The sequence below is a fragment of the Miscanthus floridulus genome, chromosome 12 (assembly GCF_019320115.1).
Source record: "Miscanthus floridulus cultivar M001 chromosome 12, ASM1932011v1, whole genome shotgun sequence".
Lineage (NCBI taxonomy): Eukaryota > Viridiplantae > Streptophyta > Magnoliopsida > Poales > Poaceae > Miscanthus > Miscanthus floridulus.
In genome coordinates, this window is record NC_089591.1 from 52,037,027 (window position 1) to 52,108,089 (window position 71,063).

Sequence of the window (71,063 nt, forward strand, 5' to 3'; positions counted from 1 at the left end):
ACGCTCCCATCAAGCGGATACTCAATGTTTTTGGAACTGTGCCACCGATGCTCAATGTCTTTGGATGTGAGGATGGAGTATATATACTTTAGACCTATAGAACTAATATATGTCCAAACTTGTCATGGAATTCTCCATGCTATCAGCATAAAGATGCATAATTATTAACTTATGCAAGATTACAAGTAATACATAGTTATGTAGCCTTGTGCATTAAACTGGGAATATTTTCGAACAATCCTATCTTATTATGAGTTTTTGCATGTCACTTTCCTAGGATAGTATGAGATGCATATTTGCCCCTACCAACCATGTAAGTTTCAGATCAAAGTGTCACTAATTTGGAAAGATGCTTACCTGCACTGATACTTGCGAAAGAACCTCACGCCGATGGTTGGGGATTTATAGTGAGACTGAAGACTCTGAGATATCTCTAGGAGTATATCAAAAAGTCTTAAACTGGCTCTCTAAATCATCATTTGGTTTTTAATGAATAAAAAATATTCTTTATATCTTTCCTACATCTAATAACTATTACTAAGGCACGTGAATAGCTATTTTCCAAACACTCCTATCTATGCAATGGTTGTGTGTTATTCATAAATATATTAAATTTTATAAGAATATATCATGTTTGAATGACAACCTAATTTACTTAAATGTATAGGCAACCATGACATAGTATGTAGTGTATGTTGGTCACATGCCTAGGATTTATCGAACCTGGGAAGATTGCTATGCTCAAGTCATTCGCTACCCTGTTAATTTGCACAAAAAAACAACACAGAAGCTGAAGCTTTGAGGGCCTACTATATTCATCCAGCCAACCTTGCAAACCATGGGCAACCGGCCTACTATGGTCCAATGAATGCAAACCATGGCCATCCGCTGGCACTAGAGATCGAAGAGAAGCCACTCGCCGGAGATGTGAAGATTAGGAGAAATGCTCCTTGGTCTTAGAAAGATGTTATGCTTTTATTTATGGCTATGGTCATCGTTTTTCTTATTTGGAAGTTAATGTAGGCTTAGTTTCGTAGAACAATAGGTGGACTTTGTTGTATGTGGTCAATCAAACAAGATCATTTGTATGTGGTCCTTCTATTCCTCCTCGTCTGACTCCATCTTCATCAGCCCCGAGAAAAGAGACTCCTCCTCCTCCTCCTCCATCTTCATTAGCGTCGAGAAAATAGAATTCTCATCGTCATCCTCCTCCTCCTCCACCTCAGCCCAAAACAAGATCAAGGTCATCCTCGCAGTCGTAGAAAAGGTCCTTGGATTCGGTCGCTAATGCTCCCAAAGTGGACCAACAGAAAATAAAAAGACCGTTCAGTGGCAGCGTTACCACCTTGATGAAATAAAAATTTACAGCACACATCTTGAAGGAAGATTGTGTTAGTTTCTTCAATCTCTGTGCCTCACTGCCTTCATTTTTGTTGAAGTTCGAATTTGAAAGGCAAACACAGAATAAATATGCTACAACAAGAGACGAAGAAATACACAATAAAGATTTAAGGAACATACAGAAGTGCGTCGAAGACAACCTAGGATTAACCATGGAAGAGGCCGCGACCATCTATTATGATGTACAAGGGACGATAACACCGGCAATGAAGTATGAAAGAGACAATCTTTTGGTTTCTGATTATGAGTATAAAAATCTGACAACATATATGCGCCAGTTACATGAATATTATATGGCTCAAGCAACAGAGACAGACGACTTTGGTTTTGAGGTTATTATCCATTTGCCACATGTTTTCCATTATCCTGAAGAAGAGAAATTCGATGTCGAGTGGGAGTGCTTGTTCCAGCTATACCTGAAATGCTCTCTCGATGTTCAAATGTTGACGCTGTGGACTATGTAAGTACCCTACACGCACGATATTACAATTAACTACTCTCTCGAGACACAAAATGTTAACTTTTGAGCACTTTCCATAGTTTTTATGTAGGTGTATAGCAAAATTTTGCATTCTAAAAAGGAAATAGAATTACATAGGCTTCTTGGACCCCTTGCAAGTCAATAAAAGGACATGTCTAGGCCTCCATGGATATGACATGGAAGACCTGAAATAGAGATTGATTGCTGTTTTTGATGAATTCAGGATGAAGAACAAAACCCACATACTTCTAGCCTACAACTGTGAGTATGTGTTCACGCCTTTTAATTTTATTCTTCTTTTTTTGTTAAGATTATTCGATAATTAGGATTCTGTGATTGCAGCAACCATTTCGTCTTTATTTGCGTTAATCTTGCCAAAAATCTGATTGAGGCGTGGGACTCGAAGAAAAAACCATTTCATCATCTGGATGCATTGGTGGCAGTACTGAATTAGTAAGCAATCCTAATAACATATTATTTTCTAATCACACATACCTCTTTCTAATGTTTCTCCTTTTAATGTTGCTCAGTGTCTGAAGAAGACATATCGGTGGAAAGCCGGTCCCATTCAAGGTTGTCGAAATGGAGGGGAAGTACCTATCACAGCCGTCGGGAAACAATGAATGCGGGTTTTATGTAATATGGGCAATGCTTCGCTACATCAGTGGGAAATCAGAAGAAGTCGATAAATTGGTGTGTATAATCCCCATTTCATTTATGTCTATTAATAATTCAGCAAAATGATTTACTGTTCCTCTTTGGGTATCATCTTTTTTGAACGACAGCGCAAGAAATATAACCACGCAAGGCTGTTAGACATGGAGATCATCGCACTGCAATCGGAGCTGGCAAAATTCATCTTAGCCGAGGTATTGGAAAAAGATGAAGTATTTTCCATTGCACAATCCGTGAAATACAAGGACCAGTATGGCCTAGAGCGGCTCGCCAGATTATTGTAAGAAGTCCGAGAAGCATGTGTGAAGGCCAAGAATATTTTTTTTTATTTTGAGGGATCGAGATGTGGATAAGAACATTTGAATTATAACCGTAACATTTGTAATGTTTAATATTGGTGTACGTGTCGTCTACATAGCGTATATAAAGCGAAACCCGATTCCATGAAAAAATATAAATTAAAATCAATTATAAAATAATAAATTACGAACATGACATCACTGCCGGTTATCAGAAAACCGGCAGTGTTGTCGTAAACATCACTGTCGGTTAGCAACAAAACCGACAGTGATCGCACTGCTGGCTCAAGCCACAAACCGGCAGCGTTGGCTTAGCCATCACTGCCGGTTCTTGTCACAAACCGGCAGTGATTCTTACTACAACACTACCGGTTGAAACACAAACTGACAGTGTTGTTGGAACTGAGCTCTACCGGGTGGTCTTATGAACCGGCAGTGTTGGTGGAAATAAACACTGCCGGTTGTGTAAAGAACCAGCAGAGAAGTTGAAGAACACTGTCGGTTTGTAGGAACCGACAGTGATAGCTTACCCTCATCACTGCCGGTATGGTTGTGCCGGTTCAAAATCCGGCAGTGATGGGGTATTTTGAACCGACAGTGATGGGGTATTCTGACGTAGTGAAACAAACCATTGGTAATTAAATCACAATTTCCTACATCTCGGTCTCCTGAGATTAAGGATGACGCTTAGGCGACGATGCCCATGCCCACGCACACGCTCCTCACATGCCCCGACGCGTGGCTTGCTTTCCTCTCTCCCCTCCGACGGTGGCTCCTCTCCACGCGCCTGACGTGGCTCCTCCCCGACACGCCCGACGCGCACACAAATCCTCCCCACGCGGCTCCTCCCTCTCCCTCCGGCGGCGGTGCCGGCGCCAGCGAGGTAGGCAGGTTCCTCCTCCTACTACTACTAGATCTGCGAATTAGGGTTCCGGCGAGCTTCTTCTTCTCTCTCTCTCTCTCTCTCCCTCTCATCTTCCCTAACTCCGGTGGACTTAGAAGGTAAGGTTTGGGGGGATGAAGGCCGGCTAGGTTGTGGGATGACTAGAGGGCGGTTTAGAGGCCCTGGCGGAGATGGAGGCGGCCAGGCCAGGTCGGGATGGGGGCGTCGTGGCCGTTCTTGCCGGAGTTGGAGAAGGAAGCGGCGGTGGGAGGGCTGCGGAGCTCTTGCGAGATCCTACCACGTGCCGCGGCGGGGTGGTGGAGGCGGCCAGGCCAGGTCGGGGCGGGGGCGTCGCTACCGTTCCCGCCGGAGTTGGAGAAGAAAGCGGCGGCGGGAGGGCCGCAGAGCTCCGACAAGATCCTACCGCACGTGGTGGCGGGGTGGTGGAGGCGACCAGGCCAGGTCGGGGCGGGGGCATCCCGACCGTTCTCGCCGGAGTTGGAGAAGAACCGGCGGCACGAGAGCTACGGAGCTCCGGCGAGATCCTACCGCGCGCCGCGGCGGGGTCGGGCGAGCAGCACGAGAAGGAATAACGGCCTAAGGGAGAAGAGAGAGGAGAGTCGTTCGATCTGGATAGGATGGCTGAGATCGTCGTCTAAAAAAATACCAAATTTCAGACACCTGTAAAATGGCAGCTCCGTAATTAAATCTTTCCAAGCATGCCCACGTACTCCCCGAGAGCCACCACCGCCCATATTCCACGTCAGGCTTGATTGGACTGTTCGAGGGACATTGTTGCCACAGGCCCCAGCCCTGAACCTTGACTCAGGACCCTGGTGGCCGGATCCTACTTCTTCTCCGATCCAGCAAGTTGACGTGTTAGCACAAGTAGAAATAGCGTGCCACCGTTTGGTATGTGATTGCACTTGGATGGGTATATTTGAGTAGATGGAACTCTTTTTTTTTTTTTTTTTTTTTTTTTTTTTTTTTTTTTTTTTTTGCGAACAAGCCTCATAGGCTAGTGTTTCATTAAGAGAAGATTAAAATTTGTTACGCAAGACAGCATTCGGAACTCGCATACTCACTTCATCAATTTGTATATCGAGTACTTTGTATATTACTACTATAAAAAGCTGAACAGAGCATTGGAAATAGCATGGATATGCCAAATCCGCACTGTGATCATCCCCTCGCCGTGTGGAGCACAACTATGAGGAAAAAGTACTGCTCCCTCCGTTTCTAAGACGTTTTGATTTTTTCGTACATAGATTTTGCTATCCACTTAAATATACATTATATCTAGATATATAATAAAAACAATATATCTAGAAAAAATTAAAATATTTTATAATTTAGAACGGAGCGAGTACTTCTGTACACTGTTCATGGTCTATTACTTTCTTTGTGCACAAAAGGATGCAACTATGGAATTTGTATCATTCAAACTAGTTTAAGTTTAATCAAATTTGCAATGAATATAGTATTAACATTTGTGTCTTCAATAAAGTTTAATATAAAAATATATACTCTATAATTAATCTAATGGTACTTTTTTTATAAGAAACTATTAGTATTTTTTATATAACTTTAGTCAAAGTATAAATTGTTTCCCTCTTTAAAAAGCGAGAATTTCATCCTTTTATTAACAGAGCGAGTATACCGTGTAAATATGAAAGTGTTTCGAAAGAAAAATGACTCCACTCACTTTTGCTGTCTATGGTTACGGTAGCAGCTGCAACCAGTCACCACTATTGTTCAATCACTGTAGAAGCTAACGGTTACAGCCACAACCACAGTCACAACCACAACCAGCACTACCGATCACGCTCATACAGTGCATTGCTACCTGCATGGAGCACAACTTAGGTTTTAGATGGAAGGAGAGAAGATAACTACTTTCGGACTACTAGTAGTCTACGATGTTATTTATGATACACTATATTTCAGGATGGAGAGAGTTTTTGAAAAAGAATATCCTGCACTGCCTTTTAATTCTCATCCTGCGTAGCACAACTCAAGTTCTAGAAGGAAAGGCATAAGATAACTACTTACATACTACTACTAGTTTACTGCTTTGAAAATACTAGGGTATATGAAAAAGAATATCGGTGCAGCGACACTGCCTTGACCAGTTAACCTCCGGCCCGCATAGCACATAACGCGGGTTCTAGAAGGAAGATCGGATGATAACTATTTCCGTTTTACTAGTAGTCCAGTGTTTTATAAATACTAAAAAAGGTATTGGAAAAAAGAATATTGCAACAAACACCGCTAAGTACTGTAGCAGTGAATGGCTTTTTTGCGACGAAAGAAGAATTATATTAGATAATAGCTAGGTACATCAACACGTTACATGCACTCTGGACTACACAGATATCCAAAAACTGATTTTCATCTAAATTATACCCACGTTGTGAATAGCTCCACAAAACCAAATCTGTACGACACTTTGCAGTATGTATGACCGCAAAGGCAAATACTCGGCAAAAGGCCTGAGACAGATGCTCAATGAACGACGGCCAACATTCATGTAGGCGGAGTTGAGAAACTTCTTCTTTTCTGGTGGCTTCCTTCTTTTTTTCTGATCTAACCACGATAAAACGGAGAAGAGACCGGAGAAAATTATTCCATGGCGGCGACACCATCTCCACCTTGATGTCGCCGTCCGGAAATCAAAGTCTCCATGTCATACGGGTGAGGATGCTGACGTCGTAGTTGTCGCCCTCATCTTTAACAGAGCCACCCTAAAGAAAATGATTCCACCCTGCCCTCTCGCCGTCGCTGGAGAGGAGGAAATAAATCCCAAAAACCAAAAATTTTGGCATGGAGAGACCATAACCATAAAGACTTGATCTACTGAAAAAACTTAATTATTAAAAATGATGGATCCCCACTCTCTCCGGCCTTCGGCGATATGCCGGAGGGGGGAGAGGGGGACCAGCAGCGTGACTCGCGAGACACGAGACCTGACGGCACGCATTGGATTGCGGATATCTCCCTAGAATGGAAAATGTTTGATCCAATCCAATAATGTAAGCAGTGAATGGCTGCAATTGTATCCGCAACGGCAACAAAAACTACCAATCACGCTCAATATAATGTACTACTTCCTTCATTCCAAATTATAAGTCGCTTTGACTTTGTTGTTCATCTATTTTGCTATGTATTTAGACTTATTATTATATCTAGATGTATTGTAAAATGAATATACCAAAAATATCAAAGTGACTTATAATTTGTAACGGAGGGAGCACTACCTGCGTGGAGCACAACTCAGGTTGTAAGATGGAAGGAGAGAAGATATACTTAAGCACTACTTGTAGTCTACAACGTTATAAATACGTATGAAAGCAAATATCGGTGTAATGCCTTAGACGCAGAGTTCCTCGAGCTGATTCTCTACTAAAACTAGCAATAGCTCTTTCAAATAATTTTCGAGAGAGAAATAATTCTGTGCTGATTCCGTGAGAGACTAAGATATTGGTGCAACGGCACACGTTAGCACCGGCTTGTGTAATTTCCAAAAAAAAAAAAACACTCCGGCCTGTGTATATCATACTACTCAGCTTCTACAAGGAAGATAAAAATATACTCCGTATTAGTAGTCTAGTGTGTTGTAAATATTTTTGTTAAAAAAGTATTATTGGAAAAAAAATATTGCAAAAATTAACATCGCCAAGCAACCAAGGGCCAAGGCATGCATGCGTACGAAGCAAACAGTGTAACACTTTCACGGTTTCAACTTCTGATGCACGTCCGTACGCCTAGTTTTCCAGGAGCCGGCCTCTAACCGATCTCGCACCCCAATCGGGCGGTCCCCACCCCACCCGTCCCACCTTATTTGCGGCGGCGCCGGCGCCGGCGCGCGGTCCTTCTTCGCTTCCGCTTTCCCGCACACACACGCCCCGCCTGCGGGTCCCTTCTCCCTCTTCGCTTCCAATCCCTCTCCTCTGATCCTCTCTCTGGGAGATACGGTGCTAGTGCTAGAGGCTAGGCCCCACTGAGGTAAGGTGAGAGGGCTGATAGGTGCGTGCGTAAGAGTTGCCAGCTGAGCCTCCCTCCCAAATCGCCTCCGCTGCTCTCCCCTCTCCTCCCTTCTCTCGTGGCTTTCTTGTTGCTCCAGGATTCTGGCGGTTACATAAAGGAAGGAGAAGAGCCAGCAGCTCCACGCCTGCCTCCACCACCATACCGTACCCGCGGATATTTCAGCTCATCCCTGCAGAGAGGTGAGATCGATCGATCCCTCCCCTCCCCTCCCCCAGGCCCCACCCCCTTCTTCTTCCTCCTCCCCCTCGCTCTTCCCACCACCCTGACGACAATCGGTCGAACCCTCGTCGTCGTCCCGCCGGTAGCTGGGGCTGAGGCTAGGTTTCGCGGGGAAGCTAGTGCGGCGCGCAAGCAGGTCTGCGGCGGCAACTGATGAAACCGCGCTCCGGCCGCTGCTAGCTACGGTTCGTTGTGCTGCGGTTTATGCGTTCGCTGTGTGGATTGATTTGTTTTCGTTCGTTCGTCCTATATTCGGATATTCCTATCAGCTTCGTTGGTTGATTAAGTTCTTCTTGGGATTTGGGCGAGATCGGTTTCGTTTTCCTGCTTCCCTCCGCTCCTATTTTTCTCATCTCTCTTACACATGCTCTAGAGATAGTACTACTACGAGGTGAGTAAGTAGAGCAGCGCGAGATTTTTTTTCTTTTTTCCTCTTTTCAGTCGTCGTCGATCGATCGCCGCCAGTCCGGCCGGTTCCTTTTCAGCTCCATCTTTTTACTTTTAATTTCCAGGTGGGGTTTCTGGTTCCACACACACAGACACACACACCAATCCGCTCATCAGCGCTCTTCCATCTTTATTTTCAATCTGAGCTCGCCGTCGCAATGCAGTTTGCAGCTGATGGCCAGGTCCTGCTGGAGCTGGCGCTGGATCTGTTTGCTCCACCAGTATGGATGATTTCTTTCCTTGCTCGCGCTGGATTTCCAGCTCGATCGTTCTTTCCTATCTGCATGCGTGCGCGGCCCGGTTACTTTTTCCTTTGAAGTATACATGGATCGCATGCATCAATCGGTTCCATGTTTATGCATGACGAATGTTTCATTCCTCGTTTTTACTGATCTCCTTCCGTTTTGCAATGATCCAGCACCAGTAGTGCATGAGATGCAGATCCTTGCCTTGCTTGCCGTTTTTCGCCCCGGAATTTAAACAGAAAGCACGATATTTTCTCATCAAGTGTAGTGCTAGTACGGAGTACTTTCTACATGCAGCAATAATGCAGTCGTTCAGCTTCTTCTCTTGTGCAGACTGCAAAACAACCGTTGCTTTTCTTTCCCCAATAATTCTGCAGGGTGGTAGTGGTAGCTGCCTAGAGTAGGAGTACACTTCAGGTAGGATCGGAGTAGTGGTTCTTATCTCTGGGATTCTGGTACTCTTTTGGTAGAAAAGAGGATACAAAGGCTGCAAGATCTCCTGTCACTTCAGTATTCAGTACATGGAATTTTTCCCTTTTCTACCACCGTTTGACGTTTGTACCACTGCATTCTGTCACTCAAGTCACTCTTGTGTGCAGTAAATAGAAGTTGGTGCCTTGGTGACAAGCAGCTGCTACCTCCCTATAGGCCATAGCTACTTTCACTGATTCTCATACCATTACACCAATGTGTTTCCTTCACGGTCCCCGTTCACTCTTAGTAATTCGTATTTTTCAGTTTATTTTTTTTAGTTAAAAAAATATTTTTCTTTCATAATAAATTAACTGAATTTTTTTTTCAACGAAACGAACGGGCCACTGTCTCGCTGTGCCCTGAGGTTAATTTGTATCTTCTTTTGGGTGCTTTGTAATTGGAAAGATTAATGTTGCACTTGTACTAGTACTTTCTTGGTACACCTTGCCTATTATTTTATGCTTAGCGTTTTAATTTTACCAACTCAAGAATTGACTATACCTTTCTGCTAGTATTTTACTTCATTCTATTTATATCTCAGTCTGTCTCATGTGTTTTGCTCACTTTATTTTCTTCTCCAGGTGACAAAAGGAGAAGGGACTAGTACTTCTCAGATCAGATGCATGGTGCCGGTGACCCTTGAGTTCAGGCCGGAGTCCGTTTCGGTTACTAGCTTTTGGCATAAGGAAGGTTTGCTAGGCGGCGCCTCGATCGAAACAGATACAGCCAGCCACCTGCCCACCCAGCAGCAGCACCATAACTCCTCTCGCTCTGATCAGCAGCGATCGACCTCATCATGAACTCGCGAGCTTACCAGTTCCAGCTCCAGGCTGCTGAGGCGGCGGCGGCGGCTCCAGTTGTTCATGCCGCAGAAGGCGGGGAGCCGGAGGACACCCCGAAGGCTCCGCTGCTGAAGACCCAAGCAGCCCAAGGCATGGCGGCTGACGAGCCGGCGTCGCGCCAAGGCAGTGGCCTTGCTCCGACGACGATGGGGACAATCGGCAACGCGGACGCTACGGCTACCAAGTGCCCCGAGTGCCCCAAGTGGTTCGCGTCGGAGAAGGCCATGTTCGGGCACCTGAGGAAACACCCGGAGAGGGGCTACAAGGGGGCCACCCGTCCGACGGCGACGGCCAGAGACGCCGCTGCCGCTGCCGTGGCTGGAGACAAGAAGCCGACCAAGAAGGTGCCGCGGAAGGCGACTACTGGCGTCCCGGCTATCAACGTGGCGGCCGCTGCTGCGACGAAGGCGTGGGAGGAGGCCGAGCTCTCAACCAAGTGGCCAGCCTCGGTGAAGCGCGGGCGCACGCCCGTGGCGCCGGTGCAGGCGAGCAGCTGCAGCGAGGAGGAGGAGGCTGCGATGATCCTCTTGGAGCTGGCCTCCTCCAGCCGCACATCGTCCGAAACCCAGCAGCAGCAGTCTGTGGAACCGGCGCGTGCCCCCGACGCCGTCTCTGGCCACCAGATCCAGACGTCGGTTGAGCCCATGCTTCTTGACCATCCCACAGAGGCCGAGCAGCAGATCGTTCAACTGGAGAATGCCCTGGAGCTCAGCGCGGAGTCCCAGACGCCCGCGGTCAAGCAGGTCACGGACCTGGTGATTACCACAGAAACTGTCCTGATCGTGGTCCCGGCGAACAAGCCCATCGTCTTCCCCAGCCTCGACTCTGGCGCCGGTGACAAGAAGGCCACAAAGAAGCAGCGCCGGGTCACGAATCCGGAGCAGACGGCAGCATCGACATCGCCGCCGCCGCCGCCTCCAGAAGGCGCCGTCGTCGTCCGCACGCCGCCGGCGAGGCGCATTCCGTCGCCGGCGTCGGACAAGAAGCACACGTGCCAGACCTGCGGCAAGTCGTTCCCCACCCACCAAGCCCTAGGCGGCCACATGACCAGCCACGTCAAGGGCGCCAAGATCACCAGCGCGCGGCACGACGACCTCGCCGCGGCCCAGGCCAAGCGAAACATCGCCGAATTGGCGCACCGCGACCAGAGCGCCAGCAACGGCAACGGCAACCTCACCATCCCCGCCAGCGCTGGCGCGGGCGCGGGCGCGTTGCAGGAGAGCCAGGAAGCCCAGCCACCACCGGCGCCGGCGCCGACGCCGATGACGACGACGCAGACCGCGGTGCCGCACGTGTGCGACGAGTGCCACCTGATCTTCCCCTCCGGCCAGGCGCTCGGCGGCCACAAGCGGAAGCACTGGTTCCCAGAGAAGCAACAGGCCAAAGCGGCATCGGCACCGGCGCCAGCGCCTGCGCCGCAGAACTTCGACCTGAATGAGGTGCCCCAGGAGGGGCAAGGGGAGAGCAACAATCAGCCCTAGCCATCATCACCCATCATCAGCATACGCCTGCTTTAAAATCCGTGCTGCCGAAGCAAGCAGTATCAGTTTTGAAGAGAGATTACAGGAGGTGTCAGTGCATTTTGTCCTAGTTTGTACTGTGTGAGTTAGGAGGTCACAGTTCCATTGCCAGTTCTGTCGTCTGAGTTGTGTCTCAGTGTCTGGTTATGCAGGATGTAAAAAAAAATGTTCTGAATTCTCATGTGTACCGGCTACTCGATCGATCGGCTATATGAACGAATGGTCCTGCAGGTTTCCTGTTGTGAGTGCACTGGGTTGTGACAAAAAGTACAATATGGTGTGGTGTGAGGAATTTAAAGGTCAAACACTAGTTTATTACTCTCTCAGTCCCAAATTATAAGTATTTCAAGTTTGACTAATTTATATAATAAAAATAATAATATTTATGATACTAAATACACATCATTAGTTTTTTTTATTAATTGTATTATCAAAGTATACCTATTTAATGTCGTAGTAAATCTTCGTAGTTCTTTCTGTAAACTTGGTCAAATTTGAGATGCTTTGACTCTGGAAGTTAAAATAGTTTATAATTTGGGACGGAGGGAGTAATTTTTTTTATAGGAAAGTCAAACTAGCTAGTTCTGTTTCAATTTTTAGAGGAAGGCTGTCCAAAATCAAATACAAGCTTTTCTAAGCACGGACTAGCTGTGCTTTCTTCCAGATCTTATAAAGCTCGGTCCTGCTACATTACTTGTCATGCCTTATTTTCCCACACTACTGTTCTGATTGGTAAAAACAGGGTCCCCTGACCTGTCTGATCCTGTTGTCGATCGATTTTCATACAATTTATGTAAATGACCGGAGGGAGTACGCAGCCGACAAATGGTGTGTCACACAATCAGGAACACCGTAACGTCCTCTTATATACTACGTAACAGTAAAGTTACGTTGTTTGGATGAGCTAGCAGCGAGAACCTACAGAGTAGAAGCTAGCCAAGGACATGAACATAACTTCGTTTTTTTAGAGGATGACAAGATATTATCTGCGATATTTATCAGATGAGAAGAAAAGAAAATTACTAGAAAACTTACAGTTGCACCACGCATCCCAACTAAAGATAAACTCCACGCAACAAACACGTACGAACCAGAGGCAAGAGAAGAGACAGATAAGGAAAAGCCGAAAAGGCCGGGGTTAGAAAGATTCCACCCAAATGGTATTGGCGTCAAGCCATCAACGAAGTTGTGGCATGAGTTGGTACCGGTTCGTTCCATGGTTGGAATGTGTTGTCCGTAATCTACACCTACACGGGAGCACAGGTTTTCCCTACTATGAAATTTGAAAACGTTGGCGACATGAGGACATCTATCAGGCTCGACGTACCTGCACTGGACAGCTAGAAGTAGAACTCTCTCCCTGGCTGGAAAATTCTATACACGTACGCGTGATGCACATAGGCCCCGTGCAGCACCCGGCCCTTCAATGCCATCCACGTGTCCTAATCGGTGCTCGTTGACCCTTTGCGCAGCACCGCCATCCTGGACCGTGGCTAGTGATTTCGCTAAGAGCATAAAGGGTCGCAAGCAGGCTGTATGTCTAAGTGGAGGAGAGAGGAGAACCGGAATCTAAGCTTATAGCCGGCTTAGATATAAAAATCAAGAAGTATTATGAGAGAGATAAGTGGGCCATATATCAATAGTGAAGACTCAACTATTATATGTATACACTGAGATGGTCGCAAGGATTATATACAGACAGTAGCGGGCTATATTATTAGCCTTGCTCTAAGTGTATCAGTGCAGTGTTCGGTTTTGTTATCTTGTCTAAGCTTATACTCCGTATGTCCTATAAAGGTGGATGTTATAGAGTTGGTCACGTAGATCAAGGAGGATGATAAATACCGGCATTACCCTTACACACCTGCTACGTTTCTGATTTGACATGACTAAAGCACCATCACAGCACCACTCACCTCTCTGTCTTTTTCACCTCCTGGCGACGGAAAGAGTAGCCGAGCAGGCATGATGGACCGATGAGACGTTAGCTTAGACTGTGATGGCTACAACGTCTTGCTTTGTGTGACGAATTTTGAACGCTACAGCATCCTGTATTTTGGGACGGAGGGAGTATGTTTTTCATTTACATCATCAATCTCTAGTGGTACCTTTATTTTCCGGGCGCCCCTGCCCCTCCACACACACACCACCATCCATCACAACAGTGGCGAAGCTACGTTATGTCGTAGGGGTCGGCCGACCCCGACGGCTTTGCGACTGCATCTAGTATTCTATGAATTTTGGCCATTGTCGACCCCGGCAAAAAAAAATCCTGACCCCAGCGGCCCAACAGCCCAGCGTGCCGCAGAAGCCGCAAGAAAATTCCACTTCGTGGACGTGATTCTATCTGGCCTGTACAGGCAACAGCCCAGATTCCCCGTTTGGCCTCCTTTGCACCGATCCAGTTCTTTCATTCTCAGCCTGACAGCTAGCCTCCCATCCCATCCGACGATCCAACTCAGCCTCTTGCCCTTGCCCCTTCGATCTTCCTGTCTTCTTCGTTATCGGGCGCGTCGATACGTCATGCATTCTGATGGTGGCGGCGGCGCGGCGCCCCGCATCCAGTGAGGCGCACCGCTCCATAGGGAACCTGAACGAGCCGGTGCGGTAACGCAAATCCCAAATTATTATTTTTTATACGATGATCAAATCTGCACTCCATAGATTTAACTAATTTGATGTGAGTAGTGAGGTCTTAGGGGCTTTCTCTTTTTCTACCATACATCTACGTCAAAATCAATCTGAATGGTTCACTAAATATGGTTGCGAGTATTGTGAAAATGTGAGTTAGTGTTAATTTTAGAGTTTGATGGACTCGACTGATTCTTTGTTTGGATCAGTTAAACTTTTTATTAGCTGGGTGATTAACAAATGTTCAAAAAATCAAAATAGGCCGAGCGCCTCTCCCTGCGTGCCCTCTCCGCCCCGGCCTTCACGCCCCGACGCCCGAGCACCTCTCCATGCTCGCCCTCCCCGCATCGGCCTACGTGCCATGGCGGTCGAACGCCCCGGCCTACGTGCCCCCTCTCCACCTCCGCCGGTGGCAGAGTGCCCGACTTCACCCCTCATGCATCCTTTGTCTCAACACATTTTAAGAGTGCTCCTGAAACCGGTGAAGAAGCCCTACCAAACAGGATGCACTGTTGACCCCGGTGGCAGTTTATCCTAGCTTCGCCCCTGCATCACAATATTTTTTGGGACGTACCTGCACTGGACAGCTAGAAGTAGAACTCTCTCCCTGGCTGGAAATTTCTATACACGTACGCGTGATGCACATAGGCCCCGTGCCCAATTTTTTATAATTTGATTTTTTTAAAAAGAAAATTTATGTTTGGTCCCCTGAAAGACGTAAACTCATCTTTGGATCCTGGAGGTCGGCGCCAGGACTCATGGCTCCGAGGTAACACGTCTCGGCGTCACAGATCTTGGCTCTGAGGTGCCTGGCCGTGCACAGCAGAGCTCTGTGGCGCCTGGCCATGCACAATAGAGCATCCTAGGTGGCATTGACGTGGCCGGTACCTCAGAGCCACAGATCTTGGCTCCGAGCTCGGCGCCAAGATCTGTGGCTCCGACCTCGGAGCCGTAGATCTCGGCTCCGAGCTCGGAGCTATGGATCCTGGCACCCAGCATGGATTCAAAACCCACGGCCAAGTTTCCCTTGCCGAGTCTGCTTTCATTTCTTTCTCCTCCCTCTCGGGTTCTTCCTCTCCCTAACCTGCCCAATCTCTTGAATCGACGAATTTGATCTTGGATACTTGGATTTGATCCATACATCTTCGCGAGCAAGGTATCCTCTCTCCCCTTATCATTTTTTACGCATTGATTTGTTATATATTACGTCTATTTTGCAACCCTAGATACGTTATTACCTAATGTTTGAAGTGATTTTTTTATTTTTTGTATTATGTAATGGTAGGATGCCAAAGTGTGGTAAAGCTAGTAAGCCAAGGTAATCTCTTATCATCGTGTTATATTATGTTTTCATTTATGTGCAACAAATGGAAAAACCCTAGGTTTAGGGTTTAATGTTCATTACTTTCGGTTCTTAGAATAAATTTGGTTCAATTGTAGTTATGGCCTGATGACCGAAAATGCCTTCGACCCATTGCCTGTGTCTAGTAGTGTTCCATTTCCCATGTGCTGGTGCGGTGATCCTTGCAAGGTAGCCAAGTCCGATGAAGATGACACGTATAGACAGAGGTATTGGATGTGTGCTAATTTTGCGTTTGAGCCTACACTTCGTCAGCGCCACATTAACAAGATGGTGAGAAATTGATGTTGTGTAATAATTATTTTATGTCAAATGAAGTCTTGCATGATTTATTTGTTTTGTAACAATTGCATTTGTTGCAGACCCCTCCGCCGCTCTGTGATTTTGAGCAGTGGATCGACACTGAGATCAAACCGGAAGACAAGGAGTGGATGCAGGAACTGTTACGGTGGGAGGCAGAGGACAAGGAGATGATGGAGAAGAGACGTAGAGAGGAGGCTCTAGAAAAGGAGCACAAGGAAGAGGATGAAAGGAGACGTGTTGCTGCGTACAGAGAGGAGAGGGAGAGGAAGCTTGAGCGTGCGCTCTGAGCGAAGGCAGCGATGGAGGAGAATCCCGATGTCCAGAGGAAGGAAAAGTGGCCTCGTTGCACTCAGTAGTCTTCATGACTTGCTAGTTCTGTGGTTTATTCATGAACAATGTTGTCTAATCTTGGACTTTGCATTGTGTTGTCATGTAATACACTTTAAGTATGGATGTACCTAGGGCATGTTTTGTGTTATTTAGTTTGTCGTCATGTACTTCAAATGTTGTCATATTGATTAATGTGCTCTATTATTAGACCTTTCATAGTGTTGTTTGTTTCATTATTTGTTGTTATAATATTGAGTTTAATATTGCATAGGTAGTGAAACGAGCTCACGTAGTGCAAATAAAACGTAACGAAGTAGTGGATTACCTAATTCAACACACACAATACATGAAATCCAAGTATCTAAGGTCAAATTCATCGATTTAAGGGATTGGACGAGTTAGGGAGAGGAAGAACCCGAGAGGGAGGAGGAAGAAATAAAAGCAGCCTACTTGGCAGTGGGTTTTGAATCCATGCTCGGGGCCAGGATCCATGGCTCCGAGCTCGGAGCCGAGATCCACGGCTCCGAGGTCGGAGCCATAGATCTTGGCGTCGAGATCGGAGTCAAGATCTATGGCTCCAAGGTACCGGACACGTCAACGTCACCTAAGATGCCCTGCTGTGCATGGCTAGGCACCTCGAAGCCAAGATCTGTGGTACCAAGACATGTTACCTCGGAGCCATGAGTCCTGACGCCGATCCCTAGGGTCCAAAGATGAGTTTACGTTTCCCAGAGAGCCAAACGTGAATTTTCTTCAAAAAAGGACCAAATTACAAAAAATTGGGGGCCCCGTGCAGCACCCGGCCCTTCAATGCCATCCACGTGTCCTAATCGATGCTCGTTGATCCTTTGCGTAGCACCGCCATCCTGGACCATGGCTAGTGATTTCACTAACATAAAGGGTTGTAAGCAGCCTGTATGCCAAGGTGGAGGAGAGAGGAGAGAGAGGAGAAACGGAATGTAAGCTTATAGCCGGCTTAGATACGAAAATCAAGAAGTATTATGAGAGAGATAAGTGGGCCATGTATCAATAGTGAAGACTCAACTATTATATGGATAGACTAAGAGATGGTCGCAATGATTCTATATAGACAGCAACGGGCTGTATTATTAGCCTTGCTCTAAGTGTATCAGTGCAGTGTTCGGTTTTATCATCTTGTCTAAACTTATACTCCCTCTGTCCCATAAAGGTGGACGTTATAGAGTTGGTCACGTAGATCAAGAAGGAGGATAAATACCTGCATTACCCTTACACACCTGCTATGTTTCTGATTTGACATGACTAAAGCACCATCACAGCACCACTCACCTCTCTGTTTTTTACCTCTTGGCAACGGAAAGAGTAGCCGAGCAGGCATGATGGACTGATGAGACGTTAGCTTAGACTGTGATGGCTACAACGTCTTGCTTTGTGTGACAAATTTTGAACGCTACAACGTCCTGTATTTTAGGACGGAGGGAGTATGTTTTTCATTTACATCATCAATCTCTAGTGGTACCTTTATTTTCTGGGCGCCCCTGCCCCTCCACACACACACACACACCACCATCCATCACAATATTTTTATTTAATGTATAGTTTAATAGTCTATATATTTATACTAAGAAAGATACATGATAAAAATTCTTGTTGTATATGTTTATCGATGTCTTTTAGACAACAAAATGACATAAAACACAATTAGAATAAAAATTTTGAGTCATATAAACTTGTTGCCTATCATATTATGACACATTTAATGAAATTTAAGGTTTTACTACTTATATTTCATTATATTTTACATTTTACTCAAAACATATTTAATTAGTCATAATAATTTGGTGGTCATTAGTACTTTATCATCATTAAGCTTATTGAATGATGCTATTATTCAAGTCTCTTTTTTTACTATGAATTGCAATACAAATTAATGCTCATATACATGCTAGCAAACTCATCCTTATGAACAACACACATCCTACCCCACTATAAGCACCGCCAAAATATTGAGTGGCAGGTAGAGTTCGAGATTCATAAGTCACCACATGAGCCTCGCTCTCGACAGACATGGTCGCCTACCACGAGAAGGCCCTGTTTTGGAGAGCTCTGCTTCCTGATTCTTTAGCTCTACTCTTTGATTCTCCGATGGGGTGATTCCAATGGATTCCTAGGAGGGAGTAGGATGGAGAGCTGATGAGAATTGATTCTTTACTGATCCATACTAGAATATAACAGGCAGCAGGGTGAAGCAGGTTTTTTAGCTCTCGGCTCCTAGTGTAAATGGAGAAGTGATTCTGTCCTAATCACCACCTAAATTAGTTGGTATTTTGAGTGTTTGGCTAGTTGGGAGTGATTCTCTACGGAGAAGCTAAAGCTGGAGCCCTCCCAAATGGTCCAAGAATAGAATTGTTAAATCGTCGTATTAAAATAAATTTAGGAAAATAGAAGCAGCTGTATCGATAACTAACCCAGATGCTCAAGTTCCCCCTTGTAGCAGTCATGTTCCCAGAAGAGAACAAGAACTTGGGGTGACATTTTATGACGTGGGAATGTGAATGTTCTCGAATCGGGAATGTGAATGTTTCTGGAATGACATTTCCAGAACAAGGAACGTGGCCATGTTCATGTTTTCTGCTGCTAAGGTTACAACACAAGAATCTAAAAAGATGAGCTATGTTTCAGTTCACATATGTTGAATCTCTTTGGAAGGCAACTCTATGTATAATTTCTAGTTCCACCCCTATGAAGCCCATATGTTGGCTTCATATTTCCCCATTTGACAGTTAGACCACTATAATCTTCACTATTTATCCCTTCTTTCTTCTCTCCATTACATAGTAGGGCACCATGGTGAACTTTGACGGGTTTCAACCGACGTTGAGCACAACGACAATGAGGTCTACTCTGCTTGACTCTCCATGGTCTTTGTGCACGCTTAGGTGGGGTCCTCATGAGGGATTAGGGACTTTCGAGCGCGCGCCGGCCATGTATAGGTCATGTATACACCATGCCAATATCGGAGGTCGCTCGGAACTTTTAAATTTTAATTTCAAACTATAGGTTAACGAGAATTTTTGGCACTCTAAATAATTTTAGATAAAAAAAATTATCAACTACGAAGTTGTAGATCTTATTATGCTCTACAAGTTTGATATAAAGTTCGTCTCTTCATCCAATTTTATACGTAAAAGTTATGACTTTTTTAGATAACTATTAAGGATTGTGGTATAAATAGCTATGGGCATAATGATCATTTTAACTTCTCTCTAGCATTCACTCCTAAAAAAATATTATTTTAATATTTGTACTGTCCAAGAGCTAATTGCCACAATTAAAAAGTATTCTCTATTAAAGGCAATATTAAATAGTGTCCATTATCAGAAAAATAGCTGATGCCCTATAGCAATTGACAAAAAAAAAAAAAAACAAGAGTGTGTTTCTAAATTTCTACCATGGGCCTATGCTAGATCCTCCGTTGGGAGAGCCTACGCATTTTTGGGCCCGATGGGCGCCCTCTCCCTCTCTCAGATGAGAAGAGTTCACGTCACGGTGCCTGCACGCGCGCCAACACGGCACGGTGCGCCGCCACTTCTGCACGCGCTCCTCAGTCACAGCCCACAGGGGGAAGATCTACGCGCGCCAGCGCGTATACACGGCGCTCTCGTGCTGGGGACATTGTGTTTCCCTCATGAAACAAGTGGAGCGAAAAGGAAACCGAAGCTGAAACCTTTCAGTAGCTGCAAACCGTCAGTCACCCAACTTGTCAATCGAACCCAATTTATGCACAGGTCTACATTATTTTTTTACAGAACACGCGTAGTTTCTCACTTACATCATCACAACCTGCATTTCAGTGTACGATTACGAAACTATACTACCTACTGGCTACAGGCCTACAGCTAAAGTAAGACACACGTTAAGACATCGCAAACCCGGCGAGCCAAGTTACAGACTGAAGAGAACACTAACTGCGGACTTCTTTGGCTATACTATTATCCACCTGAATCCATGTGGATGAAGGTGGATACGATTGCATCCAAATAAGACTTGACAGCATCATGTCGGCACAACCTCATCAAATGGGTCCGAGACCCTCGCGAAGAACATCTTCAGGGACAGGCACATCATTACCAGCTGGACGAGGCCAAAGAGGGACACTTTGAAGGTCCTGCTCTGCATCTTCAGGACCTCAGTCGTCCGGTAGAGCTCCTTCTCCCGGACCTCCAGCTTGTCCACCTGCTCTTTCAGCATCACGATCTTGCTCTCCGTCTCCCGTAGCTTGAGCAACATTCTGGTCTTGTCCCCGGCAGACAGCGCCCTATGCTCCTCCAAGGCCATCAGGTCCCGGACCTGCCAGTTCTGCCTCGCTTTCAGCATCACCAGACACTGGATTTCGGCTTCTAGTTTCTCCTGGAGATGGTGCTCGAGCTCTGTCTCCAACTGGTCGATGCTAGCTGCTGCCTCCTCCTCCAGCGTTGCCCTACCGATGAGTACTTGAAGCTTGGAAAGCCTCAAGTCTTTCTCTCTGATGGTGTTTGATGCTTCTTTCACTTTCTGTTCAAGATGTTCCATCTTCTCATTCAGTTCCAACATATCGGCCTCTGCATATGGCAAAACGATTACATCTTGGTCTTTGTTACCAGAAGTGGATTCCTCCGCCTCAAGTTCTTTGCCAAGTTCTGATAATTTTTGTATCTCTAAGCAGCACACAAAAAAATAGAGGTGGTTAATACAAACATAAACTAGAGCTCAAAGACTAAACAATTTTTTAAAATCACGGTAATCAAGTGGTATCTATGGAAAAACTGGGATGGCACAGCTTTGTTATACCAAGAACCACTAGAGTTAGGTGACCCATTAGAACTAGAGCTAGGCAAAAGTGTCAAAATACTCCAGAAGTGCACACTTGTCCCTTGTACTATATTGTGAAGAAACAAATCATTATTTTTCTTTCCAAAATGATGTGAGAGCAAATTTGTCACTGATGTGGAAAGCATGCTTTGTACTATGAGAAATGATCGTTGTCTGGGTCTATGGATTGAAAGAAAAATAGTAAATGGAGGCACGAAGCCATAACCATGACCTTATGTGTATTTTGATCAGTGCTGCATAATGCAGTACTGAACAAGACATAATTACTCGTACATTATTAAGGGGGAGGTGTGAGCAAACTATCATCACATATACTGGAGAAACTACCTATTTAGTAAATAAATACATGGTGCATGATCAAAGTCAGCACTGACATGTTTGAAAAAAGCAAGTAAGCAACAGATTTATAAAGAAAGTGTTGTGTGGAAAATTTACTTCAGCCAGAAAAGCTGGAAATCCATGAAATTCCAACTTTGAAAGTACCATAAAAATATTGTGCCCGTACTATGTTCCTTAAGCAAAAGTATTAAACAAGCCATGACACATTTCTAGGATGGTTGAAAATTACATAGTGTAAGAAGGCAGACAAGCATTATTTTTTTTAAAAAAAAAAGTGCATGAGAAACATGAATAAAGATAAGATTTTTACCATTTTCAAGGACTTGCTGTGTTGTATGAAGTGAAGAAACCGATTCAGCAAGAGGATCACCATTTCTATCTTGGTTCACCCAGCTCCATTCATTTTCATCATTTTGCTCTTCGCTACTTATTATCATTTCCTCACCAATGTCACTGTCCCTTTTGTATGCTGACTGAACCTCCTCACTTTGCCGGTCCTCACTTCTATCCCCATCATAGTTCATCGACATTGTTCTATGCCGGTGGTTACTGAAAGCATCACCTGCATCAGATGCTATCAAGTAAGATTCAGCAAAGGAAGCATGTCTCCTGTCCCTACTAGCCCTTCGGTGTGCCTTGCGCCCTTTTCCTGCAAAACCAAAATCCTTCACCCAAACCCTTTTCCTATTATTACAATCTCCAACGGTCTTCAGCCCAATTATGCCTAGTGAATAGCCCGTCGCCAGCACCAAAAAATTGATATTGAGCTGCAGCGGGTTCTCAGGCGATTGCCTCCTTACTCTTCTCCACCTCCTTAATCTGCACTGCTTCCTTGGTGACGTCTCTACAAACATCTTATCTAGTTGTCCTAGCCAGGGGAGAGCTAACTTGTGCAACACCACTGCCTTCTCGTCGGAAGGCAACTTCGGAGGGGATCGCATAGGATTCTCCGTCCTAATGCTGATATCAAAGTTGGCTACTGTGATGTCCTTGAGGCGCAAATCGGCTAACTTATTTGCACCTCCAAATTGAGGTACCTTACCCAAATTCAGATCAGAATCACGAGGCAGCTCTGGAAGATACTGGCCTAAATTTTCTGCCCTAGTTGTAAACTCCAATTCAGGCATGCTAATTTCACCCATTTTGTGGTCTAAAGTCTAAACCCTATGTGCTGAAAGACAAAGGAAACCCGATTGTGAAGGCGGCTGGGCTCCTGAAATCAGGATCCTACGGTTCGGTTCTATGCTTCATCCTACCCAAACGCATGCAATTTTATAGTTCCCCGTCCTTGATTCACACTCCAATCCTCCTAAGCAGCCGGCCAAACAGAATTCCAAGAAACTACACTACAAGACGTCTCCCTCGGTCATAAGTCACAACAAACCAGAAATTTCACAGGGAATTTCCGAAAAAAATCGGACCAACCTAGAGCGGTGGAGAAATCACGCACCTGACGCGACGAAAGTTCCTGGGATTGGGACGCGGCGGGTGAGCAGAGACAACAACGGCCGGGGGCGGGGCCGCCCCGCCTGCGCAGCGGATATATACAGTCCCGTAGGAATTTCCGTGAAGCAGAAGACAAACTGTGCGCCACGGAAGAGGGGAGGTTGAGGAAAGCACGAAACCAAGCCGAGGAAGGAAAGGATGTCCGTCAAGGAAGAAGAACGATTAGGCTGTCCGCACCGCGCAGCGCTAAAGCGGCCGGTACGCCAGTAGCGTACCGCGCGCCTGCAAACGCGCACAGACCGCGCACTAGTGAGCCACGATAAATACTGTAGTAGATAGTTTGAGAGCTGGGGAGAGAGAGGAATAAAATATAGAGTAATTGGTACATGATAGAGATAATATGAGTGTAAAAAACTATGTATAGAGTAAAAAAACTTGATGACTAAGATAAAATATTTTTTTTAATTGACGAAAATAAAGATCTACGAGTGCGGATAGCGATGAAAATAAAGATCTACGAGTGCGGATAGCCTTAGCAGTTAGCGAACGCGATGACGCCGGGATTGGGGGATTCCGTCCCAAGATTTCGTTGTCTGCAGTTCGACGGAACGGGACAAGACATTACATGGGCTCGGCTCGTTGTAGACCGTATCGCCGAGAAAGAAGAAGGCCGTGTGGGGCGCTGGTGCCTAATGGGGAATTGCTGTTTTTTGGGCTTTGCTGCTCGCGGCCCGCTTTCGTGGAGTTCTATTGGGCCATGCTTGATGCTTTCCTTACCCAAATTACAGTTGCTGCCTTGCTGAGAAGTTGGAATAAAGCAAAATCTGTTGTCCAGCAACCCGCTTTTCTGCCATTTTACCGTACCCTCCTGCAACTTAGTTTTCGAGAAAAAATAAAATAAAACACAGAGCCATTTAAATCTTGCTATTACAGGTTGGAAACTTGTGTAAAGCATTCACGTCAATTCATACAAGCACACTAGAAAATTTGGTAAAGCATACAAATTCTCGTGAAAAACATAAACATCTTGCTATCAATTCGGTAGACTCTAATCATTTTTTTACCAAACTGAGGGACTCTAGTTATCATTGGCAACTATGGTCATTGCATCTATTTTGTCTTGTCCAAACACTACTCCAACATTATGAAAAATAGTCTCAAATAATTGTAAATCTGTATCTAAATTGCCCATCTCTGTCTTTATGAATACAAACATGAATTACGACAAAGGTTTGGTTTCCTTACAACATCAACGCGATAGTGGCCATGATGGTGCATTAGAGTAAGGAAGGTCCCTCTAACCTCTTCCTACCTCAACGACTTATCTGTCACTCGCCAAATGCCAATGAAGGTATGTTATGCAGATACGTTGGTTCTTTTAGGATCTTGATAGTTAGTGTTTATTAAGGAAAGTAGTTGGTTGGCTTTTGTTATATAGTCTGTTGTGCGGTAAGGTTAGGTTTCTCTAATATGGAGTACTCTGTTTTGGTGTTGAAGGCTTGTAATCTTGTGTTCTTTGGGGCTTCCCCATACTTTCGGTGGATACTAAATTTCGGCACTAGCGGCTAATGGATTTTGCATTCTTTAAAACCTTTTATGGTTTGGGTGTTTGTAGGTGACTCTTTTTCTTGCTGTCTTTTCAATGTGGTTTCCAAGCTCCGGTACAGATGCCAAACAATCTAAGGAAGAAGATGATCATATTGGTTTTTGATGTACTCTTATTTTCAAAGGTTGTTTTATGCCATGATATCTCTCTTTTGTATTGGCTATTTTGTTTCTCCTGATAAATATCATATATAAGGCACTCTTTAGAGTTAAATCTTCATCAAAACATCCACATTTACTATTATAAAAAGTAGTATAAAGTAATCCTTAAATCCATATCTAAACTATCTATCTCTACCATTATTTAAAATAACTAACCACCTAAATCTTAACAAAAATGCACACCTTTGTTATCATGAAAATAATATAATAGCCCCTAAAATTGCATATAAAATTATCCCATATGATATTATTAAAAACCACCTAAGTAACTTCTAAATCTACGTCTAGATGTACATATTTTTTCTATATGAATATTATTACCTTCCATCGTAATAATTAATTGCCACAATTGAAGTTTTTGTGACTCTGGGTTTTAATTTTGACTACTATATTTTCTTGTCAGAATATTGCTATAGGAAAATACTTTTCAAGACAGATGTACATGATATCTATGTTTCGAACGTAAATATTTGAAAACTATTAATGGTTGAAATTTGAAAAACTAACTGAATTTTGGTCAAAGCTTTAAATATTTGTAACCAAAGGGAGTGATAGAATATTAACAAATGAGTCATGCGGGGGCGGAGAGTTAAAACGACTAGACAAATCAAATTGTTTCATGTTCTATCTCAGCATTGGCTTGGGTTATTTTCATATTTCTTACCTAGAAAAAAGATGCCAACGAATGCTAGACCGGTTGGTCAAGCACTCCGGGTGGCACCCTTGCGGCCTAGGTTCAATCCCCCACGGGGACGAATTGTAGTGCCGGAAGTAAAAAAAACTCCTCGTCTGCCCCGCGTTATCCAAAGCAAATGTTTGTAGTATGCGGGCGCATGCTATCCCTGTAGTCCGAGTTTTTTTTTTACCCTGGGAACCAGCCGGGACAAAAGTCTATCGAAGAGGAAATGGGTCCTGTCCATTTTATGGGACCCTGTTTTTAGGTGGGTCATATCTATATCTGCACCGTTTAAGGTCCAAAACATGAGGAGGCCCTAGTCACCTGTTGTATCACTAATGTTTGGGTGTCAGTTTAATTTGTTATTTTTGTTTGCAACTTTGGGTGTGCCATGTGCCATCTGTTATACAATAATATTTATGTTTATGTGTCATATGTTATACAGTACGTACGTGTTACCGTGTCAACTTGTCATGCTATGTGAGCAAAGCCATAGAGTCTCCGTAGTGAGCAGTAGGCGTATGCCGGTTTTTCTCCTCCTCTGATCCCCTTCTAGCTCGTCCCCTCCAGCCCCCTTCCTCTTCGCCTCCGGCTTCCGCCGGTAGCTTGAGGGAGGTGGGCCGGCCCCAGTTTCCGGTTTCCTGTGTGCATACTAGTTTCTCCTAGGTTATGTTTGCATCGAGTGTTTTCCGGATGCTTCCTACCCGAAGCCGTACCGAGGTTGCCGCTGCCGTCGCTTGGATTTTGGTGGCCGGCATCATCACCTCTGATGGTGCTCCTGCCGCTGAATTTGCAGGTCACGGTAACGGCAAGCCCCAGGTACGGAATAAAATAATCCGGCCATCTTCGCTTGCCCCAATTTCAGATCTGGCCGTGGCCCTCTTGCCGGGGGTGTGCTGCGAGGTGAAGGGAGGAAGTCTCATCGGCGGTCTGGCCTGTGCCGCTCTGCCGCGGTGATGCTCGACTTGGGCTTTTCGCCCTGCCGCGGTTCTACGTCGCCGTCCGTCGTCCTGCAGCTATGCTCTGTCAAGCTTTTCAAGACCTGCATCATCGTCGAGTTGTTCGTCGTCGTCACCTTTGCAGCTCGTCACCGGCCACCACGGGTCTCCATCGAGCCTATTTTCTACACTCTGGCGTCAAGCTCCATCCAGATCATTCCTCGTCGGAGATGTCCACCATGGAAGGTTCATGGGCCCTCCTTAACCTACGCTATAAGCGAGGCCCTTCCATCCCGGCGTATTGCACGCCGATCTAGGGTGACCTGCTTCACGGCGGCGACGTCTCCTCAGATCTATGCTGCGACGCTTGTTTTGCTTTCTCCTTCGTGGTGACACGTATAGGATTAGATGAACACGTGTCTAGTGCACCTGTCCGAACTCGGGCATGTTGGCTCTAACTTATCAGCTAAATGTACAATATTTTTTTTTATAATAAAACAACTTCAGTCGATTTATCAGCCGACTTTAATATCAGCTGAACAAGGTGTTGTAATGCTGCATAACATTATCGTAAATCAAGGTGGCTATAGAATAAGTTATTCTGTGGTCAGCTATAGAATAGCCTTATATATATATATATATATATATATATATATATATATATATATATATATATATATATATATATATATATAGAACTACTATCCTGTAGCTGGCTACAGAATAACTTATTCTGTAGCCACTTTGAGTTATGATAATTACTATGTTAATTTACGAGATTATAGTAACTCCTTACTAAGTGGTTTAATATAACGTTATGGTAAATATCCCCATGTGTTATAGTAACCCAATTATCGTAAATATGTATTGACATTATGGTAAATTAGTATATAAAAGTATAGTAAATGGAGGTGGCTACAGAATAACTTATTTTGTAGCCGGCTACTGAATAGCCTCTCCCTATTATATATATATATATATATATATATATATATATATATATATATATATATATATATATATATATATATATATATATATATATATATATATATAAGGCTATTCTATAGCTGGCCACAGAATAACTTATTCTATAGCCACCTTATATATATATAGACACACGGTAAGACTATTCTATAGCTGGCCACAGAATAACTTATTCTATAGCCACCTTGATTTACGATAATGTTTATACTAATTTACGATAATAACAATACATATTTACGATACTTGGGTTACTATAATTCAAGATGATATTTACCATAATGTTATACTAAATCACTTATGAGAAAGTTACCATAATCTCGTAAATTAGTATAGTAATTATCGTAACTCAAAGTAGCCACATAATAACTTATTCTATGGCCAGCTATAGAACAGTACGTATATATATATATATATATATATATATATATATATATATATATATATATATATATATATATATATATATATATATATATATATATATATATATATATATATATATATATATATAGGGAGAGGCTATTCAGTAGCCGGCTACAAAATAAGTTATTCTGTAGCCACCTCCATTTACTATAATTTTATATACTAATTTACCATAATGTCAATACATATTTACGATAGTTGGGTTACTATAACATATGGGGATATTTACCATAACATTATATTAAACCACTTAGTAAGGAGTTACTATAATCTCGTAAATTAACATAGTAATTATTATAACTCAAAGTGGCTACAGAATAAGTTATTCTGTAGCCACTTTGAGTTACGATAATTACTATGTTAATTTACGAGATTTACAGTAACTCCTTACTAAGTGGTTTACTATAACGTTATGGTAAATATTCCCATGTGTTATAGTAACCCAACTATCGTAAATATGTATTGACATTATGGTAAATTAGTATATAAAATTATGGTAAATAGAGGTGGCTACAAAATAACTTATTTTGTAGCCGGCTGCTGAATAGCCTCTCCCTATATATATATATATATATATATATATATATATATATATATATATATATATAGGGAGAGGCTATTCAGTAGCCGGCTACAAAATAAGTTATTCTGTAGCCACCTCCATTTACCATAATTTTATACACTAATTTACGATAATGTTAATACATATTTACGATAGTTGGGTTACTATAACACATGGAGATATTTACCGTAACGTTATAATAAACCACTTAGTAAATTAACATAGTAATTATCGTAACTCAAAGTGGCTACATAATAAGTTATTTTGTAGCCAGCTACAGGATAGTAGTTCTATATATATATATATATATATATATATATATATATATATATATATATATATATATATATATATATATATATATATATATATGCTTCTTGTAAAAAAATTGACATCCTATGTAGTATGTAATTACGTGCCATGGCCATAAATGATCACCCCGTTTAAGTTACTTGACGCCGTCACCGGCATTATTTCAGCATTCGTATCAGTTACTGTAGTTTTTTTATACCCGGACACCCTGTGTTCATTTTCGTTCCCAATTTTCCTCTCCTTTTTCTCTCCATATCATAATAAAAAGGGAAAATTGGCTACGGGACGCTGAAAGTGACCTCCATTTACTGCTGGACATGAAAAATGGAACAGTTTGCTGATAGACACTCTGCTTCTCATCAAATTTGTTGTTGACACCGCACCCAATAAAATATTCATTTTCGAGTTTTGAGGGGAGAGAAGAGAGGTGAAATGTCCTTAATACCCTTGCCTCTTTCTCTTTTCCTTTTTCCCTTCACTTTCTTCCCCACACCGCCCGCGCCCTAACCCGGTGCCGCCACGAGCCGAGCCCCGACGACCTCGGCCGCTCCTCCGCCCCGCCCTTCCCGGCAGCCTCGCCGGCGTGCCGCCCCTCCCTGCCCCGAATCGAGCCGAGCCCTGGCCCCCATCCCCGCCTCGCTCGGAGCCACAGCGGGCGCGGCGGGCCGCGCCATGGTGGCCACGCTCGCCCTTGCCCCGGCGGCCGCGCCTGCTCCTCCCTGACCCCAGCGCCGGCGACGACGACGGCTGGGCCCTCCCAATCGTGTGGTGGTCCACGACTGCTCGCGGCGGACCCCGGCAGGCCCCTTTGGCGGGCACCTGGGGGTGCACGACAACATGCGGGAGGCCCCCGACTAGCACGCGAGTGACGGGCGCGAGTCCCCTATGGGCCTTGAGGAGGTAGGCGTGAAGCGTGGCCACGTGTATGGCGATGCCGTGGCGAGCTCATGGCAGCGGTGCTCGACGTTCTACTGCCGGCTGCGAAGGCCATGGCCAACGGCCACCGGCGTGGACTCTAGTGACACAGGGCGACACTAAAATGAGAAAGGAGGGGAGTGGACGGAGGCGGAGGTGCGCCAGCCACGCGCAAACTTTGCTCGACGGCGCCAATGGCGGGCTTGGCGGTGGCAATGGCCCACCCAACCTTTACCTATGGAGAGCAGTGGTGCAGCTAGGTGGGTGGGAGGGAGGAGGTCATGGTGCTGCTGCGGGGGAGGGGAATCAGAGTATTGGCGCGGCAACAACGGCGAATTTGGTGGGGGCGGAGGTGGTGTTGGCGGTGGCATGCTTCTTCCTGGGCGCAGACAGAGAGAGGGGAAACGACTCGAGCAAAGCAGGGCAGCTGCCGCCGCCTCGCGAAGCCGCAGCACCGCAGGCTAGCCCGGCCCTGCCGAGGCCCCTCCTCGGGCGCGTGTTGCTGCACAGCAGCACCGCCGGCGCCCTATGGCCGCCGAGCCAGCCCCAGCATGGCCAGTGCATGGGCCCCGCTCCGCTGCCGTGTTGCTGGTTGGCCTGGCCCCCTGCTGGAGCCCCTTCCCCGTCCACGCGAGTAGCAGTAGTAAGAAGAAAAGCTAGGGGCAAAAAGGACATTTCATCATGCTTCTCTCTCCTCGAAAGATAGAAATGAATATTTTATTAGGCGGAGTGTCCAGCGGCAAATTTAGCAAGAACCAGAGTGTCATGCAGCAAATCGGTCTATTTTTGGTGTCCAGCAACAAGGGTGGTCACTTTCTGTATCCAGTAGCCAATTTTTTCTAATAAAATCATTTCTCATATGTTTCAGGTGTCTAAATTTTAAGATAATTTCAGACAACACTCTTGTACAACCAATTAATAGTACATGTAAACTATTACTTTTATGATTTATTATTTGTCTTTATATCATATCATATCATATCTTTTTTTTTGTCCTTGTTTGATTATAAAAACAATTATAAATTATTAATTGTTTTTATACTAACACAGATCAGATTTTGTTGAGTTTGTGGTTTTGTCTAACAGACTTTTTTTCTTCTCAAACTAAAAATTGTAGATTATGCATACATAAATTGAAATAAACTAAAACTACAATTTAGAATACAATATATGCAATAATTGCCGTCTGAAAGGAAACTAAAATTCAGAGACATTGCATTTTAGCGGTTCCTAATAAAATTGTAAAAAAACTGCTGGGGTCTTTTTTTCTGTTTGTTTCTGTTTTCTTCACAAACTGTAGCCCCAAAACAAAAAAAGGAGAAAACTAAAATTTAAAATAAAGCACCGATGACTGACGTACTAGTGTTGCGTTTAGGAAGATTCCTAATCTGTGGGCCTTGTGTGTCGCAACGACCAACGCAAGTGGAGCGACCCGTCGTTTTACGCGTGTATTATTCCAGGCACTAGTGTACACATGTTTGTCCTCCAGGAAAAGGAGTGCGAAGGAAAAAAAAAGAGTGGAGAGTGCTACATGTCCACGTAGTATTAGCATGATCGGTGATGTGAACTTTGCAGATCCAAGTCTCGGTCGAGCTGCTCAGCGGCCAATACCTACGGACCTACTTTCGTTTGAATTTATCAACCCGACTTATCAGATATGATATAATATTTTTCTTTCACGATAAATCAACATTAACTGACTTATTAGCTGCAGAAACAACCAACCGAACAGCGAAGCAACCACTTCCATTGGCGGACACTGTGCTGCCATGAAGGAAGGCACTTTCGAGTTGCCACCCTCACCTTCTCGGATGCAGAGCACGTCGAGGTGTTGCGGCGCTACAACTACAAGGAGGCCAAAGCAGATCACCGTGCGCGCTCCACGAGCTAGAGCTACTGCTGCTTCATACGGCGTCGGCAGAAAGAAAATTTATAACGAAGCAGAGCAACGGCGAGGCGAGCGACTGCTGGCCTGCTGCTGCGTCCCGGACCCGAGGGCATTATTTGGGCACGATCGAGACGGCGAGAGGGACACGGGACACGCCGCCCTTTTTCTGCTCAGCTCAGCTCGCAAGCGTATCGCTGCCGGCCCCGGCCGCCCCCACGGGCACTGCTGGGCGGTCCGCGGGCGTCGCTCTCGTTCGTCCCCCTTTTCCCCGTCGGCTCTCGCTGTCTGTCTGGCGTACTGTCTGCACACTGTATGTAGGATGGGTCATTGGGTTGGTCCGCTGTTCACGGTGGACACCCATGCCAACGCCCCAGGTCCCCCAAAAAGCCGAAACCAGAAGAGCCTATCTCGTTCACCGTTCATACGACAGGAGGGAGTAGTAGAACAAGATGGAGAGTGGTGGTCCGAGTCCGGGTGGAGGAGCACGACGTATACGGCCGGCGGACGGCTCGCTAAGCAGAGCCACGGCTCATTATGGCGCGACTGTCGGTACGGACTACGGACCGCTGGCTGTTACTCACCTGTGACGCCGAGCGAGGAGGCACCGGGCATCAGCAGCCGTCGGGTCGGGTACTCGGGTGCCTCCTTCCCAGCCTCAGGCCTCGGCCACGCAGGCACACGCAGCGGCCTCGCTCTCGCTGTCGGTCTCGCCTTCGCCGGCCAGATCTCCCGGCCCGCCCCGCTTAACGCTGCCGACAAAGGCCATTCATGTCATGTGACACGGGCGCCGTACTGGTACTACAACTACTAGCTCGGCGATGCTTTGCTAGTGGTAGTACTAGGTGCTAGCAGCTGCCTGCCGTGCTGGGTCGATCGGGTGCCGGCGGCTGCCGCAGCCCGGACCCCGGAGGGAGCGAGGAGGGGATCATCAGCCGATCAGGGGAGGAATGGATGTGTCCACAGACGGAGAGTAAAAAGGCTGCGGCGACGGACGCCACCGGCCACGGCCAGAGCCTGCCACTGCCGTTCCCCACGCTGCAGCAAAGGCAAAGCACCCGGCCGTTCTGGCCACCACTCCAGTTTGCTCTTTGCTGGTCCTACAGTGCATACATTTCTTCACCCGTTTGTTTCGGGTAGTCCAAGGTCTGCAGCATGTCGGCAACATCTATCAGAATGGATTCCGGAGGCATAGGATATGTAGGAGTACTCTCCCTCCCCCACCCCCACCCCCAAACCCCACACACACAAAAAAAAAGTGATTTGGATCAGACAAACTAGCTCAAATTTGACTAAACTTATAGTATAATATTAGTGTTTATATATCGAAATATATTTATTATCAATACATTTTGTACTTAATTTAATTTAATGATACTTTTTTATATTATAAATATTAGTATTTTTTTATATAATTTTGGTCAAATTTAAATCATTTTACTCCTTGAAAAATGATAATTGCATTTTTTCTAAGACGGAAATGGTTGGTTTTGGGAGACTCATCCTAGCTTGGTTGACCCACGGTGCTTCATGTGCAGTGCATTATAACTAGACCTATATATAAACTCGTCTACTTTATTCTAGATTGGTCTATTATATTTTTATGTGCAACCTTAGGTTTATGTTGCTTCTGTAATTATGTGTGGTGGGTTTGTTCGGTGAAGTCTTTTATGCACCCTATTTCATAAACACACAATTTCAATGTTTGCTACTCATAATAGCAAAAGGAGGGGAAAAGGGGGCCATGCGACCCTGCAAGCGTAGATGTTAAGTCCAATCGGCAAGAGATGAGAGTGGCTAGTCGAAATTATTATAGACAACTTGTTTAAGATTAGAGGCATTGTTTGGTTCCCATCCACAAATTACCACAATTTGACACATTTACCTAAAGTTAAGTGTTCAAAATATTTACCACATTTTAATAGGCCTAAGAAAATCTTGCCATACTGTTTTGAGTCATTAACATGCATGTAATACATGATTTGAAAGAAGTGAGTCTTGCCTCGCTTTGTGCAGCTGGCAACCAAACATCTGCTCAAATTGGCCAATCTTAGATGTGCCAAGCTGTGGCCGGAAACAAGACACCCAGTCTGACTTCAACAAAGCCGCCATCTAACCTAAAGCCACTGGGATGCAGGTTGGTTCAGGTCCAAACATGACAGGCCCTTCAGATTCAGAATAGCACTAGCAAGCAACAGGAAAATCTTTTTCCAACAGTTGCAGTTTTTTTAAGAAATGAATATAAACACCAGACCCTTCAGACTCAGCATATCACTAGCAAGCAACAGGAAGCTCCATTTCACTTCAGAGTAGAGATTTATACTTGGGCTAATATTATCTAGTATCACATGTGGTTTTGGAGTACTTGTTAAGATGGCCTTAATAAATCATCGCAAAGTGTCCAGATTCTGGACACCATGAACGACGAACAATACATAATACTATGAAGTTTATACAGGAACATCTACCAAGAGTAACCAAGTGATCTTTTCGCCTTAACTGTTGGCCTCATGAAGGATATGCAAAGCTCCAAATCGGCTTGATATCATTTGGAATGATTCATACGGTTCAACAGAAAAATCTTTGTACCATGTTTACGTAGTTTCAATCTATAATTCAATATGGTCTTTATAAAAAATAAAAGAAAACTCTTTTTGACACCTATACAAAACACTGCCTGTAGGTATTTTTGAACGATGCAGTGCAGTATTACTATTTTGCTTTGGCTTGCACTAACTATCATGACTTACAGTGATGAGCTAACAACCATTTACTGAACAGAGCTGGAAAAGAACAAACATCAGACTATAAACATGCAACTGGGAATGTAAGGTGCTAGCTTTTTCCGATAAATACTGAGATATATTCCTTTGCAGAACTGTTGGGAATTGCATACTATAATTTACTGCAACTTTAGAAAGTAATTAAAATACTTTTGATGGCAAACATGTTGTACCTTTAAGGGGAAAAAAAACTAAAGCAACCTATGTGAAGACCCTCATGAAAGTCAGACATCTCATGCAGGTTCACTAATCTCAGCATTTTAGACCCATCACAAAACTCTCATTTCCCCCCACTTTGACGGTGATGACCGGCAAGTTAAATGGAGTTCTCCTGGTCATTTGAGTTACTGAGAAATTGTCACCGCAAATTCTGTGAATAGTACACTGGCGGGTTTATGTAACTAGTTCGAGACTGGACGAAGAACGGATTTGGCATGTAAGGATTGGCGACTTCCGTTTGGCTTCCTTGACTTGATGAATTGACACCAACCATTGAGCCAACATTTGCGTATACAGGCATGGATCCAACAGCCCTCTCCCTTGGCAAAACTGGGCTCTGCGGTGGAAGGCAGTAAAATGGACGGGGTGGCATATTGTTTGGTACCGAGAGTGTTGGAGGTGGAGCAGGGGGGAAAAGCATGCTAGCTTGTGGCTCACTTCTGCGTTCAGGAGAATCATTGATCACAATCACTTCTTTCATCATGTAGGTTGGATGATGTATGACAGACATAATGTCTCTGTAGGACTTCTGCTGGGAATGATGGTCAGATTGCATCACAGAACCACCATGCAATGGAGGAGCAACAAAGCTGCTAGCTTGAACACTTGGCAGAGGAATTTGGTGACCGGCTGTGGTTGGTGGCATGTTGATAAATGCAGAATTACTGAGATGTTGGTAGTTTGGAGGCATAAAACCAACAGGTGCTGCGTAATTCCCTCTCAAGATGTAGTCTGAACTTGGTGCTTGAGGATGCACAGGTGCTGCGTAATTCCCTCTCAAGATGTAGTCTGAACTTGGTGCTTGAGGATGCAGACTCTCTTCGTTGTTCATTACCATCAAATTCTTACCCATCAGCCTCAAGATAGGATTTGATGGTGAAGGAAGCTGAGTTTGTAATGAGGGGCTTATACAATCTGTTGCATAAGGGAGGCTGATAGCAGATTCCGCTGAAACCTTAGCCGCTAAAAGATGATCATGTGAATCTAAGCAAGGGTTGGGCTTTGTGCTGGTTCTTTGGTACGAGCTGAAAGATGATGATGCCCTCAAACCAATGTGCAATTGTGGAACCTGATTTCCAGTAAAATTCAGCATTGGTCTGGCAACGGCACTTTGATGAGACTCTCTGGAAATGTTCTCCTGGCAAGAACAACGAAAAGGCTTCTCATTGGGCAGTTGTTCACCTTCTCTAGCCACAGGTATTGACTTGGTTTTTTGATTCAAGCACCCAGTGATTTGCTCTTCAACAGTTCTAGCAGTAGATGGGCCAGGTTCTTCCTCGTTAGTCCTTGAGTCCTTCAAAGCAGCTGGAGGGGACATAGTTGAGGCAGTCGAAATAGGAGAATCTAGTGAGTCCTGTCCGAGTGGCAGACCATGCTCTTGATTAGAGTTTTCTCCATTTGATGTTATTGATGAGTTATCCTGAGGACCTCCAGGGCCCATGTCCCTGTTACTAGTTAAGCAGGGACTAGATTCCTTTGTTGAAGTCGGATCCATCTGCCATTCATCCATTTCATTATTGGCAGCACTGTTGGATTCATGGCCATGTGCTAATTGCTCACTGGAGTTTGGATCCTCCACGGGTACACTATAGCCTTCAACCAAAACATCATCATCTGCTGTTCTGTTATTTTCAGGACTCAGAGAAACATCACTTATTTGGTTGCAACAGTCAGCAGGATCACTTCTGGATACTGAATCATATGGCACATCAGTTTCAGCATCTTCACCTTCACAGTCCATTTGTGTACCCTCTGTTTCCTGTGCAACATCATATTGATCATTCTGTTGTCCCGATACTGGCATGTCACTTGCAAAAGAGAAGTCATTATCTGCAGTATCCTCTTCAGTATGCTTCAAAAACTTCTTGGGGCCTTCATTACTAGTAACCCTGAATTTCTTATTTACATGTCTGGTATCAGGTTCATGCTCTTCCCCAAAACCATGAACTAATCTAGTAGTAGAAGGTGAAAATGCATGCTTGCCAGTCCTCAACGGAGATCGGTGCTTCCGGATCTTCTTTGATGTAGATGATAACCTGTTTGGTCCATTGCTTGGCCCTGCAGTGGAGAAGGAAAGACTCCTAGCTTCAGATCTTTTCGCTGAAGTGGGATTCCTCACTATATCATAATTATCTAATTTGGTAGCTTCTCTCCTCCCAATCTCCTTAATTTTTCTCTTTGCAAGAGCAGCAGCTGATCTAGGTACTTTTGGCATGACAGTGCTCTGCAGATGAGTTTTTGAAGACCATGTAGGAATCGATCTAAGCACTTTTGACGGACCATTACTCTGCTCAACACCAATGGCTTCTGAAGTTGTGGCCATGTATTCTGGTGACTCAGAAGAGAACACCCCAGCAGGACTTTCTGGAACTTGAGAATCATTAAAGCCAAGCATGCTGCTCCTATCCGATTTCTGTGCTCCAGGTGTCACTTTATCAAATGTTTTACCACTATGTTTTCTGCTTAAACTCCTGTTGATATATGAGCGTTTGGAGCACACCCACTGCTGCATAGTCCTGGAACCACAATTGCTGGTGCTTTCAAAAGGATTCCACGCATGCTGCACCTCCTCGGAGGTTTCCGAATTAATATCGTCATGTGGGTATGCTTGAACCTGTGTGTATCCATAGCAATAAGTCAAAGGTGCAAAATTAAGGGGGGAAACATTTTTTAAGGTCAACCGCAGAACAAACTGTTATCATATGCAATTGAGAAATGTTTTATACCTAATAAAATAAGAGATAATACTGACATCCACCAAAAAACATGGCATGTGTAAAACTAATATCAAGCGTAAACTAACCCATGGAGAACCAACACAGGTTCACAAAATTTAAATTTTAAAGGCTGTTCCCTCCAGGACTTAAAAGTGTTTTTCAGTAAAATGCCATAATCACTGTTATCTTCTACGAAACAAAGGACTTAGCAGTAATTAAGCAATGAGCTCTATAGTTAAGATAAACAAGTTGCCTTTACCCTTGCATCTCCATTTAAGAACATTGGTCTGGAGAAGAATATCAAGCGTAAACTAACCCATGACTGTGAAAGCTAACAAAATCCAAGCCTAACATAATTGAAAGCTAACATCTGATTATGGTCCACAATCATACTTTGGCAGAGAAACAAGTTACAAAGCTAACATAATCCAAGCTTAACATCTGTTCTTACAAACCATTGATGAAAAATGGAGTTAAAATGAGCTGTAGTACGTAGCACATTCATTCATGAAACAAAAGCCTCATTAGTCCAGACATTATAAAGTGCAATCTAAGAGGCCTGATAAATAATGGGTAAGCACTCCATGGAATAATGGTCCACAATCACGTTAAGCCAATCAATAAACACAGTACTGGATTCACAGTGACAAACAACAGGTAGAGTGAGTTAAAGACAGTACCTTGGGGTTCAAATGGCTTGTTTTGTTGTACTTCTTTCCATGCATCTTGAGCTTCTTATTCTTCAAAACTTTTGACTTCAGCATCTTTTTGCTCATCAGTATACCTTTTCCAGTTCCATGCTTCGCAACTTTCCTTGAACCAAGGTCATCCCTCAACAAAGGTACATCATTACACTTGGACAAAATTCTAATTTTTATGCCGTTAGAATCAACATAGACATCTCCTTCTCTTTCATCATCTCTTCTGTCAAATGATACCACTTCTGGGCTTCGGTTCTCAGTGCAAACCTCTTTGCTCACTGGAGACATAGCCAACTCAACTGCCCAATTAGTGCCATTCCTCCGATCAAGATCCTCAAGGGTGTATGGAAGAGCAGTCTTGTATATATCCACCATCAATCGCTTCTTCCTTGGCTTCACTTTAGGTTTCACAAGGACTGTTTCGACATGCTCAGTATTAGACTCAGCAGAAAGGCACTGATCTATGTGAGCATTCAATGTGGTGTTCGAGGTGGAAGCAAATACTTTGCAAACAGGACAAGTCTTTGAAGCCATTGGATCTGAAACTGAGCTAGAGTTAGATGCTATATCCTCTGACCGCCGATTATCTGTTGAGGCACCTAACTTGACTACAAATTTGCACTTCTTTTCAGATGGCTCGCACGATGAGTCAATATTTCTCAATCGCCGCAAGGGCACAGCAACCTCAGTTCGCCGACTTGCTTTTGTACAGCTATTATCTTGCAGATCTATAGGTACAGCCTCATCAGTATGATCTGATTCATTTGTACTTCCCACTTGGTCGATACCAGATTTCCCATCCTCCGGTGATGTGTATGGCGTAGGTGCAAGTGACTCATCTACTGGTTGGCATGACTGGAAGTTGATATCGCCTGTATACTCGTTTGACGAACCAGCATCGTCTCTATTCTTCACCAGACCAACACTAATGATGGCTTCTGAGCACGCAGCAGATTGCTCAACGTCTGTGGAAGTATTTAATGGCTGTGACCGGATCAAATCAGGAGGTTCAAATGGAGGCAATGGATCCTTCACACCGTGGTTCAGGCAAAGCTCCAGTGAGTGTGGATGGAAAGGCCAGCTTCTCTTGTTGCCTTTGCTCCTTGAAGCAAAAACATAATCTCTGAAATAGGGGCAGAAACATACACCCATTAGCATATGGTAATACGCGCCTAGATGACGAACACTCATGTATAGTATTGCCGAACTGTATAAGATTCAAACCCTCCACAATATGTTGAAAAGAAGAGAGAAAAACAACATCATCTCCAAAAATATGTCGCCTGCCTGTTTATCGCACAACCACCACGTATGGAAAAGAAAAACACTAGTAGGCAGTGGACAAAGATTCATCAGAGGAGCATCCTTTTATTTTTCAGATTCTGGGGGTGAAAAAAAGGCCACCTTTATATTAATCAACAGAAAAAATTAAACTAATTAAAACACCCACGGACAATAACACGGATTAACCCTGAAAGCAACCATTCATACCCAATCCGACCCCTCAAAGCAGCAGCCAATAATTAATCGACGCATCAGAAAGACAGAGATCCAGCATCAAGAGCTTAAACACCGAAAATAATCCATCTCCCAAGGTACTGAATCAAAGGTATATAAATCTCTCTTCACCTTATGGAGAACTTGGGATACGGTTGGACCAGATCTCTGGGATCCTGGCTCGCCGGCTCCTCGGCCACGGACGTCGCCGGATCAGCGCTCACACCCGGGCCAGCAGACTTGGAGGAACATGAGGGTCCTGAAGGGTGCTCACTGGATAACATCTGATGGACGCCTTCGCTGCTCCCCCCAGATCTGCTGCTGCTACAGTCGGCACCAAGAACCCAAGAGCTGTGAAGCAATTGGGCCTGCTCTTATCCTTGCACTCCAGCATACCAAGTTGGGTAAGTTCAACAGGTGGAGAGCAAGAAACTTTGCTTCCTTGGCCGGCCACTACCTCATCAGGCACCTGCAGAAAGTCACATATTATTTCATGTCCACACAACCAAGCCAGCTGTTCTTTGGGAATCTAATGGCATGATTTTATGCTGATAGATGCAGCAAGACAGATATGGATGCGAGAGAGTGGAGGAGAAGCGCGGAAGGAGCCGCTCCCGAAGTAGCACAAGGCACATGAAATATCATCCCGGGGCAAGAAAACAGACGCGCTAGTCCAGGGGCAGATTAAGGGGAGGCCTACACGGATCATGCAACTCTTGCAAAGGATTCGCGTAAAGGGGAACAGCGGTGAAGGAGACATGAACAGTTGCCAAGCACTGGAGCCTGGAGGGTAGCTTGTATGGTAGTGCTTTCTTGATGGGGAAATAAATAGCAAAAGAAGAAAAGAGGAAAGGGAGCTTATTAACTGGAGATATGGCGAGAAATGAAGAAAAAAGGAAGGATTTTTCTGTTGCTTCATCACTGGACTAATCGGGGATTTGTGTGGCTTGGATAAGGACGAGTAGCCATGGGAGCACGTACAGGAAGGAGTTCGAGAACGGGGGCCTAATCCGTACCAAATCTGGAGAAAGCAGATGCAGGGATCGAGAATCTTTGCCGGTAGCCAAGAACAGCACAAGCAAGGACGAAAAGCAGCGGAGATCTAGCGCTCACAAGCAGCGAGAGAAGCACGCGAGAAATCCCAACTCCACCCGAAGAGAGATCCAGTCCGCAGACGCCGAGTCTCGTAAGAGGGAAGCGACGCGCAAGAGCAAAGGAAAAATCTCGCGGATTAAGTCGAGCGAATAGAGAACCGCCTACGAAATCACACCCGCACGCACGAACTCGGAAGAACACCGGCGGCAGTTCTCTCACCTTTCTTTCCCTTCACAGCCGCTCCCCGAGCGGCGCGCGCGCGGGAGCGAGCATCCTGCCGGTAGATCCACGCAGCGAGCAGACGGGGAGGAGGGTGAGGACCTCGGACGGAGCTCTGTGGTGGCGGAGGCTTCGATTTCTGGTTCTGGGGGGCTGGAAGGAGAGGGAGGAGAGGAGAGGAGAGGGGAAGCGAGAGGCAAGGCTGAGCAAAAGGGGAAGAACTGGCTGCCGTTTTTTTTTTTGTTGGCTTGCTACGTATCCCAGCACCACCACTTTCTCTCTCCTAGTCCGTTCCACGCTGCCTGCCTGCCTGCCTGCAATACTCCCAAGAGATGGGTGACTGGTGAAGAAGAAATTGTTGCTTGCCAAAAAAAAAATAATTAAAGGAGAGAGAAGGAAACACCAACCACTCACACATCAAAGGCATCTGGTTCTCCACCAAGCCAAAGGCGGGTGCTGGCTGGCTGGCTGTACGCCTGTACCATTAACAGCAGCAGCTAAAGAGAGAAAGAGAGAGAGAGAGAGAGGAGAGAGAGGGGGAGCGCTGAGGCAGAAAAATGAGGCTGAGTTTAGTTGTAGGAATTTAGATTTTAGAGCTATGGTAGTATATTCGTTTTTATTTAATAAATAGTGTTTAAATATGAACTAATTAGGTTTAAAACGTTCATCTCGTAATTTCCCACCAAACTATGCAATTATTTTTTCTTTTTGTCTATATTTAATATTCTATACATGAGCCGTAAACATTCGATGTGATAGATACTGTAGCAACTTTTTAAAAATTGGAGTGTAACTAAACAAGAGCCGGTGTTTTTTTCTGCGGCCTGTCCTATCCTACACCAACTAAATATTTATTTTTTTCCGACGCTGCTCGAGTGCTTTCTCTCTCTTATCCCCGCTCTTTTGTTGTCTTGTTGATTGTATGGGGCAAGCGCCAACCTTTGGTCCCCGTCTTTAACGAATACTCCAGGAATGCCACCGCTGGCTTGTCTATTTTTCCACGCGAGTACGTGACACTCACTCCTCGTGTGGGCATATTTGACCATTTCGAGAAATTTATTTTTAATCAGATCACAATAGTATTTAAGAATCAAGATTCTTTGACAACCGAACTATTGATAGTGCATAAATTGGCCACCTATCTAGTTTCAACGTGACTAATATTTTTATAAATAATAAAAATTCTATTTCATCCGCTAAAATTCATAACTAATTTAATTAAAATTATAAAAATACAAAAGTAAAATCAAAGTTATTTGTCTAGGCGAAAAATTAGTGCCCACATCCCATAGGCTATGTCAAGCCATCCCTTTTAAAACGGGCCACATAATTAAATAAATGCATCAAGCCAATCCTGTATCAAGCAAAAAAAATTGAGTTTGTTTTTGTTTTAAATCCATGTACAATACTTATTGTGGGCTAGGCTGAGACAAAAATACTCCGGTATAACTAGAGATGGCAATGGGGCCTCGATCCCTGATTCCCGTGTAGAATTCCCCCATTAGCGAACATGGATGGGCCAAAATTACCCCTGGGGACAAACCTATCCTCGTTGGGTCTAGCAGTGCTAGAGATGGGGAGCATTCCCTGTACCCGTCCCTCTACGAATGCCCGTTTAGGTAGTTCATCATGAATTCATCTAGCCGTCCATCTGTTATAGAAGTCCATCCGTCCGTCTAGTCCCTCAACCCTAAGAGAATCTTCATAGTCTATCCCTCCCTAGTCTTGAGTCAGGACCTGTAGGTTGCCGCACCGCCTTCGAGTTGGGAGTCTACGGCTACCCCCAACTATCCAAGCGCCTGCCTCCGCTCGAGACCAAAGTGCTACCTTTGCCCTACCGCTAAAACGTCGCCGCTCACCCCTCCTATCTCCCACCAAAGCATCGTTGCTCACCCCTCCTATCTCCCGCCCAAGCATCACGCCTCACCAATGGTATTTCCTCTGCCATTCATCCGTTGATGAGAGCACAAGCGCCTCGGATGCAAAAGCAAGACCGACCGACCGACCACATATGCAGGTGCCTCTGATGTAAGATGCAGAGCACAAGCACCTTCTTGAGTTCAACACACCATGGCTTCGTCAAAGGATGGGACCTATCAGATATGGAATCCCCATGCTAGGATGGGGATGGGGAGGAAACCTCCCCCACTCGAGGTTTAAAAAGGATGGGGATGGTGAGGCATTCCATGACAGGGAATTTCTCGTTGACATCCCTAGGTCTAACATCAACCTTTGCTTTGACCTTCGAAAATACCATATCTAATGGCATGTTTGGGTAGGCAACAACATACCCTAGCCTGCCCCCACAAACCATATGCATACATAAGATAAGAAAAGGAAAATCTAAGCTTGTTGAGTCTCGACCTCCCGTCAGCGTTTGCATGTCCTTGAAGCTAGAGAGATTGACAACGACGACACCTCGATGGTTCGGTACGACTCATCGGCCTCGATGGTCCTTGGGCCGATGGAGAATACCCGTTGACTGTCTTTCAGTACCCATGGCCCTGATTTATGGAGAATACCATTGACTGTCTTTCAGTACCCAAGGCCTTGATTTATACTCGTCTATATAACTCGATGGCATGTCGTCTAGTTGGTGGCAGTGCAATAATATATATGGTATCTGATCCAATTTTTTTTCATGGACAGGGATACTCATTTATTATTACGACGATAGAGTACTACGAAGGGCCACTTTACGGCTAGCATACAATCATCAATATCGTATCCAATTTGAAAATTATAAGGAAATGGATGCTCATTGTATCTAATAGCCTTCATATAATTATTTGTATAGTATGAAACTACAAAATTTAAGAGAAAATAAAGGTATGTAATTCATCTGCGTTTATTCAATAGTAGGCATGTAATGACTTATGATCCTTTGAAAGATATGGAAAATGGTACACATTTATCGCCATGATAGTAGATATGCTTCGTTGATGGTTGGCATATAATCTAAATTCTTTAGGGGAAAGGATACTCAACTATCTTAGTTAACTATTTGTCACCATATGTGCCTTTCAATATGTAGCATGTCATTGGGATGTATCATTAGCGGTTGGCACTTGTTCAAAATGTGGAAACTAAGCTCATCGAAATGGTCAAGCACACACACCAAATAGAATGAATGGCTTCCTCACCGGGATTCGGATCTCTATATCCATGCCAACACATATAGCATGGGGTATTCTACCCTCACTCCCTTAACAATTGGTACAAAACTTCTACATTTTCTTTGAGTTTTGTGTGCAAGCCTAACTCAAAGATGTGTGGATGAATATATAGTTGGTTGGGACACTAGAATCCCTAGTGTAAGCCTGGCCACTATTAATATCAGTAATATTTCTCCAGTTTGTCCAAGTCCAAGTTAGATCTTCACGAGAATTGGGTACATCAAACTTTTTCCCCATGTTTTGACTAGTACTTAAACTCAAGATCTATGGCTGAGTCTTAAATTATTTGTATTGGGCATTTTAGCTTATTTCCTATGCTAAGGTGTCAATTGCTCTTAGATACCCAATGAAGTTATACTCCCTCCAGTCCAATTTATAAGGTATAGTTGACATGACATGGTCTCCTAAAATACACTTTGACCATTCATTTATTTTATATTATATTATTTATAATTATAAACTTATGACTATTGGATAGTATATTTGGTTACAAATCTAATAGTATCTTTGTATTACAATAGTTACAAAATTGTTTACCAAGTTACAAAGATTATAAAGTTACACTATTGATGGCAAAATGTCTTATAAATTGGATTGGAAGGAATATTTCCTTTTATATTTTACCTTTTGGAGTTTCAAAGATTCAATTGGTAGGTCTCCTACCATGGGACATCATCTTGTATGCCTTGGCTTCCAAAATCATTTTCTTGGATCATGTATTGTCATCTGCAAGCTTTCTTCTTTTTTTCCCTAATTTTGGAATTTTTTTGTCTTCATGTATGTTTGGTGACAACATAAATATGTTCATGGTCTTTATCTTTGTTGAACACAATATTTTCATTGTCGATAGGTGTTGGTGTTTTGTCACCCGAGGAGTGAATTTATACGTGTGTCGCGCTGCTCTAGGAAGATGATGGTAGCATCCAAAGACACCAGGAATTATACTGATTCAGGCCAGAGCCCTACAGTCTAGTCTCAAAGATAGTTCAAGTACGTGTTCCTCAGTTGAATGCTCTGAAGTTCTTATAATGGGGTATGTGAGAAGAGAGAAAGAGGTAGGAGAGTGGGGGGACTTCCCAAATGAAGTCTCGAGAGTCTGTCCCCTTGGAAGGAAGCCCTAGCCGCCCTTATATAGAGTCTAGGGCCATGTTACATATAAAGAGACAGGTTCTCCCGACCGAGTGGTCGTGAGCCTAAGGTAGGGGAAACTAGCTAACTTGGCTTGCAAGGAAGGCCATCTTGTCTTAGTGTCAGCGCTATGTCCAGGTGTGATTGTCATCATAGGTCTTGTGCCCACATCACATCATGATGTGACGTGATGCTGCAGTGCCATTCATGATGGCACTGTTGGCACGGTGCTGGTTTGCAAGCTATCCTATGCGACATGATCTCATCGTGGCCTTCATCATCGCCTCTCACTCTTCTGGTGGTGTTAGTATAGGAGTAGGTAGCTGCTCCCATGTCGTCGGTTGTCTTGCTAGTTGTGGAGCCTAGTGACCTTGATCCCGAGCCTTGGGGTCATGGCCCTTGTTGGCTTGATGGGCCTTGAAAGTTAAGGCCATAGTCGTGAGCCCCATCCTATAGTGGGTGGGGTCGTGCGCTCGTCTCATCGGGTCGTACGCCTGTTTTGTCAGGCCATATTTGGACGATGGGTCATCAGTACCGGTCGTCACCGCTTGTCGGTGCTGTCTTGTCTGTGCAGCGTGGCGTAAGGATGGCGTCTGCCTTGGACTAAGGAGATAGTTATCCCCTCAGTCCTAGCGGAGTGAGTGGGGCATGTCTACCCTTGTTAGAGCAAGCATACTCGGTGGAGCTCGACCTCTCCTTATTCCTTCTAGGGGTCAGGGACGAAGGAGAGGTCATGCGGTGTTGTGTTGCGCGTAGTGAAAGGAGAAAGGGAGAGGTCGTGGTCGACCACTCACCTTAGTGCTTGGCCTAGGTCTGTGTGGCTTAGATGGGCCATTGTTGCTGGGCTTGTGTTCGCTTGGCCATCGTGGGCCGCCTAAGCGGCTCACTAATCAGTGTCTTGAGATACCTAGGGTATCATAACCTTGATAGTAGCCCCCATGCAGTCTTCACAATCATGAAGTAATCATGGAGACACTATTATCTATGTGTGTCAAGCATAGGCTCGAAGTCATGGCTATTACGTACCATCCTATCAAGCCACCTTGATGGTCCGGTACGTGACTACTCTGCTAAGCCTGACCGTGTTAGGGTGCTACGTGCTTGGGGTGCAGTGATCCAGATAGAGCTGAGTAGTCTTGTTGATGTTGTACCGACTCTGTCTTTTGGAGGATCTCAATTTCCCCAACCTCACGTGGGCTCCTGACATCGGCTGTGACCTCCCACTGTTTGCCATGCGGTGTGGGGGTCTTAGGCTACGCAGTCATGTGCTTGGGCCTATAAATAGAGATCTTCCTTCCATTTGAACTACTCATAACCACACCTTCGAATTGTCCTGAGCCTTTCTGAAAGGCTGAGTTGGAGAGAAAGAAGTGTTTCTTGGTAGATTTGTGGGGATTTTGAGGATGCAAACCGCTAGGGGTCGGTTGCATCAAGAAGAGGCCATCGTTACCTCATCCAGCTAGCTAGTGCTAGAAGGAGGTTTGTGAGCGAGGAGAGATTGAGGTGCTGCTTAGGCCAACTTTTGGGTGTCATGGTTCCAGCGTCTTCCTGAACCCTCAGGATTTGGGGTTGTTGAATCACAAGCCCAGTGGCCATGATCAGCTTCTCTCGGAACCCATGGATAGCTTGACTATAGGTTGCTGATCTTCCATGAAGATCAGTTTAGTGACTAGTAGGACACTACACAAGGTTCAGGAAGAGCACTGTGGTGCCTTGGTGTCCTCATCATGCTTTTCAGAGCATGATGGTGGTGGCCTCTGAGCCTGTCGATCCTGCCCTTCTCTCTCTTTCCCCATATTTTATCCTTAGGGTCATGACACTATAGGAAGGTTTGTGAGGTAATCCTTGACCTCACCTTCCTTGCTTTTGTAGCATTCGCCCCTAAGGCTTTGATGGTATCTCCGTCAAGGTGATACCAAGCTTTTCGTCCTTTTTAAGCAGCATGACCACTCTTGTACTCATGGATTATTGAATGAAAAGGAATTTCTTTTCTGAATGTTTCAGTTGCCCTCGTGGTTGTGGCGAGCCCCTAAGCCGTTGGGTCATGGTCGTGCCACTGGTTCAAGGTTGCTGGACCGAATGGGTCGATTTGCCTTAATAGCGTGAGAGGTTGAAAGGATCTAACAATGCCTAGAGGGGATGAATAGGCGTATCAAAAAAAATCTAGACAAACTTAAATCACAAGCTTAGCAACTATCAGAAGTCCCAACAGTTTGAGCTAGAACTTCTGGTAGTCAGAAGTTCTGACATAAATAGCTAGGAGTTCTGACTCCTACGTCAACTACGCGACAAGTGCTGTAAATGAACTTTATGAATGAGATTTCTTATAAACCCACTTTCAAGTGGTTAGGTAGACACGTAGAGTCACTTCCTTGACATTGAAACACTTCAACTCCATAGATCGAGTCCAAACCCTAAAAAAAGATTTGAGGGAGAAGCAACACAACCAAGAACAAATATGATAGCACAAATCACAACAACAAGCACGCAGGACATAAGGATTTATCTCGAGGTGCAACAACCCCACAAAGGAGCTCCTATGTCCTCATGTTGTTGAGGTGACCATAAAGGTCAGAGTCTCTTCCACCTCCTTACCTCTCTCAAGAAAACCACAAAGGTCACTTGATCTTTCCACTAAGAAATCAAGGGCAACACAAACTTTTCAAGGCTCTTCCACAAGATGGAAGCTCTCAGGTGACACCTAGCTGGCTAGGGGCAAAGCCCCAAGAGTAATAAACACAAATCCAATAGGCTTGATGAAGAAATCAAGTGCTCAAACTTGTCCAAAGTGATTCTCTCACTCAATCCACTCTACTTTCACTCAAATCCTTAAGGGAATCGAAGTTAGGAGCACAGGAGAGAGGAGAGGGGAGCCTTGAATGCTTGGGAGCTATTTTGGCTGAAGTTAGGTCATAATGAATGAGTGGGTAATGGTTATAAGAGAGGAGAGAGCTATTTATAGTTAAGGAAAAATCCAACTTGTTTAGATCTACATCGAAAGTTCTAACATAGATCGCTAGAACTTCTAGTGCTTATAGAAACTACTATTTAAACACATAGTCAACTAGGCTTGCTCGACCAGAGTTCGATAGCCAGGACTTCCAATGGGCAGCCAAGCCAGGACGACTAAGTCCAAAGGCCCGGGACTTCTAGCAGGATCTAGTACTTCTGGTAGCCAAAACTCCTGGCAGACGTCGGCCACTTTCGACTACCAAAAACCCAAAAACTATATCTAAGTGTTCGTGAGGTGCTTGAGTGTCTCTCTTTTGATTTTATTTTTATACTTGAGCACTCTATCTTCCATAGACCACCTAAATTTGTATCCCTCTTTATAGTACGACAAACCTAAACCCAAAACATGAAATAAAAACTTTGGTGAGCAGTTTTGAGTTCAGTCCGTCTTTTATACTTCAAGAATTGAGGGACACCATTTCATCTAAATCAACTCTTTACATCTTTCATGGGACTAAAGCTACAATGTATCTCAATAAGATTTCATTAGTCCCTAATTTGAATGTCATCAATACACCAAAACTCACAACGAGGGCAAATGCACTTTCAATCTCTCCCTTTTTGGTAATTGATGACAACCAACTTAGGCTTTTATAAGAATGATAGAACTTAAAGCTTTTGAACCCCAAAATTTATGAAGTGCTCCCCCTTAATATATGCAATGAGTTTGAATTTCAATTATGACCATTTATACATCATTTGCATATATCAAGATATAAGCTCCCCCTAAATTTTGTAATTTGTAGGGTGCCTAACAAGTGTGTGAACATATATATCCTATGAAAAGAGATGCAATATGACAAGATATATCCACAAACAAGTGAAAAGAAGGTGATTGCCAAGATTACAAAGTAGAAACTTTAAACACCACATGGCCACAAAAAATAACAATCACCAGCACATGTAGAGACAAGCACAATAGCTAAGAAGATAGATAGATAAGCATTAAACTTGTCCTACAATCATCCATCACACAAATATATAGTTGTCCATCACAAAGTGTCAACACACGACATAGATAATCCAAACTAAATAGTTTAGAAGTCTTGAACCAAGCCAACTAACTTATTACATGATAGATCAAAGCCTAACACTCCCCCTTTGGCATCAAGTGCCAAAAAGGGTAGGCCGCGTGAAAGAAATGACTACTCATCCTCGTAGTCATCATCATCATGGTCACCACCACCATCATCGTCATCGTCGTCCTCATGGTACTCCTTGTATTCATCAATATGCTGCTTGCCTTGGCGATGAGAGGACGCACTATAGAACTCTGTACAGGCCTCATCATAAAGCTCAAAAGGGTCACGAAGGGGCTCCAAAGGCAGTGAAGCAGCCGTGTGAATGTCAAGCTTCTACTCAATGTGATGCATCCTCTCTAACATCTCTTGCTCACATTGAGCACTAGCGCAACAAGCCCCAAATGTGTACCTCATGAAAAACTTGAAACGACTGGGGAAGGTATGGAGCATATGGAAAATGCCTCACCACATCCTCACTGGCAGAGGTAACCTTATTCCAAATGTAGTGACTAATGGAGAACGGAGTGAGGTTCTCGCCAAAGCAATCATGAATCACTGGAGAATCATCCCAAAGATAAGTGGAGTCACCTCCCTTTGGATATAGAATATGTCGAAGAATATTGTTCAACACATAGTAGTAGGGCTTCAACCAAACTATCTTGCCATCAGCCTTGTGACCCTCCATATACATGTACTGATACTCCGTCATAGCAAGGGGGTGAATTTCATCAATCTTCACTTTCTTGCGATCAGCACTACCAAAGTCAATAAGATGAGAGAAGGTGATTGCATCAACCTTGTAGTGCTTGCCCTTGGTGGTCTAATGGATAGAGCGATTGGGGATGTCAAGGTGGTAGGAAGCATAAAACTAACAAATGATCTCATTGTTCCTTGGCTTGCAGAAATTCATCAACTTGTCAAGCCCCATCCGACATAAATCATGAACCAACTGCTGAAGCTCTGGCTCAGGAAATCGACCAAGTGTCAATGTGTTAATGTACTTCATTAGAAGTACTGGAGGCTCCTACTTCTTAGCATACCGGTGATAGACATGGTAGTCATAAAAGTCAAAGTGGAAGGGATGCCTAGAAGTGATACTCATACTCAATCCTTAGGTCCTTAGGCTCTTCATAGTGGTTTTGGGCATGTTCTTCCTTGATCTTAGACACATTGTGATTGTAGTCAATCTATAGATGAGGGGTGTAGCTAGTTGCCACAAGAGTAAGTGTGCTGAGCCTTTCAGATGGTGGGGAGGTCACCTTGGAAGGGAACAAGACGGTCCTCGCTAAAGTGAGTGGAACCCCAAGGAGGAGTACGAGGACACACATCTAGATTTATGGTGCATCCTTCATGATTGAGAGCTTCTTTGACTGGATCACCCCAAGGCACATTTTCAATGCCAGGGACAAATTCCCAAGCTTGGTCACCCACCAATGGAGGAGGGGCTACCGGAGCTAGAGTGTCACAAGCACGAGCTGGCCCTACCATGACCACGAGCACCACCAACTGAAAGGTCCTTGTTTGGTTTTGATAATTGAGTGACAACCTAGGTGGACTAATATGTGTTTATGTGAGATACACAGGTGATTAGTCCACAAGTATATATGTGTGAGCAACATAAGCCATGACGGTGAAGATGGCCTAGATATTGTCGGTATAGAAAGTGACCAACTAGTAAATATTTGTAGTTTTGCTGTACGTTGTGATCGGAGGTGGCCTAGCACTCAATGATATAGGATTTATACTGGTTCATGGCAACATGCCCTATGTCCAGTGTGGGTTGGTCGATGACTTTATTCCTGAGCCCAAGTGCTCAAAGTCTGTAGTGGGGTTACAAACGAGAGAGAGAGATGGGGTGTTCTAGTCGGTCCGGTCGGAAGGGCCGAGATCGACAGGAGCTATGCTATGAATGAAGTGTCCAAGCGTGTGCTTGAGGGGTTGCGAGTTATCGATCTAATGAACCTGAGCTTTAAGAAGTCAACTTGGGTTAACTGCCAGTATTTGGAGGGAGCACATCCCCTTTTATAGAAGAAGGGGATGGCTTTACAAGTGAAAGGGAGAGAGAGTACGGACGTTTCTAAGCCTTGTTGCCCACGCCGATGGGGATGGGATAATGGTGGGCGCCCTGCAATACTGTTGATGTCACTGCAGAATGTTAGGTACATGTGGGAGGTTGAGCTGCTTTCTTCAAGACTGGAGGACGTCAGTACCTACAAAAATGTTGTCTCGCCAACTAGAGGCATGGCTATACCACGTTCACTAGTACAGTGAATTCCTGGCGCCCACAATACTATTGATGCCTAGAGGCACATGGGGGTCTTACCGTATGGGTGTTTTGACCGGCGCCTACAATACTGTAGAGGTAAATGTCGGCGCCTAGAATACTGTTTGTGGTAGGGTGGTTGTAAAGTACTGTTCCATAGGGTATGGTCCCTGGTACCGTGGTTTGACTTACGAGCCTCGTCTTGCCTTCCTTCGTACGCCTTCTAGTTCTTTCTGAGCAGGCATCCCTAGTCGGATGGCCCCAGTTGGTTCTAGTGCGCCAATCAGAGAATAGCGATGGGCAGGGTTTTCTATGAACCCCAGTCGGAGACACGGGGTCAGAGTCGGAGGCAGGTCCTTAGGGTTAGGCTTTTCGAGTGGAGGCTGTGCGAAGGCAGGCTGGGGCCTAATGCTAGCGCTCCTGATCGGAGAGGCCATTCGGAGTTGGCCTGAGCCTGAGCTAGTGCTCTGGTCAGAAAGATGGGCCGAAGGCGGCTAGGGCCTGAAGCGAGTGCTCCGGTCTATTGAGTTTAGACTCTTGGGCCTGGTCTATAAGAAAAAAGTCCATCCTCCTAGGCCAAGCCCTAGTGTGGAAGCTGATCCCCTGAGGGATCCTGGGTTTATGAACCTGACAGGAGCCCTCGAGCCCCTAGGTGATTCGGGTAGAATCGTCCAAGGGATTTTTGTCTTGCTGGTGGGTGCGCGTGAGTGCACCCACAGGTGTAGCCCCCGAGCCCCCGGGCAGTTCAGTGCTGAACCGGCTGGGGGTGTTTCTGAGTTTGTCAATGGGGGATGTTTTTCTGTTTGGTCAGCGGGTGCGCGTGAGCGCACCCGCGGGTGTAGCCCCCGAGCCCCTAGGTGGTTTGGGCCGTACCGGCTAGGGGTGTTGTCTCAATAGGCGTGTATGCATGTTTTTTAGTTTGAGATGGAATTTTGTTTAACCACGGTGTCATTGCGCGCCGTGGGATCAGCTGAGTCGGAGTCATGAACGGGCCCTGACGTCGGTGCGCGCTGTGGGTGGAGATAGCTTGGTTCGGTTGTGTCAGAGCTCACTGATCTTTTGGTGTTGATGCACAGTTGTGAGATTAGGTGAGGCAGGGTTTGTGAATGGACCCAAGCGTCGGTGCACGCATGTGGATCGAGAGAGTTAGCTTAGTTAGTTTTTAGGAATCGGACAGGCCAGAGCTTGTTGGATCCTAAGTGAAGCCATTATGCGAGTTTAGGAGTCATGGTCCTAGGAGCCATAGCCAGATGTCATAGATCCTATCAACACAAGTTAAGTCACAGTCCCAAGAGCCATAGCCAGATGTCATAGATCCTATCGACGTGAGTTTAGGAGTCACTGTCCCAAGAGTTGTAGCCGGATGTCATAGATCTTGTCGATGTGAGTTTAGGAGTCACAGTCCCAAGAGCCATAGTCGGATGTCATAGATCCTGTCGACTGTGAGTTCAGGGTCATGGTCCCAAGATTTCTTTAGAGCGCAGTCAGAAGTGAAGCCGTTACGAAGACGTTGTTAGTTTAGTTAAAGATCGGACGAGGCGGTGCTCAGTGGATCCTGGCGTCGGTGCACGCCATGGGACTAGGCAAGTCATAGTCGTGGATCTGGCGAGTTCGAGGTCGCCATCCTTGGCATTTTTCTTGAGCCCCCGAGCCCTATCGGGCCTTCGTGGGGGTCGATATGAGTATTGTGCGTTACCCCATCCTCGATTCCTCACAACCAGGAGGGGCTGAGTTTCATTGCCTTTCCCGATCGCTCGGGCTCGAAGACTAGCTCGGTGAGCTCACTAACAGGGTGTGATCGAGTGGAATCCGGGTCCTGTCATTCGTGATGGGGTTGGCATAGCCCTCTTGTGACATTCCACTACTCCTTTACCTGCAACCCGACAGATGCCTAGGTCATTCCGGAGACCAACCTAGGTGGCATTTCGGCCTCCCCTTGATGGAGATTCTATGGGCTTGGTGAGAGGTTCAGGATCGAATGAGAAGGTTGAGATGACCTAGTCTACTGGATCGGGATAGGGCCGCATGGTGCTCATCTACAGTTTTCTCCCCTGGCTCTGTTGGTTACTCATATCGAATGAGGCAACCACCGCTTCATGATGCAACATAGAGTGTTCTAATGCATTTAGTTGCACGTGCGATGCTTAGTTCCCAAGCCCCTGAGTGGTTCGTGCCCTAACCGTCCAGGGGGTTCAGGCGTATGGAATGAAATGCGCGTATGGATGTACGAATGTTTTAAATTGAAATAGAGGGGCTTTGATAGTGTTTTACCTTGACGACTGGAGTGACGGGGTTCGAAGAGCTCTAGTCAGAAATGTCCGACTGGGACCTATGCTTGTTAATCGTGGGTTAGCTCTCGTGTGAACAGTTTTGTATTAATGAACACATGCTCACCTTGATGACCTAAGAGACGAGGTTTAGAGAGCTTCAGTCGAAAATGTCCGACCAGGACTCATGCACATCATTCGAGACAGGAGTCAGCATGGCCCGCATGGGGCACCCCTTCGCTTCCTACCTGTATCTTAGGTGCTTATCCTAAGTGAATCGATCGACTCAGGAGGCCGGTTGATCTCTCCCGATGGAGATTTTGCTGTTGGATCTCTCTAGGTCTAGCCTGGGGAGACGGGGAGCCGTCTATGTGTGGTGGTGCTTTGGTCTTTGTGCCTGATGTGCGGTAGTGGTTGGTCGTGCAGTAGTGGTGGGCCATGTCCTGGTCATGTCCCGTCTGATCAGGAGCTGTTTTGTCATGCTGGGCACGTCCCATCGGTCAGGGGGCGTCCCATCTGCATTAAATGGAAAAAGAGAGAGAGTTTCTCACCCCATCGCTTTGCCTTCCTGATTGGCATGTCCTTTCCTAACCGCTGCTCCCCTTCCTTTAAGTAGGAGAAGAGAGAGGGTGTTCACCTCATTCTTTTACCTGTTCATCGTCTGCCGCTGCCGCCTTTCTTTTTCCTCCTTGTCGAGAGCATTCCTGAGAGCCACGAAGGTTTCTAGGAAAGGAAGGGGGAGAGAGCGAGGGAGAAGAGGAGAACTCACTGATCCTTTTTGCAAGCCGGAGCAAGATGTCGGACTGGAGGTCGTCCACCATGAGGAAGTCAGTGCTAGAGTCTTTCATCTAGAAGGGTTTTCTATTGTCGCAGGAGGTGGCGCATTAGAGGGTCCCTAGGGAAGAGGAGTTCCCGTGACCTCATCCCGACGAGGTGGTGTCCTTCATTACCTTTCATGAGCGTGGGCTAGGATACCCCATGCACTGGTTCCTGCGTGGGCTCCTTAATGAGTGGGATTTGGAGCTGCAACACCTTAATCCGATGGGGGTGCTGCATATCACTGGTTTTGTCACTGTCTGTGAGGCTTTCCTCAGGATGGAGCCGCACACGGATCTCTTCCAGCGGTTCTTCTCTGGGAAGACCTTAATGGCGGGGAGCTCGGTTGAGGCTACGCTGGTAGGGGCTTTTGCCCTTTAGAGGAAGCCGAGCATAGGAGGTTTGTACCCCTCGTACACCCCTTGTAGTTCCAACCGGGGGTGGCACAGGGAGTGGTTCTACATCAGGAACCTAGAGGTGGCATCATTCTCGGCATTTGTTGGCAGGAGGCCGGAGGAGCGAGAAAGCTAGTCATGGGGTTGCAGCCGTAAGGAGAGGCACAAGGTGGAGGCCATCGAAGAGGAGCTTCGAAAGCTCATGAGGTGTAGCCTTGATAGAGTGCGGGTGTTCTACACCCTATACCACTACCGGATTGCACTGTTGGCGGAGAGGACGTAGCCAATGTGGGAGTACGGCGGCCGGTCGGACCTGAACCGCACATCACCGGAGGAGTTGCCATACGATGAGGTTTGGAGTTGCGTCAGCTGGGTGCTGCAGTTAAGGCCTAGGGAGACGATCGTGGGAAAACCCATACCGCTCAATGCCTCGATCGCGCCCACATTGGTGCGTTCCCTTGTTTTGTTCGTGCTTCTTCTCTGCTCTTTCCTATTTCTTTGATCTGGTTCATTCATTCTGTAGGGGCTTGGGAGGTATAAGTCCCAGCCACACCTTCCCAAGGGATCAGAGGGCATGGCTTGGCTGATCACTTAGAAGAAGGTGGTCGAAGCTCGGAAGAAGAAAAAGAATAAGGAGATCCTATGGAAGCAGGAGAAGGAGTAGGAGATCAGTCCGGCGCATGAGGGTCGGGGAATGTAGGAGCGACATCAAGTCAAAACTTGCATCAGACGATCCTATAGATCCAGATGATATGGTCATTCTCCGACGAGGAGGAGAGCGGGGGGGGGGGGGGTCGTTGCGACCTCGGTGGAGCATCGTGATACCGTGACATCGTCCGCCAGGTGACAAGCTAGTGGCCGTGCGTCGTGCGGTGAATCCCTCATCGAGGAAGCGCGCAGCGGGCGCGGATGTCGTCGGTGAGTGGGCATCAGAGTGGACGCAGTCACCGTGCTCCTTGACAGCATCACCGGCCCCGACCCCACCTATTGTGGACGTGGCGGAGCAAGACGGGTGGTCTGTTGTGGAGGGGACTGACACCCATGCGTCGCTCGGACTGGTGTCGATGCATGACTCGCTACGGGGGGAGGACCTACCTACTGCGAGCGTGGTCGAGCATGTCAAGCGGTCTGAGGAGCGAACTAGAGCACGTGTGTCGTGTGAGTCATAGTCGGAGGATACTGCGCCTGTTGCTCCGGTCGAGGATTCCCGAGCCGGGGGTCGGGATGACCCATAGGCCGGGCAGGAGCCGATAGGGACATCTTTGCCCCCTATCGAAGTAAAGGAGCGTGTGTTGCGGTCTGGGAGCGGTCCTCGATGCATAGGCCTGTCGACATCGGGGTTGGCCTTCAGAGTTGTGCTGCTCGCCACCCGGTATGTCTTTCTCCATTTCCTTTTGATTTTTTGTTGGTTGAGCTTTTTATTGGAGTATGACTGACCTGAACCTTCTGTCAATGGCCTGGGGATGTCGAGGATGAGTATTGCCCCGACTGCCATGCAGGAGACCTAGAAGCCCATTCTGTAGCGTGTCGCGGCGGCAAGACCTTCTGTTCCGGGGATGGTGCCCCCTGTTTTGGCTGTTGATGAGGCAGCAGTTGTGCATCGATGTTGGTGGCGATCCCGGTGCCAATGGTGACGGTGGTGTTGGAGGTGACTCTCATGGCTCCCCCTCCACCGGTTGTGGTGGAAGAGGCGAGGGATACCGAGCTCCCTGCCTTGCTGGGTGGAGGGTCACGCGGCTCACCCTTGATGTCGGAGCCAAAGGCACCGGGGGGTGACGTGGCTATGCCGGGGTCAGGACGCCCAGTGGTGGCCTAGGACAATGGGTGGTGGAGATCCCATCTAATGACGAGGCGGATGTCATGGTGGAGCCATTGGTGCCGTTGCGGCAACCCGCTGGTGATGTCATGGCAGAGCCTGTCGGCACCGTCGTGGGGCCTGGCGGTGGTCCAGTCGGTGGCTAGGACCTCTGGTGGGCTAGTGGTGTCGCCATGGGACCTAGCGGTGGTACGGTTGGAGGCTAGGCCCTCCAGCAAGGTGCCGAGGGTGACCTGGAGTGGCCCTGCCCTGAGCACCCTAGCGAACACGCGGTTCGTTCTCTGGGACTCTCGAGAGCGTTAGCTCTAGGGACATCTTTGGGGGGCAAGGGCACGTCACGGTATCAGAACTCACCAAGCTGACCACAGCAGCTTGAAAGCATCCGAAGTAGGCTCTGTTTGCCTGGTAGTTGGTTAAGGGCGACATGTAGCTCGCGGTGGAGGTGAGTTTCTGGTACTTGTCCTTTACCCTTTGAATCCCTTGTCGGATTGTTTTTAGCGTGCTTACCTTTCATAGGAGATAAGGAAGATGTCATCCCGCAAGTCCCACTTCCTCCAGGTCGGAATACGCCTGGGTGGCCAAGCTTGAGCGTCGGGCGGAGTCCACCTGCCGCGAGTCCTAGGACTGGGTAGCCAAGGCGGCCATGGCGCGGGCAGAGGGGCAGCGTGCGGAGGAGCGGGTGACTGTGGTCGAGCAAGGGCTTGAGGCGGCATGGGCCCGTTAGGCAGAGATTGAGGTGGAGTTGTGGGCATCCCTGGCGAACACTGAGGTGGCGCTTTAGGAGGCTTTGGCGGCCCTTGATCCAAAGTGCGCTGCCCTAGAGTCGGTGGAGAAGGCCCTAGAGGTGGAGCGGAGGGCCTAGTCGGAGGCAGATCGAGAGGTGCTTGCGCTCTGGGGCCAGGTGATGGAGATGGAGGATGCGAGTGCCTGGCTGTGTGAGTAGGTGGCCTAGCTATGTGAGCAGGTGGCTCGGTAGGCGGAGGATCTCTCCACTCTTGAGGCTTCTCACGTAGGTATGTACCTTTTTTGTTTTCTTGTTGTGTTGGCTTTTCCCTCAGCCTGTTTCTAAGCTCGTTGCTCTTCTCGCAGAGCTGGGCAGAAAAGTGGAGATGCTGGAGCAGGACCTGGAGATGACCAAGGCGATGCTTGGCTGGAATACGAAGGAGCTAGCCAAGTCCCATGAGGAGCATCGTGCTCTTGAGGGGGATCTTGCCCAGATCCACAACATTGTCCAGCACATCGTCTCGAAGATCTTTGGGTCGGTGCCGAGCACCAGCGCACCCGCTGTTTAGCTGGCGGAGGTCCTGAGGGAGTTTTGGGATCTTATCAGGTCTGGGTTGTTCTACAGAGCGTCGAGGGTGCTGACCACGGTGGGGACACACCATCTACACCTGGACTTCACCACCATCTATAGCGGATACACTGAAGGCATGGGCATGGCGGACATCTAGTCAATTGGGGAGAGCTTGCTGCCGCATGCACGGTCGGTAGCAGACCAAGTCTCCGCCGAGTGGGTGATGGACATCCACCATGAAGACCTAGCCAAAAGCACACGTGGAGAGGATGTTGCGGAGCTTTTGAATGGCGAAGAGCCTGGGTCGGAGGTGAATGTTGCCCCGGTCTTGGCCGAGCCGGATGCCGTGCCGTCGGGAAGTGAGCAGCTCGCGCCTTCGTCGGTTGCACCGTACCATCGGATGTCACCAGGCTAGCCTAGTAGCATGTAAAAATAATAGTAGTTTAGTAGGAAGTAGATAGTTTTAAGTTTGTGGGTGAAGCCCCCATATAAAATGTTCATGTGCTTAACAGTTATAATAATATTTTGTTTTCTGTGATGGAGTTACTCTGTTCGAGGAAGCTTGTTCTCTTTCGTTCCTTAGTTTTCCCTTAGCATAATTTTGTTTTTTAGTTCTTTCTTTCTCATACCTGCCCATTTGTTCCATAGGTTGTGACCTTGTGAGCCCAGGGGCATGGCCCGCGAGGCTCAGCTGTTCGTAACCATAGGAAAGAGCGGGGTGCGATTAGTCGGAATTTTTAAAGCAAAGCTACGTAAGGTAAATTAAAGGAATGAACTACCCCTTCATTAGGGTAGGAAGGAATTTCTCCATACAACAATAAACAAAACAGAGAGGTAGTAGTGCCCCCGAGTGGAGCCCCTAAGCGCCCCAAGCCAAAAAACGTTTAGGTCAGGATGCTCTTATAGGAGCGTACGTTAAGAAAATAATGGTAAGACTGAAACTTAGGGGAAAATAAAATGACATAGTTGTTCCAAGGTGCTTGGTGAGAGCATCGTCGTCGTTATCCTTCAGTCGGTAGGCGTCCGGTCGGATCAATTCGTCCTTCAGTCGTCTGGATCCTTGTCCATTGCGCCCCCTTCTTCGGCCGCTGCCTCTTCTCCTTTTTCTTGGCCTACTAGCCTACCTCAGCAGGCGCTTGAGGAGTAGGTAGTCCTTGTAGAGGTGGTTCACGGGGTAGTCATGGTTGGTGCATGGACTCTCCATAAGCTTGTGGAAGTGGCCAGAGGGGCCCTACTGGGACGGCATGCCCGCATGATCAGCCATGGCAACCAACGCGGAGTTGGCCGGTTGGTGGCGATTTTTTCTATTCTTTTTTCCCCTCTGAGTGGAGGGGCCCTCGTCTTGATCCTAGCGCTTGGCCTTTCCTTTGTCGTGGCCTCCATTGAAGCGCGGTGGGAATGGCGCTTGCTGGAGGTGTTGGGCAAAGGTCGGTGGCCCTAGGCTGTCAGGGCTAGGACTCCAATCGATGTCGTGCATACCTCAGTTCGGTCCGAGGCATGCGTAGATGGGCAGTCGGCATGGAGTGGTCATCAAGTCAAGACAAGGTGCCATTGCGGCTCCCTGTGCCACACTTGATGGTTGTGGCGGTGATAGGGCGTAGTGCCCCATCTGCTGCATCTCTATTCCCTGGATGGGGAGCGAGGTCGTGAGTCGGTGTCGTGATATGGAGCTCTCCACTTGTTGAACGGCGATGGTCTCCACCAGTGCCCGGAGGATCCGGTGGATCGCCTGTTCGCGAGGGTCATTCGGCTCGGACAAGCTGCGCAGGAGCATTGCCGTGATGGCAATGTTCTGGCTTGCCTGAGCAAATTATGGGGGATCAGTTCCCCTATATGGGGTGTTGCGCTGGACCCGATGGGCGCGACCCCTAGGCGCCATTCGCCAGGTCTATGCGCACAGGGGCGCACCGTGGTGCGTCGAGCGTGCTGGCACAGTTGGTGGCTGATGCGGCCACTATCATTGTAGATCCTCCCCATGCTCGTGCATGAGCTCAGGGGGTCTCCTGCATGAGGGCCTAGAGGGGCCTGAGTCCATGCAGGACTCCGTTACCCCTGGCGGCTATTCTAGAGCGTCCAACATAGCAGCACTCGTAGGACAGATGGTGGCTTGGTGCCAAGTCACCAATGCTGGAGTCGTCACTCCTGACGTCATCGTCCATGAAGTCGAGATAGTTAGGGACCATAGCCCGCCATCCCCACGAGTTCAGAATGTGAGAGGGGGCGGCGTCCGGCATCCATTGGAGCCCCCGGGTGTATGCGTTTGTGGGAGACATGAGGCCATAGGGGAACCGGCCCTATGGCGGCTACGACAGGGGACAACGGTAACCCACTAGGTATTTGGCAGAAGATAGAACGTAGTAAGTAAATAACATCATGTATATTACTCATAGCGGGGTTTGAGTAGAGAGTTTGCTCGGAATGAAGCGCAGATGCTGAGCCATTGATGTCGCGTGTCCCAGAGTCGATGGAGGGTGCCCCTTCGACGGGTGCCAGAACGTGCGCCTCCTCACGGAGGTGGAGTATGCCGAGCCGATCGGCGATGAAGTCTAGGCTTTCAAAGCGGAAGGCCTGGGAAGGCTCGAAGATGGGTGGAACCCGAATCTCGGTGGGTGAGAGTGCGGGAAATTCCATTGAGCCGAAGCAAATCGTATCACCCGAGCCCACCACGGCGGAGGTGGTGGAAAAATGGGCCATCCAATTACCAAAAAAGTGTTGAACGTACAGCATCCTCCCCACAGACGGCTCCAACTGTCAGTACAGAAAGTGACCAACTAGTAAATATTTGTAGTTTTGCTGTACGTGCTGATCGGAGGTGCCTAGCACTCAATGACACATGATTTATACTAGTTCTGGCAACGTGCCTTACGTCCAATGTGGGTCGGTCGGTGACTTTATTCCTGAGCCTAGGTGCTCAAAGTCTGTAGTGGGGTTACGAACAAGAGAGAGAGATGGGGTGTTCGGTTGGTCTAGTCGGAAGGGCTAAGATCGATAGGAGCTATGCTATGAACGAAGTGTCCAAGCATGTGCTTGAGGGGTTGCGAGTTATCGATCTAATGAACCTGAGCTTGAAGAAGTTGACTTGGGTTAACTACCGTGTTTGGAGGGAGCACATCCCCTTTTATAGAAGAAGGGGATGGCTTTACAAGTGAAAGAGAGATAGAGTACGGATGTTTCTAAGCCTTGTTGCCCACGTCGATGGGGACGGGATAATGGTGGGCGCCCATAATACTATTGATGTCACTGTAGAATGTCAGGTACATGTGGGAGGTTGAGCTGCTTTCTTCAAGACTGGAGGACGTCGATACTTGCAAAAATGCTATCTTGCCGACTAGAGGCATGGCTGCACCACGTTCACCTAGTACGGTGAATTTCGGCGCTCACAATACTATTGATGCCCAGAGGCACATGGGGGGTCTTACCGTACAGGTGTTTTGACCGGCGCCTATAATACTATAGAGGTAAATGTCGGCGCCTACAATACTGTTTGTGGCAGGGCAGTTGTAAAGTATTGTTCCACAGGGTATGGTCCCTGGTATAGTGGTTTGACTTGCGAGCCCCGTCTTGCCTTCCTTCATACGCCTTCTGGTTCTTTCCGAGCGGGCGTCCCCGGTCGGATGGCCCCAGTCGGTTCTAGCGCGCCAGTCGGAGAATAGTGATGGGTAGGGTTTTCTATGAACCCTAGTTGGAGGTGGTCCTCGGGTCAGGCTTTTTGAGTGGAGGCTGTGCGAAGGCGGCCGGGGCCTGACGCTAGCGCTCTGATCGGAGAGGCCATTCAGAGTTAGCCTGAGCCTGAGCTAGTGCTCCAGTCAGAAAGATGGGCTGAAGGTGGCCAAGGCCTAAAGCGAGTGCTCTAGTCTGTTGAGTTTAGACTCTTGGGCTGGTCTAGAAGAAAAAAAGGCCGTCCTCCTAGGCCGAGCCCTGGCATGGAAGCCGGTCCCCAAGGGACCCCGGGTTTATGAACCCGACAGATATGTTGCAAGGCTCACACATGTAATGAAGGAGCTCATTTCATATGAGACATGACATTGAGTCATGTGACTAAGGTGGAGAAGATTAAGATAAGACTTGGCTTGATGGACCTGTTGCAAGCGTGAAGGGCAAGTTGGAGGCTTTGGAGCGATGGACCGTTTGGCGGTGAAGCTTGAGCAAGACTTGGCGCCGATGGATGAAGGCAACGGTGAAAAGCAAGTGAGGTCAAGATCAATGAACCAATATGGTCACGTGATGATACATAGTGGATCATATCATTTCATGATTGGTTGGTGCATGCGTTGCATCAACAATGGAGGAGTTGGAATGGAATGTGCAAGGCAAAGGTATAACCTAGGGCATTTCATTTCACCGGTCATAGGTTGTGCGGAGAAGTGCTTGACCGAGTTTAGTATAGATGGCCGTACTATTAAGAGTGGCAAACTTGTTTGCATATCGGTCATTTGGTGCCACTTGAGTGATCTAACTTTGCATCGTTGCTAGGATCGAGTGGCACAACAAGTTGAGTGGTTAACTCCTTGTAAAATGTTTGTGAAAAGCTAACAGACATGCACAGGGTGTTTTACACTTGGTGGTGTTGGAACGTTTGTAAAGGAGAAGAAGTTGGTGAAGAATTGGAGTTGAATGCGATGGTCATGGGGTGACTGGACGCGTCTGACATGAATATTAGATACATCCGGTATTTGACTCAGGCGGCAATGTTCCTGACGTGATTGGACATGTCTGATATCGATACTAGATGCATCTAGTATTCTGGCTAGGCGCGGGTAGAGTTGCTGAGGTGACCAGACTCTAACTCGCAGCAGTGACCGAACACTAAGCAATCACTATTTAGCATTAGGTCATGGTAACATGGGGCGTGGGTGTTGGTCTAGAAAGGACCGAACATAGGGGTGCATCCGGTCGGCCACACCGGACATGTACGGTCGTAGTTGAGCAGCTCTGGGAGCTCTTTGGACTCGATCGGACACTGCCCCTCCTACATCTAATCACTTCACTACAGTGCATCCGATGCATCGTGTCAGAGCATGTCAGAGAGGGCCATTGGGTGACAATGGCTATTTCGTTTGAATGGGACACATGGTGGTCAAATAGTGACCGAACGTGTCCGGTCGCCACACCGGACGCGTCTGGTGCACATGACCTGCGTGTTCGATCATCCCAAAATTTGCCTAGTGAAGGGGTAACCTGCTATTTTAGTCTGTGGTGCTATAAATAGAAGTGTTGGTCAGCCGTTGGCTAAGAGCAAAGCACCCTTGAGCCTTTGTGGCTTATGTAGGTGTGCTTGGGAGCCCTCCAACTCACTTGAGCTTGATAGTGTTTATCCGATCAAGTGAGTGAGCGATTCTAGTGTGATTGCATTATGAGGTTGCATCGAGTGGCACTAGGTGATCAAGTTGCAAGCTATGGTGCTTGTTACTCTTGGATGGCTTGGTGGTGGTCTCCATTGAAGCATGCAAAGAAGATTGTGTGGTGCTTCGAAGAAGTGATTATGAGGGGGATTGTGCTCATCCCGCGGGAGCCATGAAGAGCAACTCTAGTAGAGCGAGACATGAAGGGTGACAAGTGGTCTATCTAGGTCAAGTGCTAGAGCTTGTGGTAAGCACTCCACGTGGGAGAGTGTGACTTGTGGGTCACCACTACCAAGAGGACCGATGGCAACCTTGGAGCTTGTCTCAACGGAGACTAGCATGTTGGCAAGCATGTGAACCTTGAGATAAAAATCATCGTGTCATCCTTGTATTCCTGTTGGTTTGCATCCTTGTTACACAGGCTTGTATTTACTTTATTTACATTGTGCTTGTGTAGTTGCTCTTGTAATTAGTTAGCTTGTGTAGCTTGCTAGTTACCTTCTTGCTTGTGTAGCATAGAAGTAGCTCCCTTGTGTGACTAGTTCGATTTGAGTAACCTTGTTAGTCACATTGCTTAGTTTGTGTAGCTAAAAAATTTGCGCTCTATAATTTGGCTTGTGTAGCCTTGTTATTGAGCATTGCTAGTGAGCTTAGGTGGCTTTGTGCTTTTGCTTACTAGCATGTGTAGGAGCTCCCTCGTTGCTTGAAGTACTAGTGGCATAGGTTTATGTGACCTTGCTTCTAGAATTGGTTAGGTGAGATCTAGCTAGCTCAGCACCTTTGTTGCATAATTAGGATCTTTATAAGGTGCTTGTGAACTTCGATAGAGGAGTATAGTCTTGGCTAGACCAATTATTTTAATTCCGCATTTGTTTCTAGTTAGCCGGCACGATTAAATTTAGAAATGACTATTCACCTCCCTCTAGTCTACCATCTTGACCCTACATGTGGTATCAGAGCTAGGTCTCTCATTTGTGGTCTTCACCGACCCGAGAGGATGGTGACTTATGGGCTAGATGTTGAGTGTCCGCATATTTTTATGGCACACACTTTGCACGGTGGAAAAATAGGATGATATGCAATTTTAAGTTTATTTACCCTCATATGTTGTGGATGGTAGATGTAGGCTTTTCTCATGTGTTGGATAAAAATAATCTAACTCAAGCACAAGAGAAATACCTAGATCTCGGCACCCAAGCTATTGACATTATGTATAGATCTTTGGATGATAGCATATTTGGTGAGATCATTGACATAAGACCGCTTATGAGATTTGGAGTTATCTCAATGAGAAGCATGGGATGGTCTTCGATGATGATGATGAGCCCAAGAAGGAGACACATGAGGATGTTGAGCATAGCCACAATTAGGTAAGTGTGGAAGATTGCTCCACCTCATGGTCAAGTGATGATGATGATGATCATACCACAAGATCACTTGATAAGATTGATGATGATGCCACAAGTGATGCCACAAGTGATGCAATGATGCTACTCCATGCACACTTGATGGTGATAATGATGGATCATGCTCGGGCTATGAGAGTGATGTTTCTTCAAGCTCTCCAACTACATCACATTGCTTCATGTCATAAGGTGACACTAAGGTATCTAATGCAAATGTGATTGATCTTGATTCATATGAGGAGCTTCTAGATAGATATGGTTGCATGATCAAAGCTTTAGAAAAAGAGATGGCTAAAACCGAGAAATTGAAAAATAAAAACTCTTTTATAAAGAACACATGTGAACAACAAAAGCATCTACTTTATGTTACTACTTGTTCACATGAGGAGCTAAAATTGGCTCATGTGGAACTTAGTGTTGCTCATGATAACTTGGTACAAGACCATGCTTTTCTCACTAAGGAGCTTTCCAATGGAAAAACTAAAACTAGTGAGAGCTCATCACATGGGTCAATTGATCAATCACATAGTGTTGCTAACCCTTGTGATGTAGGTAAGAAGCATGTACCCACCTCTTGTGATGATTTATTAGAAATGCCATGTTCTTCACAAATAGATGCTTGTTTTACTTCTATGTCTTGTGAGACTAACCTTTTGAAGGAGAACAATGAGCTCAAAAGTGAAGTAAAGAATTTGAGCAACAAGTTAGAGAGGTGCTACAAATCAAAAGTCATCTTTGAGCACATGTTGAAGACTCAAAGAAACTATGGTGATAAGTGTGGCCTTGGCTTCAAGAAGAAGATGACAAAGGGCGAAAGAAAGAGAGAAAAGAAGATGAAGAAGCAAGAGAAAGAGAAGCTTTCTCGTTTCATGTGCTATCATTGCCATGAAGTGGGACATCTTGCAAATACTTGTCTAAACAAAGAGAAGCTCAAGGAGATGAAAGAAAAAGAGAGGTTCAATCATGTAAAATGCTTCAAATGCCGCACATGGGGTCATCTCACCTCTATGTGCCCAACCAAGCAATTGGTGAAGCAACAAGTGAAGCCTCAACTAGAGCCACAAGATGAGCAAGAAAAGAAGCCCCAAACGTAAATCAAGATCAACCATGAAGATGGTGGTGATTTGATGATAAAGAAGAAGGAAACTAGAAGGGGTGAAAAAGCAAGAGAAAGAGCAATGCGTCCAAGGATGAATCAAGATGCAAAGCAAATGAGCAAAAACAAAGAAGAGAAAATGAAGAAGATTGCTCACATGAGGTGTTATAGTTGTGACATATTGAGTCACCTAGCTTTGGGTTGCCTAAACAAGCTTGAGAAGAAGGCTCAAGCAAACAAGGAGAAGCAAGACAATGAGAAACACAACATGAGCAAGGAAGAAAAGGCCCAAGCAAAGAGAAAGTGCTACTCATGCCAGGAAAGGGGACACATGGCTCATTCATGTCCCCTAGGTAAAAATTCTAAGCCCATTTCAATTGATGATCATGATGTGCTTAGAAAGGATGGCAATGGTACCTCATTGGTTGCAATTGCAAAACATCTCGCTATTCATACTAAGGCTATGCCTAAGTATGTTGCACCTAACTTGAGAGGACCCAAACTAGTTTGGGTACCGTCAAAAAGTGGATGATTGTTTGTAGGTACTATCGGCATTGGAGGTTTGATTCAATTGATTTCACATTGATCATCATATGTTGAGCCAAGTACTAAAGCTTAATGCAATCCTATCCCAATGCCAAGCCAAGAATTAGTGAAGTCCAAAAGTGCTACAACATACAAGTGTCATATTCAAGTTGTGGATGATTTTTTGGATATATATATTTGATGGCTTGCAAGAATTTGAGTTGAAGCTTGCAAATTGATTGATCATAAGCTAACCGAGGTATATCTCATGTTGATCATTTCATTTGGGTGCATATGAGTTGATTGAATTGGATAAATATGCAATGTTGCTTGCTATGAGATATTTGAATGGATAAATAGCTTAGTAATCAAGTTTGAATTGATTTGTGTTGGATAAGTTCATAAGATGATATTTAGTAAGTGGATTGAATAGATTTATGTCTTGTGAAAGTATTCAAACAAGTTGATTTCATGTTTGATATACATTTGATGAAGTATAGCTCAAGTGATTGAAATCTGTCCTATATTAAAAATATGAGTGAGCTGTGATCTTAGCCATATTTGAGTGATCAAAACTTATTGGATTGACATAAAAATTGGTGTAAAAGCTCTAGACTTATGTTATAAGATGTTGTACAAATTTTATGAGAATTTGATAAGAGATGCTTCGATTTTGGAGTAGATCTTGTTAGCTATAGTGCAGCAGTTTTCAGCATATAGTAGTGGTCGAAGAATTGAAATCTAGTAGCAATATAGAAATCAAATGAAGCTAAAATTTTTATATCTGCTAGATAACTTAGTGAAGCACATCTCCACCAAATTTTGTGGTATTTGGATTTGTACTTTGGGAGATATGCATTTTTCTTTGAAGAGTACAGAATCTGTAACACCCTAGGTGTTTGGCTTCTACTAATTGCATGTCATTTCATAAACATGTGCATTATCCATGTCATCATGCCATTATCATTGAAACATACGTATGCAACATTTTAAATTGTATGTGTTTCATGCTTGATTGCTTAGAGTGGTAGTAGTGCAACATGGGAATGCAACATGAAACTCTCATACCTTGAAACATGGCAACATGGTAGTAATGTGGCAATTATAAAATGACAACAAGGTCTTGAAACATGTGAGACATGTCATTGCAACATATGAATGAATTGCTTGTTTTACTTTCTTTATCACATGTGATCATTAGAAGTGGTATAACAATTTTGTAAAATGGTTGATCATGGTCTATTACACCTTAACTACACTTAGGTTACTTGTTTGGACATTGTTCATATAGATCAAAATGACCAAAATGCCCTTGATTGCATGTTTGACTTGAATTGACTCTAGGAGTGTCATAGTTTGACTATTTAAAAAGTCCAACTTGGAAGCTTTGCATGGCTGTACACTCTTTACAAAAGTTGTAGCTAATTTATCAAGGAACAAAAGTTGTTTTATGACCAACTCATGAAAATGGCTAGAACATGCTCAAACATGGCCCACAAGTCAGATGTACATGCTGATTTCATACTTAGCAAATTTTTCTAAGTCCCAAGCAGATTTCAGTTTCTTGAGCTGATGTTTGGAGCACTGTATCTCACTGACCAAGCCAAACTAGCTCGAGCTCCAATTAGCAAACTTGTAGTACTTATGTAGATCTCCAACTTTGTTAACTACGACTTAACCTGGATCGCCACGGTTTAAGAGATCCAACGCGTCGAATACGTGCCGTCAGTCACCTTCGCTAAACACTGAATCGCGTTGTTTTCAGAAATCGTTCAGTCGCCGTGGCCGACCGGCTCAGAGTCTTGACGCCGCGTGGCGCCACCCGTCGCCGCTCGCCTGAGCGCGCAGGCCACGCGCCGTGGACGTTCTGGCGTCGCAGCCGCGTCCTGAAGCCACCCCGGTACCTGCCCACCGAGTCGCCGTCCCATTTCGCATTTCCCCTCCTTCCTCCGCGCGCACGGCGACCGGAACACCGAGCACCGCCGAGCAAATTTCACCCAAACCCGAGCGCCATTGCCCGATTCCTCTGAACCACAGCTCCTTCGTGAGTCTCTCCACGTCCCTGACCCCACTCGCCACTCCATTTTCGCCACAGGTAGCTCTCACCGTGAGCGCGGCTCCACCGGGTCGCCATGACCGCCGCCGGCCGAGCTCGCACGTGGCCGTGCCGCTCGAGCCCCTTATCGCCCCTTTTCTTTCTTGCGCTAGCTTCTGTATGTGACGCTGAAGCTCAGTGAGTGAGTCACTAAGGCCGTGACGTCGTAGCTTCGCCGGAGCCGGCCGTGCCGTGGCTGTGCGCCGCCGTGTCAGTCGCCGACCCCTCTAGCCACTACCCTAGCACCGATTGAGGTCACCACTAGATGCGCATGGTCAAGGCGAACGTCGTAGCGTAGATGGTCTCGCCGGAGGAGCCACCGGCGGCGAGCTACGCCACCGACCTGTCGCTCCTCCCCTGTTTCGCTCACTGACGAGCGGGCCCTCCCTGTCAGCGTCGTGGCGAAGGCGGGAGCCCAGCGTGGGCCACGTCGCGTTGGGCCGCGCCAGCGCGTGAGTCGCGGGCCGCCGTGATTCTTCGGGCCGGCCCAACTGTGGCTGAGTTTTGTTTCCTTATTTGTTTTGTTTATTTATTTCACAGATTTATGTACATCTTGAAAAATATGTAGCTCCTAGTATATAGATCCAAATGCTATGGTTCTAATTTTGTTAAGTTCCTGGTCATGTCTAGTATTTAATAAAAATATTATATGAGCACATGTTTTAGAAAAATTGGATGAATTAAATAGGAGTTTGAAATGTGTTTTTAGAAGCATGCAAACTTGTTTGAATTTTATCTTGAGTTTCTGTGGTCCAAAAATTATGAAATTTTGTGGGTCCTCTATTTTGGTTTAGTAGAGTCTCTGGTTAAAATTTCAGAGCTAGTGCATGTGTAGTTTTTAAGTTATAGAATTTCCTTTTATTAATGGGTGGATCTTGTGTGAATTTTCATAATTTTTCTATAGATCCAGTAAAGGTAAAATTTGGTGGGTACTATTCTTATGCTAGAATGATGCTAGGAAAAAGGTGAAATCTGTTGCTTGACACTTTTCATTAGGATTTCTTAATTATGCCATTTTAAGCCAGTATGCCTTATCATTTTTGTGTAGACTGTTATACTTACTCAATGGCTTTGAAATTTTTATGGTAGCCTATGTGAAGCATGAGATAGCTACTGTAATTTTTATAGATTTTTCTGAATAGTTTTACTATATATTGCTTTAATCACCTAATTAACTAGATAAATTAGAAAAGGGTATTAAATAATTTATTTAGAAGTTGACACTATACTTTCTGATGTTTATTAGGTATGCAAAACAAGTTGGTAAACTTGGTTTGATCAAAGTATGCTTTTGCACAATCATTAAATAATTAAGTTAGTAACCCCGTCATTCTGGACAGATTCTAGGTTTGCTGGAAATTGATTTAGTTAACATAAGAATCATACTTTGATGTTTACAAATGTTTTGTAGAGAATTTCATAAGCTTTCCAGAATGTCCTCATGCAAGTCATTTGGAGTTGTAGAACTTTAGTTGTGATTTAATTAAGGGACTACTTGTATGCATATGAAACTTAAATGTTAAATTATGTATACCTTTATTATTTCTAAGTTGTGGTAATGTTCCTAGGTGTTAGGCCTTTAACTGAAGATGAGCATCTTTACCTTAGGTTATGCAAGTTAGGTAAGTTGATCTTGTCTTTAAGTTAAGTAGATACATGCTTAAAGTGATTTGAATAGAGCCAACTACTCGGTAAACGAGTGTCCAGTGATACTTTCGTAAACACTCACTGTGATTCATTCATCATGAGCATCATGTCATTCCTTATGCATCCATGATATTTATATTTTGCATCGGCATGCAATAGGTGTACCGGAAGGAGTAACCCTGCTGGAATTCGAGGAACTGAGCGAGCAGCAGCAGCCGACACCGGAGATTCAGGAGGAGCAGCCTTCAGGAGAAGTGCCAGACGAGGTCGCCGTTGAGTGCCCGGATCACCGTCCTTGCAACTTTGTGAAAGGCAAGCCCCGGAGCATATTAAGCCTCCTAATTTCCGAAATGCAGTACAGTATTATTGTTACATATATATATTGTTGCATTAAGTTTAGGTGTTGGATGCAAACACTTGCTGCATTGGTTACCCAATTCCTTGTCCAGATATTGTTACCCTAAATCCCATGTAGCTCAGGCTCGAGTAGTGCTTATCCCTGCTTAAATGCGGTAGAAGTCGGGTGATTTCCTGTCACCTGCGAGATATAGGAATATACATGTGGCACGGTTGGCTATATTTGCTATCGTGGAAAAGAACCAGTCTTAATTTGAAATGAAGACCGGACGGAGGCTTGCCGGTTTGCAGTGACTCCGTCTGCGTCGTTTAAGGACTGATTCTTGGAGCCTTTCCTGTTCATGTTGAACGCATGCCTCTCTCTTAGTTGGCCGGGTCTGGAGACCGACCGCGAAGCCGAGTAGCTCAACTCAGGCCGGGAGTCGATAAGTATAAAGTACGCCTCGGAAGGGAGCCATAGGCGTGAGTCCAAGGGCAGGTGATTTAAAAGTCCTGATCGTCCTGGCAGAAGGGTAATCCCTGAGAGCGCTGGCGCTGATCGAACCCGCGAATTTGGTTCCTGAGTTGTACCAAAGGTAACCCACGGCTACCCTTGCTAAGTATGCCAGGGTGAGAGTTAGGAATACCCCCTCAGCTGAGTTGTAATTCGATTCGAATCGCCGTCTCTCCCGGTTAGTGAGAACTTGACGGGCTTATCTCCAATGTAGATACACTTAATAACATAATGGTTCGGCAATGATGATATGATGACGACAGCCTTATTATACCTGCTATGGTTAATACTGTTTGCTCCTAACAAGTGAGTGCTCTAGTACAGGTGCTAATCTAGTGGACAGGTAAATAATGATAAGCTTGATGCTAAGTTTAAATTGGTTACCATAATCTTAAGCTCTTTTCTGCAACTGTGTCAAGCTAGC

At 45.7% G+C, this 71,063-nt stretch overlaps 4 protein-coding genes across 5 annotated transcripts; 2 read left to right on the forward strand and 2 right to left on the reverse strand.

Annotated features, from left to right (window-relative positions):
- The first annotated feature begins 8,610 nt into the window (after nucleotides 1-8,610).
- LOC136495874 (uncharacterized) lies at nucleotides 8,611-11,494 on the forward strand. The gene is made up of 3 exons (XM_066491675.1): nucleotides 8,611-8,673; nucleotides 9,753-9,861; nucleotides 9,954-11,494. Exons 1-3 carry the CDS (start codon nucleotides 8,611-8,613, stop codon nucleotides 11,492-11,494), a joined length of 1,713 nt encoding a protein of 570 aa, XP_066347772.1.
- Nucleotides 11,495-15,469: 3,975 nt separating this feature from the next.
- On the forward strand, nucleotides 15,470-16,333 carry LOC136495462 (uncharacterized). Its single transcript, XM_066491394.1, has 3 exons — nucleotides 15,470-15,482; nucleotides 15,605-15,797; nucleotides 15,887-16,333. The coding sequence occupies exons 2-3, from the start codon at nucleotides 15,615-15,617 to the stop codon at nucleotides 16,112-16,114; spliced, it is 411 nt and encodes a 136-aa protein (XP_066347491.1). The 5' UTR covers nucleotides 15,470-15,482; nucleotides 15,605-15,614; the 3' UTR covers nucleotides 16,115-16,333.
- Nucleotides 16,334-19,866: 3,533 nt separating this feature from the next.
- Nucleotides 19,867-22,929, reverse strand: LOC136496804 (WPP domain-interacting protein 2-like). Its single transcript, XM_066492560.1, has 3 exons — nucleotides 22,798-22,929; nucleotides 21,658-21,909; nucleotides 19,867-20,833 (listed from the first exon to the last, which is right to left on the reverse strand). The coding sequence occupies exons 2-3, from the start codon at nucleotides 21,875-21,877 to the stop codon at nucleotides 20,193-20,195; spliced, it is 861 nt and encodes a 286-aa protein (XP_066348657.1). The 5' UTR covers nucleotides 21,878-21,909; nucleotides 22,798-22,929; the 3' UTR covers nucleotides 19,867-20,192.
- Nucleotides 22,930-34,355: 11,426 nt separating this feature from the next.
- LOC136495636 (uncharacterized) lies at nucleotides 34,356-40,995 on the reverse strand. 2 transcript variants are annotated; one of them, XM_066491515.1, is made up of 4 exons: nucleotides 40,904-40,995; nucleotides 39,308-39,644; nucleotides 37,658-38,801; nucleotides 34,356-36,874 (listed from the first exon to the last, which is right to left on the reverse strand). In XM_066491515.1, the coding sequence occupies exons 2-4, from the start codon at nucleotides 39,457-39,459 to the stop codon at nucleotides 34,400-34,402; spliced, it is 3,771 nt and encodes a 1,256-aa protein (XP_066347612.1). In that variant the 5' UTR covers nucleotides 39,460-39,644; nucleotides 40,904-40,995; the 3' UTR covers nucleotides 34,356-34,399. The 2 variants fall into 2 exon arrangements, with proteins under 2 accessions (XP_066347612.1, XP_066347611.1); XM_066491514.1 differs by lacking the exon at nucleotides 40,904-40,995 and adding an exon at nucleotides 40,490-40,812.
- Between the last annotated feature and the right edge of the window lie 30,068 nt (nucleotides 40,996-71,063).

Bases quoted from the DNA above. Each gene is read 5' to 3' on its own strand.
- LOC136495874 (XM_066491675.1), top strand. From the start codon at position 8,611: ATGCAGTTTGCAGCTGATGGCCAGGTCCTGCTGGAGCTGGCGCTGGAT. The intron at 8,674-9,752 runs GTATGGATGATT...TTTCTTCTCCAG, and splicing joins TGGATCTGTTTGCTCCACCA to GTGACAAAAGGAGAAGGGAC. The intron at 9,862-9,953 runs GTTTGCTAGGCG...TCTGATCAGCAG, and splicing joins TAGCTTTTGGCATAAGGAAG to CGATCGACCTCATCATGAAC.
- LOC136495462 (XM_066491394.1), top strand. From the start codon at position 15,615: ATGACCGAAAATGCCTTCGACCCATTGCCTGTGTCTAGTAGTGTTCCA. The intron at 15,798-15,886 runs GTGAGAAATTGA...CATTTGTTGCAG, and splicing joins AGCGCCACATTAACAAGATG to ACCCCTCCGCCGCTCTGTGA.
- LOC136496804 (XM_066492560.1), bottom strand. From the start codon at position 21,877: ATGTCGATGAACTATGATGGGGATAGAAGTGAGGACCGGCAAAGTGAG. The intron at 20,834-21,657 runs GTAAAAATCTTA...TGTGCTGCTTAG, and splicing joins ACAGCAAGTCCTTGAAAATG to AGATACAAAAATTATCAGAA.
- LOC136495636 (XM_066491515.1), bottom strand. From the start codon at position 39,459: ATGTTATCCAGTGAGCACCCTTCAGGACCCTCATGTTCCTCCAAGTCT. The intron at 38,802-39,307 runs GTGAAGAGAGAT...CCCCTATTTCAG, and splicing joins TATCCCAAGTTCTCCATAAG to AGATTATGTTTTTGCTTCAA. The intron at 36,875-37,657 runs GTACTGTCTTTA...GGATACACACAG, and splicing joins CAAGCCATTTGAACCCCAAG to GTTCAAGCATACCCACATGA.